The sequence below is a fragment of the Homarus americanus genome, unplaced genomic scaffold (genome assembly GCF_018991925.1).
Source record: "Homarus americanus isolate GMGI-L3 unplaced genomic scaffold, GMGI_Hamer_2.0 scaffold22250, whole genome shotgun sequence".
Lineage (NCBI taxonomy): Eukaryota > Metazoa > Arthropoda > Malacostraca > Decapoda > Nephropidae > Homarus > Homarus americanus.
The window spans coordinates 1,595,462-1,667,550 of NW_024741189.1; the positions used below are offsets into that span (position 1 = coordinate 1,595,462).

The following is a 72,089-nucleotide window of genomic DNA, read 5'->3' on the forward strand; positions in this document are numbered from 1 at the left end:
CAGTCACCCCATACCCACCAGTCACTCCTCAACCCACCAGTCACTCCACCAGTCACCCCCATACTCCATCAGTCACTCCACCAGTCACTCCTACAGTCACCATACCCATCAGTCACTCCACCAGTCACTCCTGCAGTCACCCCATACCCACCAGTTACTCCAACAGTCACCCCATATCACCAGCTACCCTAGAGTCACCCCCATACAAGACTAGTCACTCCAACAGTCACCCCATACTCCACCAGTCACCCCTACAGTCACCCCCATACAAGACTAGCTCACCAAGTCACTCCCATACTCCACCAGTCACCCCATATCCACCAGTCACTCCCTGCAGTCACCCCCATACTCCACCAGTCACTCCCACAGTCACCCCCATACTCCACCAGTCACTCCTACAGTCACCCCATACTCCACCAGTCACTCCTGCAGTCACCCCCATGCTCCACCAGTCACTCCTAACAGTCACCCCATACTCCACCAGTCACCCTACAGTCACCCCCATACTCCACCAGTCACTCCTACAGTCACCCCCATACTCCACCTCAGTCACTCCCAGTCACCCCCATACTCCACCAGTCACTCCTACAGTCACCCATACCCACCAGTCACCCACAGTCACCTCCATATCTCCATCAGTCACTCCAACAGTCACTCCTACAGTCACCCCCATACAAGACTAGTCATCCCATACTCCATCAGTCACTCCACCAGTCACCTCCAGCCACCCCCATACTCCACCAGTCACCCAAGTCACCCCCATACTCCACCAGTCACCCCCATACTCCACCAGTCACCCTACAGTCACCCCCATACTCCATCAGTCACTCCAACAGTCACCTACAGTCACCCTATCCAAGACCAGTCACCCCCATACTCCACCAGTCACCCTGCAGTCACCCCCATACTCCACCAGTTACTCCAACAGTCACCCCATACTCCACCCAGTCACCCCATACTCCACCAGTCACCCCCATACTCCACCAGTCACTCCTGCAGTCACCCCATACCCACCAGTCACTCCCATACTCCACCAGTTACCCACCAGTCACCCCATACTCCATCAGTCACTCCACCAGTCACTCCTACAGTCACCCCCATACCCATCAGTCACTCCTAGTCACCCCTACTCCACCAGTTACTCCAACAGTCACCCCATACTCCACCCAGTCACCCCTACAGTCACCCCCATACAAGACTAGTCACTCCAACAGTCACCCCCATACCCACCAGTCACCCCTACAGTCACCCCATACTCCACCAGTCACCCCCATACTCCACCAGTCACCCCCTACAGTCACCCCCATACAAGATCAGTCACCCAACAGTCACCCCCATACTCCACCAGTCACCCTACAGTCACCCCCATACTCCACCAGTCACTCCTGCAGTCACCCCCATACTCCACTAGTCACTCCTACAGTCACCCCCATACTCCACCAGTCACCCCTACAGTCACCCCATACTCCACCAGTCACCCAAGTCACCCCAATACCCACCAGTCACCCCCATACTCCACCAGTCACCCCATACCCACCGTCACTCCACCAGTCACTCCTACAGTCACCCCCATACTCCATCAGTCACCCACCAGTCACTCCTACAGTCACCCCCACTCCACCAGTCACCCCATACCCACCAGTCACTCCTACAGTCACCCATACAAGACTAGTCACCCCATACTCCACCAGTCACCCCCATACCCACCAGTCACTCCTACAGTCACCCCCATGCTCCTCAGTCACTCCCAATCACCCCATACCCAGTCACTCCACCAGTCACCCTACAGTCACCCCATTCTCCACCAGTCACCCAAGTCACCCCCATACTCCACCAGTCATCAGATACTCCACCAGTCACTCCACCAGTCACTCCCAGCAGTCACCCCATACTCCACCAGTCACCCCCATACTCCACCGCAACTCCTGCAGTCACCCCCATACAAGACTAGTCACCCCATACCCACCAGTCACCCCCATACTCCACCAGTCACCCACAGTCACCCCCATACCCATCAGTCACCCACAGTCACCCCATACTCCATCAGTCACTCCCCACCAGTCACCCTACAGTCACCCCATTCTCCACCAGTCACCCAAGTCACCCCCCATACTCCACCAGTCACCCCATACTCCATCAGTCACCCACCAGTCACTCCTGCAGTCACCCCCATACTCCACCAGTTACCCCCATACTCCACCAGTCACTCCGCAGTCACCCCATACTCCACCCAGTCACCCCAACCCACCAGCTACTCCACCAGTCACCCCATACCCATCAGTCACTCCACCAGTCACTCCCAACAGTCACCCCATACTCCATCAGTCACCTCACCAGTCACTCCTGCAGTCACCCCCATACCCACCAGTTACCCAACAGTCACCCCATACCCACCAGTCACCCCTAGAGTCACCCCCATACAAGACCAGTACCCAACAGTCACCCCATACCCACCAGTCACCCCTACAGTCACCCCATACAAGACTAGTCACTCCAACAGTCACCCCCATACTCCACCAGTCACCCCACATTCCACCAGTCACCCTGCAGTCACCCCCATACTCCACCAGTCCCTCCTACAGTCACCCCATACCCACCAGTCACCCTACAGTCACCCCATACTCCACCAGTCACTCCTGCAGTCACCCCCATGCTCCACCAGTCACTCCTACAGTCACCCCATACTCCACCAGTCACCCTACAGTCACCCCATACTCCACCAGTCACCCTGCAGTCACCCCCATACTCCACCAGTCACTCCTACAGTCACCCCATACTCCACCAGTCACCCTACAGTCACCTCCATACTCCATCAGTCACCCAACAGTCACTCCTACAGTCACCCCCATACAAGACTAGTCATCCCCACACTCCATCAGTCACTCCACCAGTCACCCACAGTCACCCCATACCCACCAGTCACTCCAAGTCACCCCATACTCCACCAGTCACCCAAGTCACCCCCATACTCCACCAGTCACCCCCATACTCCATCAGTCACCCAACAGTCACCCATACAAGACTAGTCACCCCATACTCCATCAGTCACTCCAACAGTCACTCCTACAGTCACCCCCATACAGACAGTCACCCCATACCCATCAGTCACCCACAGTCACTCCTGCAGTCACCCCATACTCCACCAGTCACCCAAGTCACCCCATACTCCACCCAGCTCCCAAGTCACCCCATACTCCACCAGTCACCCCATACCTCCATCAGTCACCCTACAGTCACCCCCATACAAGACTAGTCACCCCCATACTCCATCAGTCACTCCACCAGTCACTCCTACAGTCACCCCCATACAAGACTAGTCACCCCATACTCCATCAGTCACCCACTAGTCACCCTACAGTCACCCCATACTCCACCAGTCACCCAAGTCACCCCAATACTCCACCAGTCACCCCCATACTCCACCAGTCACTCCACCAGTCACCCCATACTCCATCAGTCACCCACCAGTCACTCCTGCAGTCACCCCCATACAAGACTAGTCACCCCAAACTCCACCAGTCACCTACAGTCACCCCCATACTCCATCCAGTCACTCCACCAGTCACTCCTGCAGTCACCCCCATACTCCACCAGTCACTCCTACAGTCCACCCCCATACTCCACCAGTCACCCTACAGTCACCCCATACTCCACCAGTCACCCAAGTCACCCAATACTCCACCAGTCACCTCCAACAGTCACTCCTACAGTCACCCCCATACTCCACCAGTCACCCAAGTCACCCCAATACTCCACCAGTCACCCCCATACTCCACCAGTCACCCCCATACCCATCAGTCACTCCACCAGTCACTCCTACAGTCACCCCCATACAAGACTAGTCACCCCATACTCCACCAGTCACCCCATACTCCACCAGTTACCCAAGTCACCCCAATACTCCACCAGTCACCCCCCATACTCCACCAGTCACCCACCAGTCACCCCATACTCCACCAGTCACCTCACCAGTCACCCTACAGTCACCCCCATACCTAGCAGTCACCCAAGTCACCCCAATACCCACCAGTCACCCCCATACTCCACCAGTCACCCCCATACTCACCAGTCACTCCTACAGTCACCCCATACTCCACCAGTCACTCCTACAGTCACCCCCATACTCCATCAGTCACTCCAACAGTCACTCCTACAGTCACCCCCATTACCCACTAGTCACCCCCATAGCTCCACCAGTCACCCCCCATACTCCACCAGTCACCTCACAGTCACCTATACTCCACCAGTCACCCCAATACTCCACCAGTCACCCCCATACTCCATCAGTCACTCCCAACAGTCGCTCCTACAGTCACCCCATACCCACCAGTCACCCAAGTCACCCCCATACTCACCAGTCACCCCCATATCTCACCAGTCACCCCCTACTCCACCAGTCACTCCTACAGTCACCCCCATACTCCATCAGTCACTCCAACAGTCACCCCTATACAAGACCAGTCACCCCCATACTCCACCAGTTACCCCCATAATCCACCAGTCACCCCCATACTCCACCAGTCACCCCTGTCGGCCAGTGGTCAAGTTTAGAACAAAATAATATGACTCGTTAGGACACATCACCTGGCTGCACCTGCTGACGTCATGCATGAACAATGGACGGATGAAGGTTACGTCACAGACTGCCAGCATCACGGAACTGTCATTATTCATACAATGGAGGCTGTAGCACTTACCCATACATTGTATGGAACTATCGATAATAATATGGGTATCATATACAACAAAACTCAGTATGAGACAAAGGGCTACCTTGCCACAAATTTTCGCCAATTATTTAATCGCGTCACCATACACCCCTCCCAAGTTATTCATTTTGATAAATTCAGTACCCACATAAATAATCACTGTAACCAGCACTTCGGGGACTAATATACAGTACACAACTTTTTAGTGGTTAGTGTTTGAGACGAGAGCTACACAGAGTGCCACCCAACACACCTGGGACACAACCTCCCATCAAATATAAAACAAAGAACAGGAAGCCTGAACAACACTGAAAGCCAACAACGTGATGTTCAACAATTACTCAGACGTGCAAGAATTTAAAAAAAAAAAAATCTTGTTTTCATTCCAGGGAAATATTGTGGTGCACAGTACATGGGAATTCCTGCACAGTACTGAACAGTTTCTCTACATGTCCATTTTTTTTTGCTTTGCAAATAACAAGTAAACAAAAATATAGTGTACTTGTCTCACTCACCAAAATATCGGGTCCCGTGATTATCAAGGAGACATAACTCAAAAGTCTCTTTATAACCCCGCTCCTGCTTTGGCAAACATTATTATCACTGAACAAAGTTGTAGACAGAACACTTTCTTAAATTTTTTCTCCATTCTTACTGATAGTTTTCACTGTTGATTCCACCATCCCCAAAGCGCATATAATATCCACAGACCTCTCACCTTTTTCATATCGTTTTAACATATCTAGTTTCTCGGCCAAGCTTATACAGTAAAAGTCCAAAAATCCGGATGCCAGAAATCCGGACCACCCGAGAATCCGGACTTTAAGGAATTTTTAGCGTGGTTTGTGTGTATGTGCGATGCATGAGTGCAGACTGCACAGCGACAACATGTGACCACGTGGTCGCCACTTTAAAATAAGCAATCAAACTGTGACAGCGTATGTAATTTTGTTCCTACTTTTTCATTTACAGAGTACTGTACTGTACAAGCCTAATAATGGCTCCTAAAGTAGATAAACTTGTTGTGTGAAGAGAAAGAAGAACACGTTGAAATTGAGTGACAAACTTGAAATAATTAAGAAACTAGAACATGGTGTGAGCAATACTGTTCTAATGGAAATATACGACATTGGAAAGTCTACAATTTATGATATAAAAGAGGCAGAATAAAATTCTAGAATTCACAGCTTTTTCCTTAAAACTGTTCGTTTTGATAAATGAGGCATGCTATATTTGCTAATGAATAAACTATCAAAATGTACCTGTTCATCTCTTCTATATTCCTCCTTAAATTTGAATTTTAAAAGTACTGCCTGAGAGTCCGGAAAATCCGAACCGACCAACCCAATCCCCAAGCAGTCCAGATTTTGGACTTCTACTATACATTTCTAATGGACTTTGAACCAGCACTACCATCACTTGCTCATGTTGAATAGGGATGCAAAAATGTCGTAAGAAACCTGAGAAAGTTTTTCTCCTTTTCCTGTTCAGGTGTGAAAAAGAAAGGCCTGCCAGCTGTGACTGTTTATACTAGTGATGCTGGCGTCACCACTAACAAGCTCGACAGCCTCCGTGCGCAAGGCGTGTTTTTTTTATAATACATATCGGGATTTAGTTATTATTTATATGAAAATGTAATTTTATTTTATATTTTATTCTATTTTGGTCAAAAATACGAATAAAATAATGGTGTAAATTGAATTGGGTCCTAAATTAACCAGGGTCTTAGATATGAATCATCGTTAGTAGAACTGTCGTTATTGGAGGCTTTCCTCTACAGTATTTTTTTTTTTATTTATGCCACATTACAGTACAGTAGGATCGGCAATATACGACTTTATATAACGAATTTTTTATATCATGACTACCAAAATTATCGACATTTTCCTATACAGTACTATGTTTATATATTCATTGAAAGTAGACTCACAACTTATGTTCCTGGGACCTCACATAGAGCCCAAAACCCATAAAGTCAGAAACACTCCTAATAATACCATAAATTGACCCCAAAAATAAGAGTTGAATTTTCTATCTCTTGAACAAAATATATGATGTATATATTCAAATTATTCTCTGTCTTGCAAGGATTCCACCAATGTAATTTATATTCTGCTAACTTTAGACTGTCATTTATGTCAAGTTTAGTCACGTTTATTGGCCTCCAGAACCTAACCCTATTTTCCCCATTGATTACATGTAATTATATATAGCGAACATCCTTGGACCCTATCTGCGTATATATCCCGACCCTACTGTATTGTAATGATGTACTGTACTTGAACCACAGAATCCCCAGTTTTTTCCAACTTCCCTCCTGAATTTTTCCCAGTGAGTCAACGATTTGTATTTATTATTATCATTATTGTTTTAATTTTTATTTCATTTATTTATTTAATTTTTTTTTTTTTTGCGGGGAATAGCCCACCAAGCATAGGTCAAACGACCCACAGTGGGGCCTGGGGGACGAAAAAATAGGAACAGAAAAAAATTGAAAATAGAGAAGAAAAAGGTTATACTGTACTGTGTTAATCTACTTCATGAAGATGCCGAAACCAGCTTTTTAAAGTGAGACAGATTGTATAAGTATGGAAACACAGAAGAGCAGAGCATTCCACAGTTTGGCTGTGTGAGGAAAGAAGGAGGCTATAATCTCATGTGACCGATATCCACAGAGAACGGTGGGCAACCAAGGGCAAGACGTGTGTTACAGCCCACCGCCTTACCGGTACACAGGATGCCAAATCCACCAAACATTCGCTAAAGTACCTGTAAAAGAGAGAGAAGCAACATTATGTGAAGAGAAAGGGAAGAGACATTATCGACTAGAGGAGAGTTAATAAGACGAAATGCCTTGATTCCACCCTATCTATAGTTGGACAGAAGAAGAGCCACCCCAGATATGAGAGCAGTACCCAAGTTAGACAAATGAATCCCTTATATACTTGGAACAACTGCTCAGGAGTTCCCAGTTTTCGAGGCAGCTTAGCTATACTAAAGATGTGTGATTTCATGACATATTGGAGGATAGTGAGCTTCCAACATATTTATTTCAGAATTTGTGAGGATGATACGTCCTGAAATGTAATTGGTGGAGATCGCCTAATTTACAAAGTAATTGGTAAATATTGAGTTTTGTTACTATTGAACTTAACCAAGTTTGTATCTCCCCATTCAGAGATGCTGCACAGATCCACATTGATAGATGTAATGATATCAGTTCTAGAAACAGATCTAGTTTGAGAGTTAGAGGAAGGGGAAACTGTGAAGAAGAGAAGAGTAGAATCATCAGCATAAGAATGGATAGAATTAGTTGTAGTGTGAAGTAAATCATTGATAAAAGGAGGAAGAGAGTGGATGAAAGAACAGAACTGTGGGACACCACTACTGGTAGAAAAGCGAGATCGATCCTAAACAACAACTGCCATGGATCGGTTCTCAAGGAAGCTAGAGATGAGAGAACAAAGTGGGGAGAGAAACAAAAAGAGGAAGTTTAGAAACTAAAGACTTGTGTCATACCCTGTCCAAATGCTTTGGAGATGTCGAGGGCCCGCAATGAAAGTTTCCCATAATCCCTAGAGGATGACCAAAGATGGGTGCAATAGGAGAGCAGATCACCAGTAGATCTCGCCTGGCGAAAGCCATACTGGTGATCCGACAAAAATGAGTTCAGGTGACGGAGGAAATGGGAGTTCAAGATAGTTTCAAAATCTTAGAGAGGGATGAGATTAGGCAGTGGAGATAGTTAGAGGATTAGAATGGTCACCTTCTTGGGATGGAGCTGAACAAGGCATGCTTCAAAAGAGAAAAATTGGTTTTTGAACAAAGCGGCGAGCAGACCGAAATTCGATTGTTAAACAACAAAGGGCATTAAAAATTTTGAATTGCTATGAAATATCATGAAATGAATGATCATTAAGCGAGATACCTGTAACTCGTTGACTTAGGCAATGGTGGTGAGACTGGTTAGAGGTAGTGTTAAAACCATTGTCACTCACGAAAACAATGCCGTCTTGTCTCCTCGTGTGTGTTTTAATATTCTACGTATTCATTTCACACATACCAAGATTAATCCAATCAAATACATATTCAATAATAAACAAAAATGAATCTTTTGTACATATTCTTAAAAAGATAAATGATACGTTTCCTTAAATACCCAAGTAAATGTTGGTGTTCCCAATCCATCTCATTTTTTTTTTTTTTTTTTGCCATTAGTGGTTAGCTACTTCTATTGTTCCATTTATTAGCATTAAACAACATTACTTAAAACATATATATTCTTTTTACATTAATTTTCTACAGCTACAACCAGGGTCTTATTTTCTTCATTTTCTGCGTAGAACCATCAGTCCGGACTCGCCGTAAACACAAAGCAAAAACAATACGTCCATCTCTCCTCTTGTGTGACCATATTATTATTCATTTATATTGTACAGTATAAGGTGCATTCAGAAACATTATTTAAAGAATATAGTTTGCAATTTTCATTAATTGTATTGTTTTGGGAAAACGGTAAAAGATATGAAAGTCACGCAGACACATCTCATTATTATTGGTTTATTTTAATGGTAATTAATGATTCACGATACAATGATTCACCTCACACTGCAGTATTGGAGGACACATTACCGTCGTTATTCGGGCTACTGTATCGTGCCTATAAAGTTGTCAATTGTAATTTTTCAATATTATATTTGACATATTTATACAGTGTTTATTATGATCCTGAAATTGAATGGGTATTTGAAGTTTAATTTGGAAGAACCTGTGACATTAATTAGGTTGAGAATATTATGGGTCAACATGACACTACCTTATACTGTCCTACAGACAGGCAAGAGGTGACTTAATTTAAGAGTATAAACATCTCAAGAGGGCATTAATCGACGAGTGTACATTCACTAAATATACTCTGCACTCTTGGCTCTGAAACCATCCACAATAATCACTGGGACAGAAGCAGTGATGAGTGTTAGCAGATTTCTTGGTCTAGTGCAGGGGTTCTCAACCAGAGAATTCCCCAGGAATTCAGGTTTTCAGGGGGGAAAACTGATTCGGGAGCAAGAGATATGTTCGATGAGAAATCAATCACAGAATTTTGGCCCTTGATGTGCGATTCCTACCCAAAAGTGGCAGAAAGAGCTATCCGTGCATTGCTTCCGTTTGTGTCGACATATCTTTGTGAGTCAGGCTTTTCAACTCTGTTGCAAATTAAAACGAAGCAACGTAGTAGATTAGAGGTAGAAAATGACCTGCGTTGTGCCCTTTCAAGCACTCCTCCGCGTATCCCAGAATTGGCGAAGAAAAAACAATCACAGGTTTCTCATTGACTGTAATCTTCATCTGAATAAAATTAATTATAAATTTACAATATCCTGGTATTCTATTGAACTTTTTGTTTATTGCATTATGCTTCAGTTTGGTCTGTTAAGTAATTCATTATAAAAAAAAAAAATATATTTTACTTTTATTCAAGTTTTATAAATCCATCAACATTTTCAATTGGCATTTAATTTGTAAAACTCCACTATAAAAATAATCCATGTAAAATTGTAAATGTATATGTACTAATATGGAAAAAATAAAGGATTTTCAGTATTATATGCATATTATTTGGAATGCACTTTTTGAGGCAGACAATCTTGGAAAGGAGGGGGGGAATGACATTCTGACATATGGTGAAAGGGGTGCATGGGGCAAACAAGGTTGAGAACCACTGGTCTAGTGTGTCATATTATATAACCCAATAAAGGTGTACAATAATCTTTTAGCGAGTGTCCATACCTGGAGCTGGCGAAGGCTCGCCCCACAAGGAGTCACACCTCAAGGTTGAAGAAGCCACAGTCCAGAAAACTGTGAGGGCAAACTTTTTCTGAGTGAGAATTGTGAACTTTCAGAACAATCTGCCATAGTGTGTTGTGACGGCACCGAGTGTGAGCTGTTTCAAGACCAGACTTGACCAACACTGGAGCAGGTTCAGGTACATTCAGGAGCCAGTACATGCCCAGTATACTTGCCAACAGTGTGTAACAGAGACGTGACCGACCGCCCAAGCGGCTAACGAGCCGATCAGTGGTGAAGAGGACAAAAGTAAAAAAGTATTTTTGAGGTTTTACTAAAGTTGCATCCGATAGGAAGCCGCATCCCCAGTAATTCCTCGTTTAGCGATAATTAATTTTTCTTAACGTTTGTTTGTTCAGGAGTGTAACCCCATCATTACATGAGGGATACCTAAGTATACTAGAACAAACTTTCCATAAGTTTTTTTATTTGTTGTGACTTTTGCCCCAATTAAAAAACAAAATAAATAAATATTGTACAATACATAAATGTCTGTGTCTTAGCCACTATACTGTATATACTGCAATGCCTTTAGTAAGATATATTTGTGCCAACTTTCATAATAATTACTCCCAGCATGAATGAGCACCTTCTCAAAGTCCTCAGAAGCAACCATCTGGGCACACTGACTATGTTAATGGTGCAGTACAGGTCTGCTATGTTTACCTCAGAAGTGAAGGAGTGAAACATAAATGTTTAAAAGAAGAAGAAAATATATCTCACCTTAATGGGGACATAAGAGTGTACTGTACCAAGAGAACAGTGAGTTAACCCCTTGTGTACCTCCCAGGTGTCAGGTCTCTCTCTTCAATAAAATATGAAAAGTGGCGTCCCGTAGTGAAGGGATTACACATCTGACCCCCAACACTCTGGATACATATCTTATAACCCACAACATATTGTAAACTCGCTCCAGAATAAATTATCTTTACCGAGGGCTCCGATGATTTTCAAAATGGACGCCACGACTCCCGTTGTCTCGGTGAGGTTGTCAAAACCCTTCGTCCACTGTGTAAAATTGTCTCGCACAAAATCGCAGAGAAAATTTTTGGAGCGAGTGTACAGTACATTACTGAATGATGTAAACTGCTTCATGCTGTTCTATTCTTTTTATTAGCAGCTCCAGGTTATATAAGTTGTAAAATTAATAACATTGTAAACAGTCTATGCCTCCTGAATTATATACTGTATATATACTGTACAGTGTACTATGTATGACTAATTATATACAAGTAAGCTCCTAACAAGATATAAATACCTGCACAGTACTGTATACCAAACAGGTGTATAGCTACAGTACCCATAAATTTATTTATTTTTTACATTACTGTTTTATACTGTATGCAGTAAATGCAAATTGGAATGATCACCTGTTGATTAGTACAGTACAATTGTATTACTATGGTACATAACTTACAGCAAACTCTCCTGTAACCAGATTAAATATGTGCGGCCATTCTGGTTACTTGGAGAACATTTCCTTAACCAAACAAAACTTTCCTGTACCTGAACATAAAATTATAAAACTTTCTAGACTGACATTGTGGAAGTGTGAAACAATAATCATTGGGAAGTAAAGACTGCATCCTCAGCTCATCTTCCAATAATATCAATGAAAAATAAAGACTGAATCCTAACCTTAATAATTGTGGCCCCTACAAAATTGGCCCAAACTTTAATGGGTACTGTACTGTACCTCCAAAGACATAATGCCCCCCCCCCCAAGTGGGTCTTAAATTTAAAGACAAACTCTCATAAATCCAGTTATTGGAGATTTCTGATTAAAAGAAAACAGTGTGGTTAAAGGAGAAGTTACTGCCCTTAAGTTAACAGTCACTCCAGGTCAACATTTGCTGGTCTATACCTTACCCACATCAGGTCAACGCTTTTATTGTACAGTCGTAAACAACAGTCCCGTCGTCGCCTCTTGTGCTGCTCCACAAACCCCGAGATTCAGACTCGTGAACCTGAAGCAGTAGACACTAATGCTTTATTACATCCATAAATGCTTCAGGTTCACGACTCTGAATCTCGGGGTATGTGGAGCAGCACAAGAGGCGACGACGGGACTGTTGTTGGAAACTCTACATTAAAGGTATGTACAGTACAGCACAGTATAAGGTTTGGATTCAATTATCACATTAGTTATTTTGATTTGTTAATTCTACAATAATGCAGTGAAGTTCTTTGTAAAGAATTCCATTGCAGTTTTTCCTAGGAACATTTGTCACAGCAATTACAGTGCAGTAACCTTACCATCTGTCACATAGGAGCCTCTGTAATGACCTGTTGTCTTAGTAACATACTGTACTGTACCTGGTGACAGTGGGTACAGTAAAGGTCTAAAGCTCAAGGCTTGGCCAGTGAGTGGATCATAACTCTGTACTCTACGTACTGCTAATACTTCAATAATCTACGCGCCTGTTAACAAATTCTCTTTAATCTTTACATATTTATAATGAACACACAGACATAATTAATTTTCCTATAATTGTTTTTGCTATAATGTACAGTAATATTACATTCCTGCTAATAAATATATGACAGAACATTTTCTGTGAAGATTTAAGACATTAAGTATTAAGTTTTGGACATCACTGTACTGTACTCAGTGCTACTCATTATTTGACCTTTGTTTTCAAAACTCTCTGGAGAGCAGAAACACGCATGAATGCCAACACAGTCAGGAGAACGTTGACAAAGTACGTGGTGACACAGACGACACAAAAGTCCTTGAGCACGAAGTACAGCAGATATGCCAGGTAGACGCTCATCAGGTTTGAAAGAGTTATCAAACTCCGCTGAAACTTGGCCACTCTCACACTCCTGATTTCTCCTGATAAAAGAAAAGATTGATGTACCAAACTGTATAAGTGCTGTACAGTCAACCCTCGCTTTACGCGGTCCCACATTCCGAGTTTCCACGTTTACGCGGTACCCTGCCGAAACAGGAATGCTCACATTCCGTGGTGCATGTACCCCTTTACGCGGAGAGCGGCTGGCGAGCCGCGCCATTTTTGGATCCAAACCTCCCGCCATCCGCCAATGTTGTGTAAGCGGCGCGAGCAGGGTGCGCACAAGGTCGCCCAGTCATCAAAACATTACCGAGTTCTTCACCCGCTACCCACCACAGCCGGCCCAAGTCAGTGATAGTGATAATTATAGTGAGGATATGGACTTATATGGACTTTGAGGGGTTTCACAAAGAGGCCCTGCAAGCCTCTGTGGTGGATAGTGATACAATTGATACAAGTGATACAGGTGAGGGCCAATAATCTGCCCTCTGCTTCGGAACCAACCACCCATCCCCGTGTGCCCAGCTATCTTTTCTACTAATGTAAGTGCTAAAAAACCTAATACTGTATTATTGATATTTCTCTTAATTATTAATTGTGTGTGCATACCATCATAAAGTTAAGATAAAATTTTTACTACAACATAGTAGTGTGTCGTCAAAAAGTGGAGTTTGGGGATCGGCCCGGTCTCTATTTCAATTAATCCCATATGTTATGTTGTTCACTTTACGCGTTTCTCACTTTCCGCGGTACCCTGTGGGTTGAATTAACCGCGTAAAGTGAGGGTTGACTGTACATCACCATGTTGTACAGTCTTCATATGACACCAAAAATAGTGGAGAGATCATGAAATACCATTTCGTGACCTAATTTGGGGTCAACCAACGCTGTGGAAAGCATGACAACCTGTACTGTGCTGCACTGTACAACCTGTACTGTACTGCACTGTACAACCTGTACTGCCCTGCACTGCACAACCTGTACTGCCCTGCACTGTACAACCTATACTGTACTGCACTGTACAACCTGTACTGCCCTGCACTGCACAACCTGTACTGTACTGCACTGTATAACCTGTACTGTACTACACTGTACAACCTGTACTGTACTGCACTGCACAGCCTGTACTGCACTGTATAACCTGTACTGCCCTGCACTGTATAACCAGTACTGTACTGCACTGTACAACCTGTACTGAATGGCACTGTACAACCTGTACTGTACTGCACTGTACAACCTGTACTGCACTGTACAATAGGGTGTGTCAATTTTGTCAACATGTTAAAAATCAAATTTGGTAGTCAAAATATTGTGCCTCTTTATGTCTAAACTTGAGATTAGCAAACAAAAATGAATTGAAATAACCCTCACCTACATCAATTATACCTTAAAGTTTCAAATATCAGTATTTCAACAAATTAATGAGACTTGATTAGAATTATTCACTTGATATTAACTAATCTCATGTAAGCATATGGATTATGGAGTATTTTATGGTTCTATAGCTTGTGTACAATATGCATGTCAGAACATGAACATGAACAGGCTCTCCGTGTGGGACAGTTTAATTCTTGTTTTGACTTGTACCAAGCGTGAGGATAAGGCGCCCGGCTCACTCTCCTTCTAGATATCATAGACGGTGGTTTGCTCTCATTGCACTTGCACCTACTCTACCAGACGAATTCTACATTTTAATTATTGTAAGTAGGGCATATTGATTGTCGCAGTTACTTATATCATTGTATAAAACATTATGTTCTAAGAAATTATTATGTTGTTTCTGTTACAGCATTTTTTATAAACAAATTGATATTTTTTGAAACAACAATTGAATTATGAAACATTGAAATATTTTTCTATTTGTCAGATAGTGTGAAGATGTCAAAATTGAAGACAAGAAGTCAGTTGTCAACCCACTTGAGCCTGCTAGTTGGTAAAGGGAAGGAGCTTCCTGTATCAGAACTTCCAACAGTGAGAGACATGCTAAGATTAGGGTTACTCCTTCGAGAAAAAAATGCAAAGGACAGAAGGAACTATACAGATAAAGAACTCATAAATGACATGATAGTCCCTCTTCTGCATCAATGGACAAAAGCTAATGCACTATTCAAACCACCTGTGATTAATCAGTGTCGAACTATTGAGCTAAAACTAACGAAATTATGGCACAAAGCAGTTGAAACATCACTTGGTAAAGGAAACTTGGCCAGGAAAAATGAATTTCTGCACACACTTGATACTCTGTTTGACATTTTGACCTGCAAGTGCTCCATACAATTATGTTCTGAATCCAACTGTTCTCACTCAGGTAAGAGAGAAAATAATTCCCACATTGATTGTGGTTGTCCTCGTGAAAAGAAGATCCCTGTTTTAGAGCTTGAATTTATAAAGGCACAGAGGACAAAGGCAGAAGGCCAAGGAAGTATGCAAATGGGTTCAATAGATTATTCAGAAACAAAGAAGCAGATTGCTAATGCCAAGAAGAGAGAACAAATCCGAGAGAGGGAACAAAAGAAGAAAATGAAGAGTGAAGAAGCCATCCAAAGAGAGGAAGAGCTGTGTCAAGATGTTTATCACTTCTTTGATAGTTCTTCTGATGAACAGGAAGCAACATCAGATGATAGTTCCAAAGAGCCATCTGAACCTTTACCAAAGAAAATGAAATACAACACAAGAAATATTTCAAACATTGCTTTAGCTAGTATTCGCCACCATGCTGGACTTCGTGAGGCTGCAGAAATTGCAACTGCCGCTTGGATAGATGCAGGCCTCATCAGCCGAGAGGATGTATCTTTGGTGATAGATCATAATAAAATTAGAAGAGCACAAGAAAAAATAATGAAGGAAATATCTGATCAGCATGAAAAAGATTTAAGCGAGGGAGGGCTCTCCTGTCTTTTGTTTGATGGAAGAATAGATGACACAAAAGTTTTGCTAGAAGTAGAGGGAGTGAACAGAAAGTTTCCAGGTCTCATCAAAGAAGAACACTACTCTGTCTGTTCTGAGCCTGGTGGTCGGTTTTTGTTTCACTTTGCTCCCGAAACTGAAGTAGAAGGGAAGAAACATGCAGAGGTCATTGCTGATCATATTTTATGTTGGGTTCAGGAGAGAGGACTTGGCAGTTCACTGCAGGCTGTTGGTGGAGATTCAACTGCAGTGAACACCGGATGGCAGGGGGGTGTAATGACGCATTTAGAGAAAAAACTAGGAAGAAGACTTGTTTGGATTGTATGTGATTTACATACAGGCGAGCTACCTCTTCGTCATCTCATCCAGGAACTTGATGGTCCTACAAAGAGCAACAACAAGTGGTCAGGTCCCCTTGGCATCATGCTGGATGAAGCAACACAACTAGAAATAAATACAACCTTTCCAAAGGTCGAAGTTGGCCCTCCCCTTCCGGCGTTGTCTGAAGGAGTCATCAAAGATCTCAGCACAGATCAATCCTATGCTTATCGTATTGCCCAAGCAATAAGATCAGGAGAAGTGCCTCAGTCATTGGCTCTCTTGGAGATTGGACCTGTCAGTCACAGCCGTTGGTTAACTACAGCTCTTCGTTTCTGCAGGATTTGGATTTCCAAACACGAATTGAAGGGCAAAGTGCTGAAGAATTTGAGGTTAATTGTTGAATTTATTATTGGAGTTTATCTTCCCCAGTGGTTTAGTGTGAAACTTAATCCTATGTGGGTGGATGGGCCCAATCACCTTTTGTTTCAATTGCAGCTAGTAAGAACACAGAGGAAGGTAGTGAGGGACATCGTGTTACCTGTGGCAAGAAGGTCCGCTTGGTATGCTCGATCAGAATCAGTTTTGCAAGCAATGCTTTGCAGTCAATGTACCAATATCCGAACCGAGGCTGTAGAAGTCATTCTAAAGATTAGAGGAACGCTAATAGATGACGACCAGTTGGGAGACTGTTCGTTTCATTCAAGAAAAGTTCCCCCAATAAACGTCAATGCCACCAAATTGTCAGAATTGGTTGACTTGAGTTTGGAAGTCTTAGAGCCACCATTGACAACAAGTCTAACTAGCCAAGAATTGAGAAACCTTAAAGAGACTCCAATGCAGGTGCCGAAGTGGCCTTCCCACACTCAAAGTGTGGAGAGATGTGTGAAAATGGTCACAGAAGCAGCGGGCCATGTTTACAGCCACGAGAGGCGAGAAGGTTACATCAAAGCACAAATAGCAAGCAGACTACTGATGACAAGAAACCAAAGCAAAGAGAGTATGAAGGCATTGGTTACTTTCAAATAGACTACGGATAATAAAATATAATAATTTGAAACTTGAAACAGTAACATGTGTGCAAACGCTGGTTATGTTATAAATTCACAAATATGTACATCTAAAAATCCATTTGATGTAGGTAGGACTTATTATAAAAAAAAATTTATGCCAGAATATTGTTTTGCATGCTTAAAGACTACAATAAATTGCTACCAAATTACTCGATTTTCAATTTAGCCAGTTCACCCCCTAAATTGACACACCCTACTGTACAACCTGTACTGTACTGCACTGTACAACCTGTACTGCACTGTACAACCTGCACTGTACAACCTGTACTGCACTGCACAACCTGTACTGTAATGCACTGTACAACCTGTACTGCACTGCACAACCTGTACTGTAATGCACTGTACAACCTGTACTGCCCTGCACTGTACAACCTGTACTGCCCTGCACTGTACAACCTGTACTGTACTGCACTGTACAACCTGTACTGCCCTGCACTGTACAACCTGTACCCTGCCCCTGTACTGCACACTGTACAACCTGTACTGGTACTGCAAATTGTACAACCTGTACTGCACTGTACAACCCTGTACTGCACTGCAACCTGTACTGCCCTGCACTGCAACCTGTACTGTACTGTACACTGTACTAACAACCTGTACTGTGCACTACAACCTGTACTGTACAACCTGTACTGTACTGCACTGTACAACCTGTACTGCACTGTACAACCTAACCTGTACTGCACTGCAGTACTGTACTGCACTGTACAACCTGTACTGCAACAACCTGTACTGTAATGCACTGTACAACCTGTACTGCCCTGCACTGTACAACCTGTACTGCCCTGCACTGTACAACCTGTACTGTACTGCACTGTACAACCTGTACTGCCCTGCACTGTACAACCTGTACTGCCCTGCATTGTACCACCTGTACTGTACTGCACTGTACAACCTGTGCTGCCTGCATTGCTTGCAACCTGTACTGCCCTGCATGTGTCGTACAACACTGTACTGCCCTGCATTGTACCTGTACTGTGTAATGCATACAACCTGTACTGCCCTGCATTGTACAACCTGTACTGCCCTGCATTGTACAACCTGTACTGTACTGCACTGTACAACCTGTGCTGCCCTGCATTGTACAACCTGTACTGCCCTGCATTGTACAACCTGTGCTGCCCTGCATTGTACAACCTGTGCTGTCCTGCATCGTACAACCTGTACTGCCCTGCATTGTACAACCTGTACTGTACTGCACTGTACAATCTGTACTGCACTGCCCTGTATTGTATAACCTGTACTGTACTGCACTATACAACCTGTACTGTACAACCTGTACTGCCCTGTATTGTATAACCTGTACTGTACTGCACTATACAACCTGTACTGTACAACCTGTACTGCCCTGTATTGTACAACCTGTACTGTACTGCACTGTACAATCTGTACTGCACTGTACAACCTGTACCGCCCTGTATTGTATAACCTGTACTGTACTGCACTATCCAACCTGTACTGTACAACCTGTACTGCCCTGTATTGTACAACCTGTACAGGCACTGTGTTGTACTATACTGGGTGGTGTTTCACTTACTGTAACAGCTCATGTACTGTAGTTTCATTAAATGTGGTTCACTTGTCTCTTTCCTCATCCATCCGTTACTGGGAACCATTAATATTATTATATTAGTCAAGGGAATTATAAAGAGATAACTCACTCATTATATTTATTCAACAAACGACATGATCTTTAGTTATATGTCTTGATCCTATTAGTAACTGTGCAGTATATACCGGGAGGAGGCCATTCACTATACACCCGTACGACTACAGAAAAAACGTTCACTCGACCTCACTACGACGGCCCACACTACAACGCTACACAAACTGTACACCTAACATTACCTCTTAGCTGTAGCGAGTATATTACGAGTGTCCAATCAGAGTCTGTTTTTCAAAGATTCTTTAGGCACTTTTGCCACCGATTGGCCAGTTCACAATATGGACATAGTCACGTCGGTTCTATGGGCGGAATTATCTTCATGGCACCTTGGTATAGGCATCTTGTCACCCTTGAGTGTGGTGATGGTAATGGTCACTATCAACACACAGGATCTCACATGTCAATTATTAAGTTCCTCTTATAACAGGTGTCCCTTTTATTACAACTGAACACTGTATTGTACAACCTGTACTGTATAGCACTGTACAACCTGTACTGTGTTGTATAACCTGTACTGTATTGTACAACCTATAATCTATAGCACTATACAACCTCTAGTGTACTGCACAGTACAACCTCTAGAGTGCTGCACTATATTGTACAACCTGTCAGTACTGTACAACTTGTACAGTACTGCACTGTATTGTACAACCTGTAGTAAATAAATAATAATGGTTGCCCCTCGTGTAATGATGATGGCTGGCCCTAGGGCCATCTAGGTGTGAATTTGTTTAAGGTGTAGAAGCTGTCGCCAAGACAACAACCACATCCTAAGTTAACGAGCTGCATGACCCGGTGTCAAGGAATAGTCCGAGAAGACCGGACAACTCGTCAACTGGTAGTAGGCAGCTACCAAACAGGGAGGTACTACCGCCTGGGAAGATATTGGAAGCATAATGTGTTGTCTAATGGTAGACCCTGCTGCCATATGTGACCAAGTCCCAGGTTGATGATCTGACTTTCTGCCTCATTTACACACAATTGAAGGTCTCAATTGTTTTTCTTACCCTTGACAACACAATATACATACAGTGAACCCTCCCTTTACGCGGTCAATTGAACCCACGGCGGCCTGCGTAAAGTGAGAAACGCGTAAAGTGAACAACATAACATATGGGATTAATTGAAATAGAGACCGGGCCGATCCCCAAACTCCACTTTTTCAGACACAATACCTACGTTGTAGTAAAAATAACTTCTTAATTTTATGATGGTATGCACACACAATTAATAATTAAGAGAAATATCAATAATATTAGTTTTTTTAACACTTACATCAGTAGAAAAGATGGCTGGGCACACGGGGATGGGTGGTTGGTTCCGAGGCAGAGGGCAGATTATTGGCCCTCACCTGTATCACTTGTATCAATTGTATCACTATCCACCACAGAGGCTTGCAGGGCCTCTTTGTCAAACCCCTCAAAGTCCATATAAGTCCACATCCTCACTATCATTATCACTATGACTTGGGCCGGCTGTGGTGGGTGGCGGGTGAAGAACTCAGTAATGTTTTGATGACTGGGAGACCTTGTGCGCACCCTGCTCGCGCCGCTCTCCGCGTAAAAGGGTACACACACCGCGGAAAGTGAGCATTCCGGTTTTGGCAAGGTACCGCGTAAACGTGGAAACGAGTAAAGTGGGACAGCGTAAAGCGAGGATTGACTGTACAGTATATTGTTTCTCACTTTTGAACTTTTTCATTTTCTTTATGGTTCCTTATTATTATTATTATTATTATTATTATTATTATTATTATTATTATTATACTACATTATTATTATTTTTTATTTATTTTTTTTATTATAAATTTTATTTTATTATGAATTATTATTATTACGTATTATTATTATTATTATTATTATTACATTTTCACCCCCAAGGCCCTGATGTGGGTCGGTGACCTATGCCAGGGGGGTGCTAATACCTGTAAAAAAAAAAAAAAAAAAAAAATGCACTGGCTAACCATTACCCCGGAACACAATCCGCAAATCGATTTAACATCCAGTTCCCCAATTACTGCATTGTATTGTACAACCTGTACTGCACTGCACTGTATTGTACAACCTGTACTGCACTGTACAACCTGTACTGCACTGCACTGTATTGTACAACCTGTACTGTACTGTATGTTTGTATGAAATTTGAACAAAATCTACATCATGACCTAATCTGCCAAAACACAAGGTATTAGGTCAGATGTTTGCAGGGCCACTTACAGCTGTTTTATGGGAAGATAAATCTAACTTGTTTAAATGGTAAAGTTAGTCTATACTGTACTGTACTCTAGAGAAAATATATAATGTATAAGGGAGATTTAAAACTCAAGGGCACTGCATAATTTATCTTAGAAATATTCTAAAGGTTTATTTCCTTCCAAGAGCCATTAACTAGCACCATTTACTCAAAATTTTAATTATGAACCCAGATCCTTGATCAGCATGTACTGGTATTGCTGTTTAGCGATAATTCGGCCGAGGAATTTAACCTTTCTAACACCCTTGGTTATTTAACAACCTGCAACTGTTTGTTTTAGTGATCTCCAACTCACTGGGAAAAATTCAGGAACAAAATAAAAAAAATGGGGATTCTATGGTACAAGTAGACATCTCTATTGGGTGGGTGATGTGGGTGTACTGTATATGGGCGGGTGTGAGAACATGACAGGCGGTAGGGTAGTAGCGGGGCGGGTTGGGTGGGTAGGCGGGCAAGCAATAGAGGAGGATTCAGGCATAGTTGCGAGACATGGGAGGGAGGGAGCCGTGTGCGTGCGTGCGTGTGTGTGTGTGTGTGTGTGTGTGTGTGTGTGTGTGCCTTGTCTGCCTCTACCACCACCAGCACCATCACTGCCTTACCCGATACCTTGTCAAGTGCAGACTCCTAAAAAGTGCCTCAGTTAATAATATCTACATATTTGACTACAATAAATAGTAAAATAAGAGTAGAATTATGTAAATGTAAGTTATTTTATGTAAGCCAAATTCCATTTAGAAGTGTCACCTACAGTAAGTCCTCGCGTAATGTTGAGTTGTATTCCTGCCTCCCAACACGACAGCACTGATGCAGCCTATGGACCGAGGCGTCATCACCGCATTCAAGGCATATTATTTACGCCGTACCATGGCGTAGCTGCTCAGGGCTACAGACGGAGAAAATAAACCAACGATCCGAGAATATTGGCGCGGTTTCAACATTCTTCATGCAATTGACAACATTGGCAAGGCATGGGAAGAGGTTTCAGAAAGTTGCCTGAATGGTGTGTGGCGTAAATTGTGGCCCGAGTGCGTCAACAGTTTTACGGGATTCATGGACTTAGTCCCAGCTGTGAATAGGGATATCCTCAGCTTGGCTAGACAGGCAGGCTTTGATGAGCTGGAATCAGAGGATATTGAGGACGTCCTGGAGTCCCATACAGAAGAGCTCACCACTGAAGATCTGCAACTGTTAACAGAACACAGTGCTGCTGAAGACGACGAAGAACCTCAACGAACACTAACTACCAAGAGGATGGCAGAAGCGTTCAATATGATCCAGCAAGGAATGCAAATCCTCAAGGATGACGACCCAAACAGAGAACGTAGCTCAAAGGTTTAATTCAGCATTGAGGACAGTCTGGGTTGTTACACTGAGATCTATATGGAGATGATGATGAGTAGCACCAAGCAGTCAACACTGAATTAATTTGTTCATCGCAGGACGGCAGGAGCTTCTTCACAACAGCCGGCAGCCGAGGAGCAACCAGCGGCGGAGTAACCCCAAGCAGAACAGGAGGAGGAGGCAGCCGCAGTCTCAGTGACTCACCACCCTCATTCCCTCCCACCTTCCTCTCCTCGCGCCATCATCCTACTTTGCTCCACTACCCACCAAACGCTTGCTCTACCACCTCCGCCCATCAGTGAGTACCAATACAAACTTAGTTATTTCGTGGGTCCCTTATTTTTGACCTGACCTGACTAGTCACGTCAACCCCCTTCTCTTAAGCTCCTCTACGTGTGTTGGTGTGGGGATTAGTGGATGACATCATTATGACCTGGCCTCATGTTTTTAAGGTCACCCTGTATATTTAAGCCTCTCTCTGTCCATGTAGTCCAGTTGCCTCTGAAGATGTCTTGAATAAAGACGAAAGCTAAGGTGCTCCGTTGTTTCCATTTTCCCGTGTGATTTTATCAAGATTTATCTTATCCACGTTTTCATTGTGGATTTACATGATATATATATATATATATATATATATATATATATATATATATATATATATATATATATATATATATATATATATACATACATATATATATATATATATATATATATATATATATATATATATATATATATATATATATATATATATATATATATATATATATATATATATATATATATATATATATATATATATATATATATATATATATATATATATATATATATATATATATATATATATATATATACATTTTACCCCGCCTACTTGGTTTCACTTAACGCGTTTTCGCATATACTTGGTGCCTTGCCAAAGCTGAACTTTCACTTAACGCGGATTTTTTCCACATATACGCGGTGAGTGTCCGGGACGCTATTTTTAGATTTGACCCACCCGCCACCCTGCCTGACTGCCTGTTTTAGCTCATAAAATTCATACAAATTACCAGGCCAGAATATAATTTACATTGCTGGAATTCTTATAATTTGGTGATCATTTTGAATATAAACATCATATATTTTGCTTTAAACTTACAATTTTTAGATAAAAATTTTTCTCTAGGTAACTATGGTATCTTTTGTGCAAAATATATGACATTTATATTCAAAATATTCCTGGTCTTACAAGGAATCCAGCAATGTCAATTATATTATCCTAACTTTAATCTGAGGTATTATTTAATACTAAATGTTAAAAACTCTGGAAGGGAGGATTGGTGGGGGGTGGGGGGGAGGGTTGGGACTGACCGCGCGGTTGGAAGAGGGGGGGAGGCAAGGTGGGGTACTTTGATTGACAGATAGTGTCGTGAAGATTATTTTTTTTTTTATTAACTGAAGATATTTGTTTTAGCTCATAAAATTCATACAAATTACCCGGTCAGAATATAATTTACATTGCTGGAATTCTTATAATTTGGTGATCATTTTGAATATAAACATCATATATTTTGCTTTAAACTTACAATTTTTAGATAAAAAATTTTCTCTAGGTAACTATGTTATCTTTTGTGCAAAATATATGACATTTATATTCAAAATATTCCTGGTCTTACAAGGAATCCAGCAATGTCAATTATATTTTCCTAACTTTAGTTTGAGGTATTATTTATTAAAATTTAGTGGTTTTTCCCCCAAAAATTTCTCAAGAGGGAAGAGCCAGGGAGTGTAGTGTGAGAAGAGGGGGAGGGAGTTGAGTCCATTATTTGAATGGACATTAACTTGGCGACTGTATTTCTCTATTTCTCTTAAGTATTAATTGTGTGCATGTACCATCATAAAATTAAGATGTTATTTTTACTAGAACATAGGTATGTGCCTTCAAAAAGTGGAGTTTGGGGGTCGGGCCGGTTTCTATTGGAATTAATCCCATATGTTCTGTTGTTCACTTAACAGTGGTCCCTCGGTTAACGAGCGCCTCAGTCTTTGTGTCTTTTCAGTGGAGGTAACATCTTGCTTGAGACTCTCTTCAACTAAACGCTATTTTTCTGTGTTTCCAAGCAAATTATTGGTCATTTTGAAATTTATTTTACATGTTGACAATGTATAATGCAGTGCAGTGTTGATTTAAAGAAAATAATCTTGAATTACACCAAGAGAACTAAAATTTTATGGGTGAAATGGCACCATGGGGTGACTTCTCTTCCACCCCAATGCCTTCTCTTCTCCCTTCTCCTCCACCCCCATTCTAATTCCCATCATCATCATCATCATCATCCAGGAGCCTTCTACATTCACACCTCAAGTAAGTATACTTTTCTACCCTTTTTATTGAATTTAGGCAATTTTTGGTGAGCTGGAACCAATTACCCAAAAACCCATTGAAACAATGGTTTTGGTTAACGAGCAACCTTCTAGAACGGATTGTGCTCGTTAACCGAGGGACCACTGTGTGTGTGTGTGTGTATATATATATATATATATATATATATATATATATATATATATATATATATATATATATATATATATATATATATATATATATATATATATATATATATATATATATATATATATATATATATATATATATATATATATATATATATATATATATATATATATATATATATATATATATATATATATATATATATATATATATATATATATATATATATATATATATATATATATATATATATATATATATATATATATATATATATATATATATATATATATATATATATATATATATATATATATATATATATATATATATACTACTACAAAATGAACTGTCTCAGGATCTGTGGAAGGATAGTTTCAGACTGGGATGGAATGAGACACACTTCGTAAAATTTAGACACTTATATTCCTCTCCAACACTACAAACACAATCAAATAATGTGTACACCAATATAAGACTCTTAACTTAAACTTTTAACTACTACTCTGGGGAATAAAAGTTATATACATGACATAGAAATTATTAGAAACACAGGCAACAATAAATTTAAAGTATTAAGAAATGCTAATTAACATATGAACAGGCCTTCAGGGCTTTCACAAAATAATATCAGTCACTTAGGAAAATGGTACTAAAATAAGAAATTAAATAATCTAATAATGAATAGGCCTTAAGGGTCTTCAACAACAAAATAATATCAGTCACTGAGGAATGGTAATAAAAGATAAGAAATTAAATACTCTACAATGAATAGGCCTATGGGCTTTCTGTATAAAATAATATCACTCAACAAAATTATAGCACCCCAACAGGTGTGTACACTTCCTAACCCAATCCCAATCCACTGCTCTGGGGAACAAGGTTATACCTGAGATCAGAATTATGAAGAATTAGAGGCATTAAAAGAATCAAATCACAGATCACTCTGGTTCCACTTAATGGCACAAACATTCAAAAACACTACTATCAAAATTATTTAAAATATTAAAACTACACACGCCAAGATAATATCAGTCTGAGGAATGGTGTTAAATTACAACGGATAAGGAAGATAAATGTTCTCAGGTATTCTCAGAGTCCTAGACTCACGTCTCAGTGTGTGTGACCATTATGGATCAGATAGCCTCAGTGTACTCCCAGTGCGCCCATGTGGGCAGAAGAGAGGAGCTAATCAGACCTTGGCGCAGGTTGAGAGAAACTTTAGCTTCCTGCGTTAGCAAGAGGGTTTCCACTAGCTGCTCGGGACATGTGGGCCAGCAATCGAGTGGTAAGAACTGATCACCCACTGCTGATGTTGGTCCTGTCGTGTTAGAAGGTCGGGAGCACTCTTGCTCACTCAAGAGATCCTTTGCTACCCCGCCAAATGCGACAGGCCTACACTGATCGGTCCAATGGCGCATAATCGCCACCCTCAATCATCAACGGCAGTCAATCTCGCAGTCAACTCGTCAACTCTAGTCAAGTGGGTTCTGACGGAAACCCTGTCGAACTCACTGTTAGCTCTTAGTTTACTTTATCACTGCCCCATCTAACCCGTCTGAGATCGAATGAGACTTACTTTGTTATAATTTCGCAATAAAGAGCATTGGCAAGACCAGGCCACGTGACTATTTCTGATGGACGCCGGAACGCCTTTTTGTCTGTGTGAATGCTCTCCGAACTGGTTTGAAGCAGCATCAAGGTTTCCCAAGGCGCTTAGCTTGGGCCTACGTGATATATTTTCCGCCTAACTAATAACCTTTGGGACAATTCGTAACATTATTCAGACTGCTAAAACGATCTATGGGCTAATTTCTAAATTCAATAATAGTCCCTTAACTTCATGAATCGCATCATTATTAATTCGGGTAAATCATATTTACTATCATATAGGCCTAGTTCAACTGCCACGGTTAGGCAGCGCCCTCCCTCAGATGACCCTGAACGCCTAGCATCACTAAGTATGGCATTTGAAATTACTCTGAAAGACACATACACACATACATATATATATATATATATATATATATATATATATATATATATATATATATATATATATATATATATATATATATATATATATATATATATATATATATATATATATATATATATATATATATATATATATATATATATATATATATATATATATACAGTTGTACTCCCAATTTCTAAGGGTTTTCAATAGAACCCAGAGGGTCCTGTTATGAAATGTTAAGTGAACAACAGAACATAAGTGGGATAATCTCCAATAGAAACTGCCCGAATCAACTCACTTTTTGAAGTAATATACCTATAAGTTAGTAAGTAAATAAATATCTACCTATGATGGTACATAATAATTATTACTAAGAAATAGAGAAATATAGTCGCTAGTTAATGTCCATTCAAATAATGACTCAACTCCTCCCCCTCTCACACCACACTGCCGTGCTCTTCCTTCAGGAGAAAATTTTGGGGAAAACCACTAAATTCTAAATAAATAATACCAAACTAAAGTAGATGATAAGTTAAATTGATATTGCTGATCTCTTTAGAAGATTCAGGAATATTTGAATATAAAATGTCATATATTTTGCACAAAAAGATAACATAGCTACCTAGATAAAAATTTACCAAAATTTGTAAGGTTTAATGCAAAAATATATGATGTTTATATTAAAAAATGATCACCAAATTATAAGAATTCCAGCAATGTAAATTATATTCTGACCGGGTAATTTGTATGAATTTTATGACAAACAAATATCTTCAGTTAATAAAAAAAAAATCTTCAATTTAGACACTATCTGTCAATCAAAAGTACCCCACCTTGCCTCCTCTTTTCCAAATCACACAACAGTCCTAAACCTCTCCCCCCCCACCCCCCACCAATCCCTCCCTTCCAGAGTTTTAACATTTAGTATTAAATGGCACCTCAGATTAAAGTTAGGATAATATATAATTGACATTGCTGATTCCCTTAGGAAGACTAGTGTGAATATTTTAATAATAAATATATTTTGCACAAAAGATAAATACAGTTAATTTGAGAAAAATGTTTATCTAAAATTTGGTATGTCTAATGCAAAATATATGATGTTTATATCTGCAAAATGATCATCAAATTATAAGAATTCCAGCAATGTAAATTATATTCAGACCGGTAATTTGTATTGAATTTTATGAGCTAAAACAAATATCTTCAGTTAATAAAAAAATAATAATTCTTCACGGGTAACAGATGGTCAGTCGGTCCTCCTCCCCACCCCCCACCAACCGGCCCCAAGGAGATGTGTGGATAACCACTAAATTTTAATAAATAATACCTCAAACTAAAGTTAGGATAATATAATTGACATTGCTGATTCCTTGTAAGACTAGGAATATTTTGAATATAAATGTCATATATTTTGCACAAAAGATAACATAGTTATTCTGAGAAAATTTTTATCTAAAATTTGTATGTCTAATGCAAAATATATGATGTTTATATTCAAAATGATCACCAAATTATAAGAATTCCAGCAATGTAAATTATATTCTGGCCGGGTAATTTGTATGAATTTTATGAGCTAAAACAGGCAGTCAGGCAGGTGGCGGTGGGGCAAATCTAAAATAGCGTTTGAGCCGGACACTCACCGCCAGATATGTGGAAAAAAATCCGTGTAGTGAAAGTTCAGCTCTGGCGATGTGATAAAAACGCGTTATGAAAACCGCTGCTAGGCGGGTAATACGGTATGTATATGTATATGTATATATATATATATATATATATATATATATATATATATATATATATATATATATATATAGTTTGTTTTATTTCAAGACATCTTCAGAGGCCTCTGAAGATGTCTTGAATAAAGACGAAAGCTAAGGTAATTCGTTGTTTCCATTTTCCGCAGGATTTATCACGATTATCTTATCCACGCATTGTGGATTTATATATATATATATATATATATATATATATATATATATATATATATATATACACACACACACACAGTTGGTCCTCATATTACGCGGTCCCGCATTCCGCGTTTCACCGTTAACGCGGTGCCTTGCCAGAACCTAACATTTTCACATTCCGCGGTCGTGAACCCCATTACGCGGAGAGCGGCTGGCAAGCCGCGCCATTTTTGAATCCAAACCTCCCGCCATCCGCCATGTTGTGTAAGAGGCGCGAAAATGGTGCGCACAAGGTCGCCCAGTCATCAAAACATGACCAGTTCTTCACCCGCCACCCACTACAGCCGGCCCAAGTCAGTGATAGTGATAATTATAGTGAGGATATGGACTTATATGAACTTTGAGGGGTTTGACAAAGAGGCCCTGCAAGCCTCTGTGGTGGATAGTGATACAAGTGATACAGGTGAGGGCCAATAATCTGCCCTATGCCTCGGAACCAACCGCCCATCCCCGTGTGCCCAGCCATCTTTTCTACTAATGTAAGTGTTAAAAAACCTAATATTATTGATATTTCTCTTAATTATTAATTGTGTGTGCATGCCATCATAAAGTTAAGATAATATTTTTACTACAACATAGTTGTGTGTCGTCAAAAAGTGGAGTTTGGGGATCGGCTCGGACTCCATTTCAATTAATCCCATATGTTATGTTATTCACTTTACGCGTTTCTCACTTTCCGCGGTACCCTCCGGGTTACATTAACCGCGTAATATGAGGACCAACTGTATATATATATATATATATATATATATATATATATATATATATATATATATATATATATATTAGGTAGTAAGTTCTGCTATAACGCCGAGCAATTGTGTTCTTGTAAATATCGTGTTATAGAAAATCGCGTAATAGAAATAATAGGGCTTATGGAGAAAATAGGGTTAGGTGCAGTTTACTCGAAATCGAAAAAATTTAGTAGTTAGCCTAACACAAAGGATAGCACAGTCTAAATAAATGTTACATTCATATCTAATAATGAAATCATACAGTAAATTTAACACTTTACCTTGAAAAAATATGAATGTAACTTGATGGGGGAGAAGGGTGATTTTGAGGTTGATAACATCAAGCTTCTCTTCAAGTGTTATATCCTTTCTTTTACGATAATCACCGGGAATTCTATCATCAGAATGCTTTTTGGAGATATTCTTCTTTACCATATTCACAGTTAATACCACAAAATTGGAGAAATAGTAAGCAAAAATCGCGTTATAGCAAACAAGCGATCGCGTTATACAAATATTGTTCCGAATTCATAAATCGCGTTAGAGCAAATTCGCGTTATCAAAACACGCGTTATAGCAGAACTCACTGTATGTAATATTCAGAAATTTCAGAGTAATTTCAAATGCCCCGCCATGAGTGATACTGAGCGTTCAAGGTCATCTGAGGGGAGAGAGCGCTGCCTGCTCGTAGCGAGAGATTGCGGAACTAGGCCTATATGATATTAAATGTAATTTACCGAATTAATAATGATGCGATTCATGAAGTTAAGGGACTATTATTGAATTTGAAATTATTATAGATCGTTTAGCAGTCTGAATAATGTTACGGGTGTCCCAAGGAGTTATTAGTTAGGCGGATAATATGTCACGTAGACCTAAGCTAACGCCTTGAGGAGACGCGACGCTGCCTCTCTCTCAGTCGCGGGAAGCACTCACACAAACAAGACGTCCCTGCGCGTCTGCCACAGAAATAGTCACGTGGCCTAGTCACCTGTGCTGCGCTATTGCAGTATAACAAGTAAGTCTCATTCGATCTCAGACAGGGTTAGATAGGGCAGTGATAAAGTAAACTAGAGCTAACAGTGAGTTCATTTCAGGGTTTCCGTCAGAACCCACTTGATTGGAGTTGACTGGAGTTGACTGGAGTTGACCGGAGTTTGACTGCGAGAGATTGACTGCCGTTTGAGACTGCCGTTGATGATTGAGGGTGGCGACTGTCGCCATTGGACCGATCAGAGTAGGCCTGTCACTGTTTAGCGGGGTACCAAAGGATCTCTTGAGGGAATCTAGCCGTCTGGGTGCCCAGCGGACGTCGGCTCACAACACCACATGTCCAGAGCCGCTTAGTGAAACCCTCTTGCTAACGGGAAGCTAAAGCTCCTCTCAACTGCACAGGGTCTGATTGGCTCACTCTCTTCCTGCCCATGGACGCACTGGGAGTACACTGGGGCTATCTGAGTATATTAATGGTCACACTGAGACCGTGAGTCTAGGATTCTAGGAGATACCTAGAGGAACATTTTATCTTCCTTATTACGGGTGTAGTTAACACCATTCCTCAGACTGATATTATCTTGACGTGTGTAGTTTAATATTTCTTAAATAATTTTGATAGTAGTGTTTTTTTGAATGTTTGTGTCATTAAGTGGAACCAGAGTGATACTGTGAATTGATTCTTTTAATGCATCTGATTGTTCTTCATAATTCTGATCTCAAGTATAACCTTGTTCCCCAGAGTAGTGGTTAAGTTAGGTTAGGAAGTGTGCATCTGTTGGGGTGCTATAATTTTGTTGAAAGCCCTTAAGGCCTATTCATTGTAGAGTATTTAATTTCTTATTTTTTATTACCATTTCCTCGGTGACTGATATTATTTTGTTGAAAGCCCTTAAGGCCTATTCATTGTAGAGTATTTAATTTCTTATATTTTATTACCATTCCTCAGTGACTGATATTATTTTGTTGAAAACCCTTGAGGCCTATTCATTGTGGAGTATTTAATTTCTTATTTTTTAATACCATTCCCTAAGTGACTGATATTATTTTGTGAAAGCCCTTAAGGCCTGTTTCATGTGTGCAAGCAGCATTTCTTAATACTTCAAATTTATTGTTGCCTGTGTTTCTAATAATTTCTATATCATGTATAACTTTTATTCCCCAGAGTAGTGTTTTAAGTTTAAGTTAAGAGGTGCGCATATTGGTGTACCATGATTTGATTGTGTTTGTAGTGTTGGAGGGAATATAAGTGTCTAAATTTTACAGTGTGTCTCATTCATCCCAGTCACAGACGCTATCCTTCCACGGGTCACGGACAATTCATTTTGTTTAGTAGATTTAAGTGTTCTTGTGCTGGTTCGGGATTTTCTCAAGGGGCGCTTCCACTGCCATTACCATCTATTAATTTTTAATAAACCCCAAGTCAAGTGAGAAATTAAAGTCCAGTAAATTCCGACCGGTTACATATATATATATATATATATATATATATATATATATATATATATATATATATATATATATATATATATATATATATATATATATATATATATATATATATATATATATATATATATATATATATATATATATATATATATATATATATATATATATATATATATACACAGTGGTCCCTCGGTTAACGAACACAATTCGTTCCAGAAGGTTGTTCGTTAAACGAAAATTTTGTTTACCGAAACCATTGTTTCAATGGGTTTTTGGGTAATTGGTTCCAGCTCACTGAAATTTACATACAAACTAAAAATAAATGCAGTAAAGTACACTTACTTTGAGGTGTGCATGTAGAAGGTTCCTGGTTGATGATGATGATGATGATGGGAATTAGAAGTGGGGGTGGAGGAGAAGGGAGAAGAGAAGGAAGTGGGGGTGGAAGAGAAATCACCCCATGCTTCATGCCGTCATTTCACCCATAAAATTTTTAAGTTCACTTGGTTTAATTCAATATTATTTTCTTTAAATCACACTGCACTGCGCTATATATTGTCAATATGTTAAATAAATTTCAGAATGGCCAATAATTGTACTGTAAAAACGTAAAAATACTCTGTGTTCAAGAGACCCAGAAGTAAGATGCTTCCTCCACTGAACAGAGATACAGACTGAGGCCTTGCTGGGTGAGTGAAGTGGCTGATGGGCGCATCATAAACTAGCTCCCTGTACTGCAATTACGTTAAATACGTGTTAAAATTACTCAAAATTTTAATATAAAACTTGGAAAATTATTGAATAGTACAACCTTCTTGATATTTATGCATCCCCATAAAACAGTTCATGTGCATGAAATTTTAAGAAAATCCAGTGGCACACAGCTGTATTTTGTGGTGTAGAAGACGCTGCATCGTGGAAGACGCTCCCTGATTTTGGAAATGTAATTCTAGGAAAAACTTTTAATACTTACTAACCGACACCAGTGGTTGATATACAGCCCTTTTGGCACAAGTACACACACCTCTTTGAATATCATCACTTAGAACTGCTTATCAGTCATCATTTTCATCAATTAAAAAAAAATATCTGTATAAGGTGAAATCTTTAAGACAGCGCTCATTTTCTACACCTGGTCACCTCTGCGTCTAGCGGACTGTAGTGTTTACATTCTTTCTCTTGATTTTGTCGGCAAGACAATGACGCAATTCCTCAATAGATGGCGCTGCCGCACCACTGCCATTAGTAAACACACCGCACAGCAGCAAGGGTTGTGTAGCTGCAGCCGTTTATTTTTTACCGACTGAGTAAGTAAATAATCGTATTTTTTGCAGATATCAACAATATTAGTTAAATCAATTGTTTTATAGTATAGACAATACTTGTAATTGCAAAGTAATGAGGTAACAGTCTTTGTAAGGGGCTGATTTCAGTTGACCCTAAGAAAACCTCCGCTACAACCCATCAACCAGTGTCGTGGAAGACGCATGGTAATTTTCAAGGTATATTTTTGTAATAAAAAGTGCGTCTTCCAAGCCGAAAAATACGGTATCTTTTTCTGTGAGTTGGAACCAATTGCCCAATATCCCATTGAAATAATAGATTCAGTTAACGAGACTTTCAGTGAACAACCGACTCTGTGGAACCAATTGTGTTCGTTAATCGAGGGACCACTGTATAATACAGTCAACCCTCACTTTACGCGGTTAATGTAACCCACAGGGTACCGCGGAAAGTGAGAAACGCGTAAAGTGAATAACATAACATATGGGATTAAATGAAATAGAGACCAGCTGACCCCCAAAGTCCACTTTTTCCAACACAATACCTATGTTCTAGTAAAAATAACATCTTAATTTTATGATGGTACATGCACACAATTAATACTTAAGAGAAATAGAGAAATACAGTCGCCAAGTTAATGTCCATTCAAATAATGGACTCAACTCCCTCCCCCTCTTCTCACACTACACTCGCTGGCTCTTCCCTCTCAGAAATTTTGGGGGGAAAACCAGGTATAGTAATAAATAATACCTCAAACTAAAGTTAGGATAATATAATTGATATTGCTGGATTCCTTGTAAGACCAGGAATATTTTGAATATATATGTCATATATTTTGCACAAAAGATAACATATTTACTCAGAGTAAACATTATATCTAAAATTTGTATGTCTAATGCAAAATCTATGATGTTTATATTCAAAATGATCATCAAATTGTAAGAATTCCAGCAATGTAAATTATATTCTGGCCGGATAATTTGTATGAATTTTATGAGCTAAATAAAAAAATTATACTTCACCCGCGTAAAGGGGTACACCCACCGCGGAATGTGAGCATCCTGGGTTCTGGCAGGGCACCGTGTAAACGTGGAAACGCCGAATGTAGGACCGCGTAAAGTGAGGGTTGACTGTATAATATAAAACTAGTGCACCATATCTTCTACAGAACACATAACGGGCAATCTTTTCAAATAAAATTAATTATGGGTAGAAATAGTCACCGTATAAACGTGAATTTGCATATAGTGAACGTACATAAAGTGAGGGTCCAGTGTACTGTACTGTACCTGTACTATATGTGTAGTATGTCGGTGAACTATAATTAATCTTTTTAATTAAGACCATTATTAGATCTGACTCTGACAAGGCCGGGCCCTGGTGCCCGGGAACACAAGTCTCTACAGTTACCCAATGATAAAATGTTTGTCATTTTTCAAAAGCTTTAACCACTTGAGTACAGGATCACCTCTGTACTGAATAAAATCATCTGACATTAGCCAAATAAAATATTAAAAGTGGCATCTCCATAGTGAAGGGGTTAACTTAGCATGCAAGAGGCACACAATATTTTCCCCGAGTAAAATTTAAAGAACAGAATGTTTGGTTTGTACTGTAGTACAGTACTTCTTCCACAGTTACAATACTACAGTATCAGATAGCAAAGCTGAGTAAGTGACACCCAAGGATTTTTAAGATTTAATGTTTAAGTCACCAAACAAAGGTACTGTACTTACAGTATTTGTGCCCATGAGGCCTGCCAGGTACGTAAACCTTTTTAACCCTCGCAAATATGTATTGTTGTATGTTTACGTGGATACTTTCTTACATACTGGATATGAAATACAGTACAGTATACTCTTTCTGGGGCCTTCAGGAGAGAGGTGGAGGCCACCAGTATGAATATTTTACTGTACAGCTCCTCCCCAACTTACGACTTACTTGACTTACGACCACCCTCACTTACGGCCTGCCTCAGTCGTACCAAAATTTTGTCAAATTACGTATTTTTGAGTCCCAACATCAGTACACAGACAAAATTTTCGTTTGTAATTCACTTTAAAATGGCTGGCAAGCTTAAAAGTGAGAGTTTTGTGGTGCTGAGAAGAAAAAGAGACACCCATTTTAGATTTTCTATGTATTATTGAAGCATTTCCGACTTACGACCATTTCAACTTACGACCCAGATTTAGGTCCCTAACCCCGTCGTAAGTCGGGGAGGAGCTGTATTTATTTATTTTTTAAGCTTTTTACCAATTATCAACTAACTAGTTGTTTGGTCAGTTGGTCTATCCAGTGTTAGTAAAGGAGGAAATTGGAATCAGGAAACCTGTGAAGTTTGGTAGTGAGTCACACTGGGATGCACGTGTCTGGTGTACTGCGCACATCATTGTCATTCCTAAAAACCCCATTTAATTCATATTACGCTATATAACATTCAAATGCACCGCGCTTGTAGAACCTCAGAAAACGGGAAACATTGATAAGGAATAACTCACCTACTCAATGTTACTGAATCATGTGTTGTATTGTACCCAGGTACGGTTATATAATATTAATTGTATGTATTCATAGCATTAAGGAGAACTTAGGGCATCCATAAGATGAATGTCAAAGTCCAGTTGAGCCGGACTAGTGTACTGTAGGACTAAGTGGAGATCATGGTTTGAAGGTCATACTATTTACGTCTGTGAACGTGTAGCGAACATAACTTCCGCAGATATCATATGAAAATACATGAGAACAATGATCTGGAAAAAGGATAAATGTATCAGAAATATGTGAGGTGTTGGAAGTGACCCAGAAACTATACTTGAAAGGAAATATCTTGTATGCGTCGGTATGAACTTAATACACCTCGTATCCTCACGTGACATATACCCACGACAGGTACAGTGATCAGAGAATCTTATGTCTGTGTTCAAATAGTGCAATGTGTGAGAGGAGGATCCCTCATTACAGTTTTAAGTGAAGTTGATACACCCCCGCCATGAACATTCGGCCTTTGTTTTAAGGCGCGTCCTGCACCTGCCTCGAGTGTGCCATGTTGATATTATAACCCAATGAATTTACCCACGAATTAGCAAACCAGAACCTTACCTTAGTTTGTACTTTAGGGTTAAAATATGTGTTTATAAGGCATGAGTGACAACATGTCGAAAAGTGTCCAGGTGAGAACCGTAAGAAATAAAAGTAAAAATTAAAGATTGGAAGCTGTAGGCCTACTCAGTGACGAGCGGCGGGGCACTGCACTCAGTCCCTCTTGTTCTACTGTCACCTCAGATCAGTGTCCTATCGGGCTATATCCCACCCTATAATTAAGGCTTATATAGAAGTTACTACAGTTTAAAGCTTTGCCTGATGTATAAGTGTAATAGTAATGTGTTAGGGGGTGTGATAACCGCCCATCAGGCATTATTTCTCAGTACCCTCTGTTCTACCGTCACCTCAGGTCCCATGCGGTCGGAGTGCCTTGCTGGGCGGCAGCCATTATCCCTATGAGCGTCCCAACAGGTGGTGACTGCTCCCAGCTATGCCGATCCACTGTGAACCTGTGGATTTCCAGCACCTCACTCCAAATGAGTAGTAACAAATAAGGAGACCGTGAGAAACTCTGCGGTCGTCACTTGGAGCGACCTATAATACCAGGCGTAGAAATGGTACTGGTATGTCTCTTGGTGAAGCCCTCGTCTTTACCCACCGAGGGCGGTGTGCGAACGAGGTGCCTGTTGTGTATACCTTTAAAGTTACAAGGAGTCCCATACCTGCAGGGGTGGATTGTAACATGTGTGTTGAGATGGTGCTACTATGTATGATAACTGACAGTGCTATATTCCATACAGGTGGAGCAGTCTGATGTGTTAAGGGATAGTGTAAGAAGGAATGACCGAGGTAAGGAGGTCACAGATTGTTATGCAATAAGTATGTGGATGACACGCCATTAATGTAAGAGTCTGGTGCCCATCTGGGTAACCAACATTTTCGTTGTTCTTCTGAGGAAGACCATTTCATTTGTATGTTTTTTACCAGTATGCTTTATAAGGAATAAATTAATTAAGACATGTTATGGTTTCACCCTTCTTTCCCCTTATCGATCTGGTCAATGGAAAACCTAACCCAATGCCTAGTCCACTCTGCACACTACCTAACGAGCTACATGCTGTCCAGAGGGGGTCTGGTGGCAGCGACCCTTAGAAATTAAGATTAGAGTTAAGTATTCCCCCTTAGCGTTAGTGACCCCGAGTCTGGCAGTATACTGGGCCGAGCAGGATTCAACCTTTAACATACAGTACCACCAACATATAGTTATAAATTGTCCAAAGAAAACACTGCAAGTTATTTTCAGTATTATAAACTACTGGCGTGTAGAGCAGAGGGGTGACTGGACTGTGCCTTGTTATTAACTCACCGAGGAGAATGACAAGGCAGTAAAAGATGATCCCAGGGATGCTGTTGGGTTGGTTCAAGATGTGGTCTTTACCCAGAACCTCCCCAATGATTCCAAATCCCCGGCCATACCTGTTGAAGCAAAAATCACTATTATAGTAATGCTGTGTACAGTATAATAATGTAATGTACAGTATAATAATATTATGTACAGTATAATAAAGCTATGTACAGTATAATAAAGCTATGTACAGTATAATAATGTTATGTACAGTATAATAATGTTATGTACAGTATAATAAAGCTATGTACAGTATAATAATGCTATGTACAGTATAATAAAGCTATGTACAGTAGCGGGCAGGGAAAAAACACTTTTATTTGAGTTGCAGGCTGCACTTTTCAGGCATCGTTTGTATGGCTGTAACAAACACCTGTGCAAAATTTCATGCCATTTCAGGCATACTTACCCTGCCGCATCGCGAATGACTTTTTGTCAACTTTTAGTGTATACCAAAAATTAGGTGTCATTTAATGTTTTCCAGGATAATGATAAATTTTACATGGGTGACATCGATTTAATTCACATGTTATTTTACAGGTACACCGTATAGAAAATCATTACAAGTTCATATTGAAATTCTTTTTTGTGCGGAACCTTGGCATCATTTTCCTAGACAATAATCTTTGCCTAATATATCCATCTCTCGATTCGTATCCCGTCACTTCAGTGCAAGCTTCAGTCATCACTTTTATGCCTCTCTCGACCGCCTGAGTGCTGTTTGGCCACTTGGGCACCACTAATGGTGTCTCAAGAATGTCATTAACCTGTAGATTTGACAGAGAAGCAATGTAAGGAGGCTCAGTCTTGAGTTCATTCCTCCAGTTAATCATGGAATGATAGTTTTTTGCTTGCCACTTTAGTTTCGGAGTCACCACCTTTCTCATGTTGACTACAGGAGGCACATCCTCATTCCCATCTCCATCTTTACCCTCCTCATCAGTATAGTTTAACAAATTCTCGTCAACAGCAGCATCAGAATCTTCCTCCTCCTCTTCAGATCTGCCAGTGCATTCTTCCTTTTGCTGATTCTCCTCTCTAATTTTTCTTATCATTGAGACAGCTTTTTCTCTAACAGTCATGTCCTCATCTGCACACATACCAAGAAGAAGTTGATCTGTGTGGGCGAAGTATGCATTTCTCTGGACAGCCTTCTTCACTATCGTCTCCTCCTCACTATTCAGGTGTTTCATATATAGCAGGGACTGGAATACGTTCCTTGAGCCGTGTGTTACGTAAGGGTGTATCTTGATGTAAAACCACATTGGAGCACTGAACTTTATTATTGTAATGACAATTCTTTTCAACTCATGGCTGGGTCTTGATGTTGCTACATACAGCCTGAGGATTCTACTCCATAAGGTGTTCCACCTTGACACACAGGGAGGACCTGGCTCAATAGCAGCCAAGTCATCTTCAACAACACCTGTGATAACTCCTTTACAAATCCTATACAGGTATTTCTGATCCCAGGACAGATCTTTCTCCACTTCATCATTAAACACAGGGAAATCAGGGAAACTGACTGGCTGGAAGGCGACAACTGGAAGCTCAGACAAAGACTCCTTGATCTGCTTTCCAATGGGACCACGCTAATGCTCAGGACCACTTGGTTTACCATCATAGTGATAAAAAACTGCGCGGAAAGGCAGCTCATTTCCGTGAAGCTGACATATGAAATAATGGAGCGGGTGACCAAGTAACATTTCAAGATGATGAATGACTCCATTTTCTGATCCTACATTTACATTGGTTCCATCACAACCAACACACACAATGGGCTGCTGGGTTAGATTTTTCTCCACCAGAAACTCGTGAATAGTTTTGGCAATCTGCTTTCCGTGTCCAGTCTTGGGAGTCACATGTGTGAGATATTCATTGCCAGGCTCAACCATGATGACATAATGATCTTTCACCATCATCCTCGAACTCCATTTCTCGGTCTTCTCATTCTTTATCATCACACGAGTGGCGGTCTTCCCTACATTACAGTACAGTAACACAACATTGAGAAATGAAATGAGAAAAGGCTGATAATCAATATAGACATAGCACCATACTCATCTGCAACAAGACAACTTAAATGAAATAAGAGATATGAAAAAAAAGTTGATAAACACTGAACAGAACATTGCACCGCCACAGCGGCTGTTTGGCTAGTACTGTAGGTAAATTTAAAAATTTCAGTAGAAAATGCGGCAGACTAAACCTCGACATATCAGCTTCAAATTTGGCATGGAGTCTTAGATATGTATAAGGAACAATGCCTGAAGAGTGCAGCTTTGAGCAAAATTTCACTGCCCCCTACTGTACAGTATAATAATGTTATGTACAGTATAATAATGTTATGTACAGTATAATAAAGCTATGTACAGTATAATAATGTTATGTACAGTATAATAAAGCTATGTACAGTATAATAATGTTATGTACAGTATAATAAAGCTATGTACAGTATAATAATATTATGTACAGTATAATAATGTTATGTACAGTATAATAATATTATGTACAGTATAATAATGTTATGTACAGTATAATAATGTTATGTACAGTATAATAATATTATGTACAGTATAATAATGTTATGTACAGTATAATAATATTATGTACAGTATAATAATGTTATGTACAGTATAATAAAGCTATGTACAGTATAATAATGTTATGTACAGTATAATAAAGCTATGTACAGTATAATAATATTATGTACAGTATAATAATGTTATGTACAGTATAATAATATTATGTACAGTATAATAATGTTATGTACAGTATAATAATGTTATGTACAGTATAATAATGTTATGTTACAGTATAATAAAGCTATGTACAGTATAATAAAGTTATGTACAGTATAATAAAGCTATGTACAGTATAATAATGTTATGTACAGTATAATAATGTTATGTACAGTATAATAAAGCTATGTACAGTATAATAATGTTATGTACAGTATAATAAAGCTATGTACAGTATAATAAAGCTATGTACAGTATAATAATGTTATGTACAGTATAATAAAGCTATGTACAGTATAATAATATTATGTACAGTATAATAATGTTATGTACAGTATAATAATATTATGTACAGTATAATAATGTTATGTACAGTATAATAAAGCTATGTACAGTATAATAATGTTATGTACAGTATAATAAAGCTATGTACAGTATAATAATATTATGTACAGTATAATAATGTTATGTACAGTATAATAATATTATGTACAGTATAATAATGTTATGTACAGTATAATAATGTTATGTACAGTATAATAATGTTATGTACAGTATAATAAAGCTATGTACAGTATAATAAAGCTATGTACAGTATAATAAAGCTATGTACAGTATAATAATGTTATGTACAGTATAATAATGTTATGTACAGTATAATAAAGCTATGTACAGTATAATAATGTTATGTACAGTATAATAAAGCTATGTACAGTATAATAAAGCTATGTACAGTATAATAATGTTATGTACAGTATAATAAAGCTATGTACAGTATAATAATGTTATGTACAGTATAATAATATTATGTACAGTATAATAATGTTATGTACAGTACAGTATAATAAAGCTATGTACAGTATATTAATGTTATGTACAGTATAATAATATTATGTACAGTATAATAATGTTATGTACAGTATAATAAAGCTATGTACAGTATAATAATGTTATGTACAGTATAATAAAGCTATGTACAGTATAATAATATTATGTACAGTATAATAATGTTATGTACAGTATAATAAAGCTATGTACAGTATAATAATGTTATGTACAGTATAATAAAGCTATGTAAAGTCCCGGACAAAAGTTCTCGATACAGTCAAGGTGGAGGGTCTGCCCCTACCTTTACTGGATGGCAGGTACCTGTACACTGCCCCCAAGGTGGAGGGTCTGCCCCTACCTTTACTGGATGGCAGGTACCTGTACACTGCCCCCAAGGTGGAGGGTCTGCCCCTACCTTTACTGGATGGCAGGTACCTGTACACTGCCCCCAAGGTGGAGGGTCTGCCCCTACCTTTACTGGATGGCAGGTACCTGTACACTGCCCCCAAGGTGGAGGGTCTGCCCCTACCTTTACTGGATGGCAGGTACCTGTACACTGCCCCCAAGGTGGAGGGTCTGCCCCTACCTTTACTGGATGGCAGGTACCTGTACACTGCCCCCAAGGTGGAGGGTCTGCCCCTACCTTTACTGGATGGCAGGTACCTGTACACTGCCCCCAAGGTGGAGGGTCTGCCCCTACCTTTACTGGATGGCAGGTACCTGTACACTGCCCCCAAGGTGGAGGGTCTGCCCCTACCTTTACTGGATGGCAGGTACCTGTACACTGCCCCCAAGGTGGAGGGTCTGCCCCTACCTTTACTGGATGGCAGGTGCCTGTACACTGCCCCCAAGGTGGAGGGTCTGCCCCTACCTTTACTGGATGGCAGGTACCTGTACACTGCCTCACCACACAAACAAGCACCCAAGCAGTTCAACGTTCACCTTCCATTTCTCAATATGGACAGGGAAAACATGTCATTGTTTTCTTTAATAAATTCACGAATCAATTTACCCAATTAAGTTTTAGATTATTTAACATAATAGGTTAGACCATTATTAGATAATCACGACATAAACATTACAATACTGAAGACAGAGTGAAGAATGTGTGTTTGGTGGCTGGGGTTCACATGGTTAATATCCACCATGCTGTATTGTCCCTCAGAATGGTAGCCAGTAAACTAATGTGAGGGATAATATGGTTTATAAGAGAGTGCTCTATCATCCTCTGTGGTAATGGCCTTATCATAAGGTCTACTGTGTGTAACCTTGGTTTAATGGAAGACATGATAGGGGTATAGCTGACACAATTAACATAAAGGTGTGACACAACAAGATGTAAGTCACAACATCATTGACTAGTATTGGATAGATAGGAAAATAAGGTCAAAGCAGCATGACCATTATTAGTATTAGTCTCGATTTACGCGGTCAATTGAACCCGTGGAGGTCCTCGTTAAATGAGAAAAGCGTAAACGAAATAACAGAACATATGGGATTAATTGAAATAGAGACTGGGCTGACCCCCAAACTCCACTTTTTTCAGACACAATACCTACGTTGTAGTAAAAATAGTATCTTAACTTTATGATGGTATGCACACACACATAATATACTTTTACTTTTATCCTCTTCGCCACTGATAGGCTTGTTAGCCGCTTGGGCGATCGGTCACGTGTCTGTCATGCACTGTTGGCAAATACTGGGAATGCACCGGCTCCTGAATGTACCTGAACCTGCTCCAGTGTTGGTCAAGTCTTGTCTTGAAAGAGCTCACACTCGATGCCGTCACAACACTCTCTGGTAGATTGTTCCAAGAGTTTACAACCCTCACTCCTAAAAAGTTTGCCCTCACAGTTTTCTGGACTTGCACCAGGTAAAAGAAAATCAAGGTTTAACACTTACGTTAGTAGAAGAGATGGGTCAGCATACGAGGATGGGCGCTGGTTCCGAGGCAGAGGGCAGATTACTGGCCCTCAGGTGAATCACTATCACTATCCACCACAGATATTAGGGCCTCCCTGACAAACCCCTCAAAGTCACCATCACTGTCACTATCACTGGCTTGGGCTGGCTGTGGTGGGTTGCGGGCAAAGAAGTCAGTGATGCTACGCTGACGGCTAGTGTTGATGTGGTAGTGATACACCTGGATGTACTGCTCCATACTTTGGTCTAGAAGGTTATTGAAGACTTCATACCGGTGATTGACATGGTCTTTTGAAAGGGTGAGCTTTAGATTCTCGGCAAACGCGATGGCATCCTTTACATCACCATGAGTTAACTTCTGTTCTCTTGCTGCCGCACCACCTGCCTTCCAACATCTCGTCGGCAGTCACCTCAGCATCCCTGATTACCTCCATGAGGTCGTCGTTGGTGGTCTCGGAGAAGCCTGCAGCTGTAACACTCTGTGCAGCCTCTCTTGCAAGGTCCACTGCCACTGCAACAGACTGAACCTCACCAGCCACAGGTTGACTCTGCCTCCCACCTGGGATACCCTGCAACACATGCCGCCACGCGTGACGAATCGTTGCTTCAGACAGCTGCCCCCATGCCTCCACCAAGAAATCAACAGCTTTCTTTACGTTAAACATTTTCCAAAACTGTTTAACTTGCACTTCATGCTCCGCCAACTCTTGTTCTGCATCCTCGTTGTCGCCGCTCTCGCTATCTGTGCCACTCAGAAGGTTACGCAACTCATCCTTGGTGTTGGTACAGTCGTTCAGGAGCTTAAACTTCTTTGCAGACAATGCAGCCTTAACATTGCATATGAACTCCTGGTCTATGGGCTGGATTAACGACATAGTGTTGGGAGGAAGGAAGACCACTTTTACACTGGGGTGACGATCCAACAGTAGGGGTGAGTGTCCTGGTGCGTTGTCAAGCAGCAACAAAATGATGAATGGCACATTATTTTGCGAGCAGAATTTCTTCACATCAGAAACGAAACAGTCGTCAAACCAGGAGAGGGACAGACCAGTGAACATCCACGCCTTACGTGAGGTTAGCCAGTGGACATTTAGCTTGGTCATGTCCATGTTCTTGTAGGCGTGCGGCTTGCGGGCTGTGTGGATCACCGATAACTTGAGCTTACAGGTACCGGAGGCATTGGTGGTAAACAGGACGGTGATGCGCTCCTGCAACTTCTGGCCCCGACACCTGCTGGCAAACTGGACAACGAAGGTCTTGGAAGGTAGCTTTTTCCAAAAAAGACCAGATTCGTCCATGTTGAACACCTGGTCGTCTTTGTACTGTCCTTCCTCCATAACTTCTCGTAAGAATGGAGGAAAATCCATGGCAGCACCACGGTCAGCACTCGCTCCATCACCAACAATGTTAATGTTGGTAATCTTGTTCCTCTTCTTAAGCCCTTGCAGCCACCCAGAGGAAGCATTGAAGGGTTTGGGCTCTGCAATTCCCATCTTGTGCGCCACTGATGAGTACAGTTCACGAGCTTAGTCCTGCACTGCCCGCGTGTCGACCGCCATGTTCTGTCTTGCCTGACGAATTACTGTAAGTAGCTCACCAGTAAGTTCTCAGTCTTGAGCAGCACCTTATTCTGACAATACTTCACCACTGAAGCACCTGCAGATTTTGTGATGCCCATGTGTTCTTTAATCTTGGCGGCATCCTTCTTGATAGTCCAGATTGTAGATTCGTTCACGCCATGCTGGCGCGCCAACTCCACTTGTCTCGTTCCTTTCTCTAAATCTTGTACGATCTTGTACTTAACTTCGTATCTTCTTGGGCTTGGGGCGGCTGGGTCCAGGTAATGCAAGGTTTTTCTGGGGTGGTGGGGGTCCAGCGGAAGCCATTGTTGAACAGATTAGCGAGCACAAGAGAGAACAGTATACGCGGTGACTGAGAACATGAGACTGACGCGGCTGGGTCAGTAGCTTCCCTCCCGTGCCAGGCCACGTCATATACCATAAGACCAATCACAGCTAGCGGCGGAGGGCGGCAAGGATGCGTGACCCAATCACAGTCCGATACGTCATATGACATCAGCGATAACGCAACAGCGACATACTGCACATCCATATCCGCGCCGCTTCCCACGTATGGTCGAGAATTGACCGCGTGAATAAAAAATGGCACGGCGCGTCTGGACCTCCAGCCACTCTCCCAGTAAATGACCAAATTTACCGCATATCTAAAAAATTTACATTCTGCCAAGGCACCGCGTAAATGACCAAACGCGTAAACAAAAACCACGTAAATGCAGACTATACTGTACTCTTATAGGTAACCACAAATGCTGTCCTGCTAATGTTATATAAACTCAATGTCTTTGTAAATATTTAGAGTTAAAAAAGATAAAACAATGATTCCAACAAAATATTCTTTAGATTATAAAAATTATATCCAAAACATATTTTCACAAAAACTTTTAATTCAGTAGCCAATCCAGCCATTTTAATGAGGGCCTGATGGGTGCCACCAGCTCTGGTCTACCCCTCCACTATTCCCACTGTTAGGTCTGTTAATGTGCAATACAATATAGTATAATGTCAAATAATGTAAAGTTTGAGTGGATAAATTGTTTTGTGAATTTATTAAACAAAACAGTGACATCCTTCCCTAGTCCTTATTGAGAAATGGAAGTATCAGAGCTGAATGTTGAACTGCTTGGGTCTTTGTCTGTATGTTTGGGACGACGACCGCACAGCGACCAGTGGGGTCACTGCTTGATATTTGCTGCTATTTCATGAAAATTTTATCCTAACCTTGGAAGCTTTAAGGGGACTTGTCCGGTTGAAGCACGAAATTTGGTAATAACTGATCAATCAATATCAATTTCCTGTCACCAATTAAGGACACCAGATACAGTTTTTCTATACCCCTGAATTGGTTCTGCCTAATCCCTGATATTTCCCTTACCGTATATTCTTATCAATTTTCAGAATCCTACTTCTCCATAACTTCTTGCTAAATTATGATGAAATTCACGTGGAATATAGGTACAGTACAGTTATTTACTCCTCTTGAACATAACATATAGATATTTCTGGTTATCCCTTTTGTTGTGGGTGCAGGAATTTTTTCCTAACTTACCATTTTTCCTCCAAATATTTTAAAGATAACTCAGCAAATAATAAACCAAACCAAATACTATAAAGAAAATCTATATGTTGCACCAAGCACAATATGTTATTATACTACTGTACTTAGTTTTTGTTTTAGAATTGGCCGATAAATGGCCAAACCTTAAGGATTTGAAGGTTATAAAACCTAGTTTTGAGATACAGGCCGAAAGAGGTGGTGTGAGAGCAACTCAAGATCATACCTCACTCTCACATGTTTGATGGGTCACTGATTTCCGTCCTGTTGTTAGTTGGCTGAGAAAGGCGCCAGGTACTGATTTTTTCCAAGTGATTTATATTACTTGGCACCAAAATATTATTATAAACACTTTTCTACAGCTTTTGCTACATAAACAAAAGAGCCCTCTAAATGAAAGGGGGGTAGAACAATCATGCATAGCTACATAAATAATACAAATTACACAATAAAAATATGTCAGCATATAGTAATAGGCAACAGCTTTCCTCAGGAATTTTTCTGAATACTTATGTAATTTTCCAATTTTCATTGTATTTTCAGGCAGACCTCCCATTAAAAACAAATTTCAAAACCTCCGATACATTGAAAAATTCTAAAACATTTTAGTATTATTATTTTTTATTTAAGAACCATGATTTGATATGACAATGTTCTTATGGCATTTAGTGTGTTAAGTACAGTAATCTGGTAAGTATAATGGCACCCCTGGGCCCCACGACTCACCAATTTTGCACTTCTTAAAAGCTTGAATCCTCCTTTTATTTAGAAGGCATTGTAAAATTTAATGTTTTAGTTGCTGTAGTATAGAAGCAACTAATAAAATTAATTACTTAGTAGAGTACACTAAACTATTACTACAGTACAGTACAATAGGTCTACTTGATCAGATCTTAAGTAAAATCTCTGCCTTTAATTTCTCAGATAGAACTTTAGTTAGTCTCATCTCACACCGTCCAGTGAAAAGATTTTGTTTTACTGTATTTTGTAATGTAAAATACTGAGTGTGTTGTAATTGGATTATCTAATATTTTCATGTTTATATATTTTGTACTAGTGTACAATTGTAATGATTAAAATTAAAATACTGTAGGTACAGTAATATCTTGTATTTCAAGAGTAATATAGACTGGAAAAATTGCATCAAATTCAAATTCGCCAAATACAAATACATAAATTAACGGGAAAAATAACAATAGAGACTGGCCACTCTACACCAACCTCTGATTTTCCCATTTATAACCTCCAGATGATACAAATTCTGCCTTTATTGACATGATTGTGCTTTCCGGAACTTAATCACACGCTGTTTATCTTGCATCAAGTACTTGGCAAACTGAACTCCCTTATGATAGTCCCGCTTCTCCTTTTCCTTATTTGGCCGTTCAGGTGAGTCTGTCCCACCAGCACCAGTAGACTCTCCTGTAGAGGTAGAGGCCATTATCTTGACTCGACAGGTGGAGCACCACTCAAAACGGCACACAATACCAGCCCGGGCGGTCGCTAGGATGGCGTGGGCTACAACGCGATAGTTGCATTTTTATAAACCTCTTTTACGTTCACCAACGGCAATTCGATCACCAGAACGCTTCTTGAAAACATTCTTCTTACCTTGTCTTTCCGTACTCATCGCTAACACAACAAAATTGGAGAAAATAGCGAAAATCACTGAGTAACTGACAGAATTCACGCGATTCAACCGATCACGTGATGTAAACAGAGAGCGCTGGTGTAAACCGTTATTAGTCCTCACTGCGAAACATTCTTTTTACCTATTCTTTTCGTACAGTATTTATAGGTAACGGCTAAATTTGCAAAAAAAATAACCAAATTTACAGAGTACTCCTCAAAAAACTTTTCACTAACAAGACACGAATCAATTGAACATGTGATGTCGAACGTGGACAGTAAACATTGCATAACCCCGCGCCGCGCTTAAAACATTGAGGATGGAATTGTGTTGTAGCCAACATTTGCATGCAAAAGTTAGCGTTTTACAAACAGCGTTCCCCTATTGATCAATTGCGTTACAACCAATTAGAGTTGACAAAACACTCGTTGTAGCAGAAATGAATGTAACCAGTATGAGGGCTGTGACGTCATTCAAGACGGTGGCCAGCATTCAACTGGCTGGATCTCGCGGAACTCACTATATTTTACGCCAAATATAAGACTTAGTTACATTAGATAGTGCTCACGAAATAAAAAATGCAAAATATGAGATCTTACTGTAGTTGTGTGAGATCTTACTGTAGTTGTGTGAGATCTTACTGTAGTTGTATAAGATCTTACTGTAGTTGTATGAGATCTTACTGTAGTTGTATAAGATCTTACTGTAGTTGTGTGAGATCTTACTGTAGTTGTATGAGATCTTACTGTAGTTGTAATAGATCTTACTGTAGTTGTATAAGATCTTACTGTAGTTGTATAAGATCTTACTGTAGTTGTGTGAGATCTTACTGTAGTTGTATAAGATCTTACTGTAGTTGTATGAGATCTTACTGTAGTTGTATGAGATCTTACTGTAGCTGTATGAGATCTTACTGTAGTTGAGATCTTACTGTAGTTCTTACTGTAGATCTTACTGTAGTTGTATGAGATCTTACTGTAGTTGTATGAGATCTTACTGTAGTTGTATAAGATCTTACTGTAGTTGTATAAGATCTTACTGTAGTTGTATGAGATCTTACTGTAGTTGTATAAGATCTTACTGTAGTTGTATGAGATCTTACTGTAGTTGTATGATCTCTGTAGTGTAGTTGTATAAGATCTTACTGTAGTTGTATAAGATCTTACTGTAGTTGTATAAGATCTTACTGTAGTTGTATGAGATCTTACTGTAGTTGTATGAGATCTTACTGTAGTTGTATAAGATCTTACTGTAGTTGTATAAGATCTTACTGTAGTTGTATGTAGTTGTATCTTACTGTAGTTGTATAAGATCTTACTGTAGTTGTATAAGATCTTACTGTAGTTGTATGAGATCTTACTGTAGTTGTATGAGATCTTACTGTAGTTGTATAAGATCTTACTGTAGTTGTATAAGATCTTACTGTAGTTGTATGAGATCTTACTGTAGTTGTATAAGATCTTACTGTAGTTGTATGAGATCTTACTGTAGTTGTAAGAGATCTTACTGTAGTTGTATGAGATCTTACTGTAGTTGTATGAGATCTTACTGTAGTTGTATAAGATCTTACTGTAGTTGTATGAGATCTTACTGTAGTTGTATGAGATCTTACTGTAGTTGTATAAGATCTTACTGTAGTTGTAAGAGATCTTACTGTAGTTGCTCTTACTGTAGTTGTGATCTTACTGTAGAGATCTTACTGTAGTTGTATGAGATCTTACTGTAGTTGTATGAGATCTTACTGTAGTTGTATAAGATCTTACTGTTTGTATGAGATCTTACTGTAGTTGTATAAGATCTTACTGTAGTTGTATGAGATCTTACTGTAGTTGTATGAGATCTTACTGTAAAGATCTTACTGTAGTTGTATAGATCTTACTGTAGTTGTATAAGATCTTACTGTAGTTATGTAAGATCTTACTGTAGTTGTATAAGATCTTACTGTAGTTGTATAAGATCTTACTGTAGTTGTATAAGATCTTACTGTAGTTGTACGAGATCTTACTGTAGTTGTATAAGATCTTACTGTAGTTGTGTGAGATCTTACTGTAGTTGTATGAGATCTTACTGTAGTTGTAATAGATCTTACTGTAGTTGTATAAGATCTTACTGTAGTTGTATAAGATCTTACTGTAGTTGTGTGAGATCTTACTGTAGTTGTATAAGATCTTACTGTAGTTGTATGAGATCTTACTGTAGTTGTATGAGATCTTACTGTAGCTGTATGAGATCTTACTGTAGTTGTATGAGATCTTACTGTAGTTGTATAAGATCTTACTGTAGTTGTATAAGATCTTACTGTAGTTGTATGAGATCTTACTGTAGTTGTATAAGATCTTACTGTAGTTGTATGAGATCTTACTGTAGTTGTATGAGATCTTACTGTACTCTGTAGTTGTATGAGATCTTACTGTAGTTGTATGAGATCTTACTGTAGTTGTATGAGATCTTACTGTAGTTGTATGAGATCTTACTGTAGTTGTATAAGATCTTACTGTAGTTGTATAAGATCTTACTGTAGTTGTATGAGATCTTACTGTAGTTGTATGAGATCTTACTGTAGTTGTATGAGATCTTACTGTAGTTGTATAAGATCTTACTGTAGAGATCTTACTGTAGTTGTGAGATCTTACTGTAGTTGTAGTGAGATCTTACTGTAGTTGTATAAGATCTTACTGTAGTTGTATGTAGATCTTACTGTAGTTGTATGAGATCTTACTGTAGTTGTATAAGATCTTACTGTAGTTGTATAAGATCTTACTGTAGTTGTATGAGATCTTACTGTAGTTGTATAAGATCTTACTGTAGTTGTATAAGATCTTACTGTAGTTGTATAAGATCTTACTGTAGTTGTATGAGATCTTACTGTAGTTGTATGAGATCTTACTGTAGTTGTATGAGATCTTACTGTAGTTGTATGAGATCTTACTGTAGTTGTATGAGATCTTACTGTAGTTGTATGAGATCTTACTGTAGTTGTATGAGATCTTACTGTAGTTGTGTGAGATCTTACTGTAGTTGTATGAGATCTTACTGTAGTTGTATGAGATCTTACTGTAGTTGTATGAGATCTTACTGTAGTTGTATGAGATCTTACTGTAGTTGTATGAGATCTTACTGTAGTTGTATAAGATCTTACTGTAGTTGTATAAGATCTTACTGTAGTTGTATAAGATCTTACTGTAGTTGTATAAGATCTTACTGTAGTTGTATAAGATCTTACTGTAGTTGTATAAGATCTTACTGTAGTTGTAAGAGATCTTACTGTAGTTGTGTAAGATCTTACTGTAGTTGTATAAGATCTTACTGTAGTTGTGTGAGATCTTACTGTAGTTGTATGAGATCTTACTGTAGTTGTATGAGATCTTACTGTAGTTGTATAAGATCTTACTGTAGTCTGTGTAGTTGTATAGATCTTACTGTAGTTGTATGAGATCTTACTGTAGTTGTATAAGATCTTACTGTAGTTGTATGAGATCTTACTGTAGTTGTTGTATAAGATCTTACTGTAGTTGTATAAGATCTTACTGTAGTTGTACGAGATCTTACTGTAGTTGTATAAGATCTTACTGTAGTTGTATAAGATCTTACTGTAGTTGTACGAGATCTTACTGTAGTTGTATAAGATCTTACTGTAGTTGTATAAGATCTTACTGTAGTTGTACGAGATCTTACTGTAGTTGTATAAGATCTTACTGTAGTTGTATAAGATCTTACTGTAGTTGTATAAGATCTTACTGTAGTTGTACGAGATCTTACTGTAGTTGTATAAGATCTTACTGTAGTTGTATAAGATCTTACTGTAGTTGTATGAGATCTTACTGTAGTTGTATGAGATCTTACTGTAGTTGTATAAGATCTTACTGTAGTTGTATGAGATCTTACTGTAGTTGTATGAGATCTTACTGTAGTTGTATAAGATCTTACTGTAGTTGTATAAGATCTTACTGTAGTTGTATAAGATCTTACTGTAGTTGTACGAGATCTTACTGTAGTTGTATGAGATCTTACTGTAGTTGTATAAGATCTTACTGTAGTTGTATAAGATCTTACTGTAGTTGTATGAGATCTTACTGTAGTTGTATGAGATCTTACTGTAGTTGTATGAATCTTACTGTAGTTGTATAAGATCTTACTGTAGTTGTATAAGATCTTACTGTAGTTGTATAAGATCTTACTGTAGTTGTATAAGATCTTACTGTAGTTGTATGAGATCTTACTGTAGTTGTATGAGATCTTACTGTAGTTGTATGAGATCTTACTGTAGTTGTATAAGATCTTACTGTAGTTGTATAAGATCTTACTGTAGTTGTATAAGATCTTACTGTAGTTGTATGAGATCTTACTGTAGTTGTATAAGATCTTACTGTAGTTGTATGAGATCTTACTGTAGTTGTATAAGATCTTACTGTAGTTGTATAAGATCTTACTGTAGTTGTACGAGATCTTACTGTAGTTGTATAAGATCTTACTGTAGTTGTATAAGATCTTACTGTAGTTGTATGAGATCTTACTGTAGTTGTATAAGATCTTACTGTAGTTGTATGAGATCTTACTGTAGTTGTATGAGCGAGATCTTACTGTAGTTGTATAAGATCTTACTGTAGTTGTATAAGATCTTACTGTAGTTGTATGAGATCTTACTGTAGTTGTATAAGATCTTACTGTAGTTGTATGAGATCTTACTGTAGTTGTATGAGCTCTTAGTGTAGTTGTATAAGATCTTACTGTAGTTGTATAAGATCTTACTGTAGTTGTATAAGATCTTACTGTAGTTGTACGAGATCTTACTGTAGTTGTATGAGATCTAACTGTAGTTGTATAAGATCTTACTGTAGTTGTATAAGATCTTACTGTAGTTGTACGAGATCTTACTGTAGTTGTATGAGATCTTACTGTAGTTGTATAAGATCTTACTGTAGTTGTATAAGATCTTACTGTAGTTGTAAGAGATCTTACTGTAGTTGTACGAGATCTTACTGTAGTTGTATAAGATCTTACTGTAGTTGTATAAGATCTTACTGTAGTTGTATGAGATCTAACTGTAGTTGTATAAGATCTTACTGTAGTTGTATGAGATCTTACTGTAGTTGTAAGAGATCTTACTGTAGTTGTACGAGATCTTACTGTAGTTGTATGAGATCTTACTGTAGTTGTATAAGATCTTACTGTAGTTGTATGAGATCTTACTGTAGTTGTATGAGATCTTACTGTAGTTGTATAAGATCTTACTGTAGTTGTATAAGATCTTACTGTAGTTGTATAAGATCTTACTGTAGTTGTATAAGATCTTACTGTAGTTGTATGAGATCTTACTGTAGTTGTATAAGATCTTACTGTAGTTGTATGAGATCTTACTGTAGTTGTATGAGATCTTACTGTAGTTGTATGAGATCTTACTGTAGTTGTATAAGATCTTACTGTAGTTGTATGAGATCTTACTGTAGTTGTATAAGATCTTACTGTAGTTGTATAAGATCTTACTGTAGTTGTATGAGATCTTACTGTAGTTGTATAATCTTACTGTAGTTGTATAAGATCTTACTGTAGTTGTATGAGATCTTACTGTAGTTGTATGAGATCTTACTGTAGTTGTATAAGATCTTACTGTAGTTGTATAAGATCTTACTGTAGTTGTATAAGATCTTACTGTAGTTGTATAAGATCTTACTGTAGTTGTATGAGATCTTACTGTAGTTGTATAAGATCTTACTGTAGTTGTAAGAGATCTTACTGTAGTTGTATAAGATCTTACTGTAGTTGTATAAGATCTTACTGTAGTTGTATAAGATCTTACTGTAGTTGTATGAGATCTTACTGTAGTTGTATAAGATCTTACTGTAGTTGTATGAGTTCTTACTGTAGTTGTATAAGATCTTACTGTAGTTGTATAAGATCTTACTGTAGTTGTATAAGATCTTACTGTAGTTGTATGAGATCTTACTGTAGTTGTATAAGATCTTACTGTAGTTGTATGAGATCTTACTGTAGTTGTATGAGATCTTACTGTAGTTGTATAAGATCTTACTGTAGTTGTATAAGATCTTACTGTAGTTGTATGAGATCTTACTGTAGCTGTAAGAGATCTTACTGTAGCTGTAAGAGATCTTACTGTAGTTGTATAAGATCTTACTGTAGTTGTATAAGATCTTACTGTAGTTGTATGAGATCTTACTGTAGTTGTATGAGATCTTACTGTAGTTGTATAAGATCTTACTGTAGTTGTATAAGATCTTACTGTAGTTGTATAAGATCTTACTGTAGTTGTATGAGATCTTACTGTAGCTGTATGAGATCTTACTGTAGTTGTACTGTGATTGGAAATAATTTTGTCATACCTTAAAAAAAAAATTTGTGGTGTGGTAAAATTAACCCTTAAGTCCCGGGTTAGGGTCCTGCTAAACAATTATATTAATGAATTAGCGACTCACTACAACCACAGCTGCCACAAGATTCTCACATCAAATTTTCTTAATTATTAAACAAATATACGAACACTTGGAAACTTCTCACGACCTTAATAACAATGACTAATTTATTATTATAAAAATTCTCCCTTTGGTTTGTTTAATATTTATCCTGACAGTAATGCAGCCAAAAACAGATCCACCAATCACAATCACCTTTACATAGAGCCTTACTTTACCAACTATTGCCAGGTAAGCATGAGACCCAGGGTGGGGTCGGCTGACTGTACCTCCCTGTTTGATAGCTGCCTACTACCCTCTCTCTCTAGCCCAGAAAAAAATCCCACATCCCAGGAATTTTCCAGAATGATGCATTATTTCATCTCTCAAGCCCGGTAAAAATCTCCCATCCCCGGAATTTCCGGGTACAGTAGGGTCGGGATATATCGCCAGATAGGGTCCAAGGATGTTCGCTATATATAATTACATGTAATCAATGGGGAAAATAGGGTTAGGTTCTGGAGGCCAATAAAAGTGACTAAACTTGACATAAATGACAGTCTAAAGTTAGCAGAATATAAATTACATTGGTGGAATCCTTGCAAGACAGAGAATAATTTGAATATATACATCATATATTTTGCACAAGAGATATAAATTTTAGTCCTTTGTACTAAAATGTACTAAATTATTACTAAAAAAATTTTCTATTGCAAACTATAGCATGTTTATATTAATCACTACAGTTGGGTCGGGATATAGTCGCGAGGTAGGGTCCAACGATGTTCGCTACACAGTGGTCCCTCAATTAACGAACACAATTCGTTCCACAGAGTCGTTCGTTAACCGAAAATTTTGTTAACTGAATCTATTATTTCAATGGGATATTGGGTAATTGGTTCCAATTCACAGAAAAAGTATACAGTATACCCCGATTTACGCGGTCAATTGAACCCATGGGGTACCGCGGAAAGTGAAAACCGGGTAAAGTGAACAACAGAACATATGGGATTAATTCCAATAGAGACTGGCCCGACCCCCAAACTCCACTTTTTCTGACACAATACCTACGTTGTAGGAAAAATAACATCTAAATTTTATGATGGTATGCTCACACATTTAATATTTAAGAGAAATACAGTTGCCAGGTTAATGTCCATTCAAATAATGGACTCAAATCCCCCTCCCCCCCTCTTCCCAGCTCACTAGCTCCTACCTCTCTGAGAAATGTTTGGGTGAAACTACTAGATTTTAACGTTTAGTAATAAATAATACCTCAGACTAAAGTTAGGATAATATAATTGACATTTCTGGATTCCTTGCAGGTCAGGGAATATTTTGAATGTAAACTTCATATATTTTGCACAAAAGATAAAATACTTGCTTTGTGTAAACCAAATTATTACATTAGATCTAAAATTTGTATGTCTAATGCAAAATCCATGATGTTTATATTCAAAATGATCATCATATTGTAAGAATTCCTGCAATGTAAATTATATTCTGGTCCAGTAATTTGTATGAATTTTATGAGCTAAAACAAATATCTTCAGTTAATAAAAAAAAAATATTCTTCACGACACTATCTGTCAACCAAAGTACCCCAACTTGCCTCCCCCCTCTTCCAACCGCGCCAGATGGTCGGTCGGTCCCAACCCTCCCCCCCACCCCCCACCTTCCCTCCCTACCAGAGAAATGTTGGGTGAAATTACTAGATTTTAACTTTTAGTAATAAATAATACCTCAGACTAAAGTTAGGATAATATAATTGACATTTCTGGATTCCTTGCAGGTCAGGGAATATTTTGAATGTAAACGTCATATATTTTGCACAAAAGATAACATATTTACTCAGAGTAAACAAAATACTTAGAGTAGATCTAAAATTTGTATGTCTAATGCAAAATCTATGATGTTTATATTCAAAATGATCATCAAATTGTAAGAATTCCAGCAATGTAAATTATATTCTGGCCGGGTAATTTGTATGAATTTTATGAGCTAAATAAAAAAAAATAAAATTATACTTCACCGCGTATATGAGTAGATGCACCGCGGAAAGTGAAAGTCCGGTTCTGGCAAGGTACCGCGTAAATGAGAAATCACGGAAAGTGAAACCGTGTAAAGCGGGGTAATACTGTACATACAAAGTACAGTGACCCCTCCGTTAACGAACTCAATCCGTTCCAGAAGGTCGTTCGTTAACCGAAAAGTTCGTTAACCGAAACCATTGTTTCCATGGGTTTTTGGGTAATTGGTTCCAGCTCACCGAAAATTTCCTAAATTCAACAAAAATGGTAGAAAAGTTCACTTACTTTGAGGTGCGTATGTAGAAGGCTCCTGGATGATGATGATGATGATGGGATTTAGAATGGGGGTGGAGGAGAAGGAAGAAGAGATGGCATTGGGGTGGAAGAGAAGTCACCCCATGGTGCCATTTCACCCATAAAATTTTAGCTCTCTGGTGTAATTCAAGATTATTTTCTTTAAATCAACACTGCACTGCATTATATATTGTCAATATGTAAAATATATTTCAAAATGACCAATAATTTGCTTGGAAACAGAGAAAAAAGCGTTTAGTTGAAGAGAGTCTCAAGCAAGATGTTACCTCCAGTGAAAACAGAGAGAGACTAACGCCTGTTTGCTGTGTTAAGAGGCTGGATGCCGCGCATTAAACTAGTCACTTTACCTTCAATTATGTTCAATAATTGTTAAAATTACTAAAAAATTGAATATTTAACTTTTAAAATCATTGAATAGTATAAACTTCTTGATATTTACTAAAATAGTAAGGAATTTAAGCCCTAGAACCGATTAATGTATTGGCGGACTGATACTAAAGCTGGTTGCCCAGTCAGTGCAAGCGAAAACATGTTGAGGTCGGTTCGTAAGAAATTCGTTAACCGAATTTTTTTTCGTTAACCGAATTGAAGATCCTTGTGGAAGGCAGTTCGTTAATCGAAATTACATTAACCAAGGTGTTCGTTAAACGAGGGGTCACTGTAATGTGTACCAGTAATAGAAATTAACAAAACATTAAATACAGTATAGACTAAATACAGTACTGTACTGTACAGAATAATGTACAATAATAAATAAAAAACAATAGAATACCTATACTCTATTTTAACTTACTTTGAGGTGTGTATGTCATATTCCCGGCAGCTTTGTTTACATATCAAACAGCTGATTGTAGAGGCAGTCGATGATGACATGCCATATTCTTAACAGAGTGCATTTGTTCTAATGCCTTCTTATGTTTCATAATAATTTCTGCACTGTATATTATCAATATGTTAACTAAATTTCAGAATGACTAATAATGTTAATGTAAAAATGCAAAAATATTCAAGAGACCAACAAACTGAATGTTCACTCCACTGTAAACAAAGTTAAACTGAGAAGCGTTGGTGGGCGATTCGATCAGCTGAAGGGCACACAAAAACTGTTCCCTGTACTGTATATATTATCAATATGTTAACTAAATTTCAGAATGACCAATAACTTTAATAAATAAAATGCAAAAATATTCAAGAACACAACTTTCTTGATATTTACTCCACTGGAAACGAATGTAAACATAAAACAGATTACTGTATTGGTGGACTAGCCCATCAGCTGATGCTCACACAAAGCATGTTTCTCGTAAGGCTGTCGTTAATCTAAGTTTTGTTCGTTATTGGAACTGAAAATCCTTTTGGGAGCTAACTCGTTAATGAAAATTTTGTTAATTGAACCATTAGTTAATCGAGGAACCACTGTATACTAAATCGCTATACTGTATATAATTACATGTAATCAATGGGGAAAATAGGGTTAGGTTCTGGAGGTCAATAAAAATTACTAAGCTTGACTTGACGAGTTCATTTTCTTACTAACTAAAGCACCAATGAACACTAGACTCGGGAACAACATGCTGTTTCAATATCAATATCAAGGAACACCAGACTCAGCAGCTGACGCACCATCCTGGGAACACGAGGATGGTGATTGGTCGAAAAAAATTCGCGTGATATCAATACCTCATTGGTCATGACTGGATGATGTCAGTCAACATTGTGCATGCGTGATGCGCAGTTACAAAGGTACTCAAACTATCCAACCAGGAACGAACTCGTAACCATGGTTTTAAATTAGACAAATTTAGATTTAGGCGCGAACTAGGTAACATTGGTTTGGAAATAGAGTAGTGGATGAGTGGAACAGGTTACCAAATATCATCAATAACTTGTATACACTGGATAGCTTCAAACAAAGGTTGGATGGATATATGAGCAATAGAGCTTGGGTGTAAACGGGACTGCCCAGTATGGGCCAATAGGCCCGCTGCAGTTTCCTCCATTCTTATGTTCCTCACAGACGAAGACTGAAAACTACTTAAAATCAATTAAATTCACTTGTGTCGCCAGCATACATTTCCACCATGTATATATGGGGTTCAAAATGCTCAGAATAGCGAGACCTAATGTTTCAGTAGTGTCGGGGCGCTGTGTCCGGAGTAAAATAATACCCAAACAACTTTCAGTGATAGAGGTTTCGTAAACATTTCCTTGGACGAATATTTCCCAATATACAGCAGTAGCTCAGAACCTACTTGGAGGTGAAGACTCTGGAGCAGGAGACGGAGGCGCTGATGTCACACATGGCCTGGAAGTCTCGGTCACTCTCCTTCTTTATTTCCACATATAAGGCGTAAAGAGACAGTCCGATGCCTGCAAGTGCCAGGAGAAACATGCCACAACGTATCTTCTGATAAGACTTATAAGAGGAGACAGACGCCATGGCCTCGACCACTGTTGTTGTTGTTGTGGTCCTCAGCGGGGCACTTAACTCCGGGTTAACTACCGCTGTTTTAATGTCTTTTTTTACGCTTTTAAGCTACAATATGTTTATATTATAACATATTTATAATTTTTAACGTATAAATCTATATAATTAATATTATTTTATCAAAATGTAACCAGAATATAGTTTATTAGTGTTGTATGACCTGATCTCAGTGTCAGTTACTTCTCGGGTTCACAACTACCATTAAGGTCTGTCTTAACAAGGTCATTGAAAATTTAATGCCATTATGCATTACTTGGAAATTTCCATGAAGTATTCAAAATAGGCTGAATAATGTCGCGGTTTTAACTAATTAAGGTAAGGTATTTTAATTTAACTACATAACGAGCTAAGATCTGTTAAAATCAGTAGTTAAGTGGAATTTATTATCGAATTACAGAAGGTTCATCAGTTATAGCTTACCGACCAAACGCCACCATAGAGGAGCGGAGATCGTGCATGAAATTTTGTATGAATATTCAATATTGAAACAGTATAATTAGCCAGAAAACACAGATACAGAGTCATTAATAATAAAAATTTTAACATGGCTGAGCCAGTTGAGAGCCTGGCATATACTGTATATTGCCAGTGAATGGAAAGTGGCTTATGTGAGTTCTATCTTCAAGAAGGGCGATCGTCACTCCATGAACAACTATAGACCGGTGAGCCTGACCAGCGTAATATGTAAAGTACTTGAGAGTATTATCAAAGATCCCGCGATGGAACATCTACAACGAAAAAACCTTGTAAAGAATTGCCAACACGGTTTTATGCCGGGGCGCTCCTCATTAACACAATTGCTCAAGGTATACGCCTGGCAGTAATACAGACTACAGTTACTTTACTCGAATTACTTGGCACATGATTATTTCACGATGTTGTAGGAATTCGTGGTATAATGTTGTCTAGCATTCAGGATGGATGGAAACTGTAAGGTGGTTTTCTTGTATAATATAAGTTATATGATAGACAGTCTGGTGCTGGAGGTGCCGTGTGGTGAGGAGCTGCTCAGTAGAGACGTTCGGTGAGTAGCGTGTTGAAGGAGGTAGATGTGCAGGAGCTTCGTTAGAGAAGATGTTGCCTGTTGCTGGCCTCCTGGTTGAATGAATGCTGACAGCGTGGAGCTTGCTGGATGAGGTGTTGCTTGTTCAAGAAGAGAGACCAGAATGAGAAAGCTGGTTGGTGAGGAAGCTCAGAGAAGGACAGCTGGTGGGTCGCCATGCTTGCTGGCGGGAGCGAGGACCGCCAGGCAGGCGAGGAGAAGCGAGGGCCGCCAGGCAGGCGGAGGAGAGGTGTTGCTTGTTCAAGAAGAATGGTCAGAATGAATCTCAATGGAGAGACAGAGCTTATATACCCAGCAGCCGCGAGTCCTCTATGAGTCATGTTGGGAAAACCCGAGAAAGTCGCGGTCTTTTGGTTCCGTTGCTAGGTTACCGTACCATCTGGTGTCGCCGCTCGCTTGGTTGCTAAGGAAAGCGTCGCAGGTGGGATGCAGCTACGCAGTTTGTAGGGGAGACGTCCACTACAATGTTAAAACATGAACACTGATATTCACAAAATTGACGAAGTTAAACTGACTTAACATGGCAGAAACAATCGTTCACACACCTGGAGATGCGTTGAGGAAGAGTCACAGAGACGTGACTGATCGCCCAAGCGGCTAACGAGCCGATCTTTTGGTGAAGAGGATAAAAGTAAGTAAAAGTGTGAGTCTTCCTTGTGCATTCGTTTATATGTGAGCCTGGGGAAGTTCCGGCCTACGCATATATACCAGAAAGGCTAATCTCACCAACAACAGAAATTCTATTCAACTCCGTCGCTGTACACTCAACTATGAAAATCAGTGTCACGGGTCAGGTGTATTTCTTATACCTACTTTTATAATCTAATCAGAGATTGAGTTTGTCAGGAAAAAAGTGAAATGGACGTTAAGCAAGCACTAACAACTCAACTTTCCGGAAAACCACAAACCACAGCCAAGGAATTCTTCCTGAGGAGCATTTAGGTCTTGGAGATTTTGCTTTTACTTTACTTTTATTCTCTTCACCACTGATCGGCTCGTTAGCCGCTTGGGCGATCGGTCACATCTCTGTCACGCACTGTTGGCAAGTACTGGGCATGCACCGGCTCCTGAATGTACCTGAACCTGTTCCAGTGTTGGTCAAGTCTTGTCTTGAAAGAGCTCACACTCGGTGCCGTCACAACACTCTCTGGCTGGTTGTTCCAAGAGTTCACAACTCTCACTCCGAAAAAGTTTGCCCTCACAGTTTTCTGGACTTGTAGCTTCTTCAATCTTGAGCTGTGACCCCATGTGGGGTCACGCTTCTTGCTGAACATAGTTTTACGTGATGGAATAGATAAACATGAATTTTAAAGCATGAAAATAGAAATGATCCAAATGAATAAACAAATAAATAAAATATTGTAATATGTGGAGGCCCCCAGATTGTGGAGGCCCCTGGGCAGCTGCCCACTTTGCCCACTCCTGAATCCCGCCCTGCAACTAGGTCCCCCCTTGCCCGTCTGTAGTATAAGCTAGGCAAGTTCAGGTGCTCCAATCTCTCAGGGTAGCTGAGGTGCCGAAGTGCAGGCACCAGTCTGGTGGCCCTCCTTTAAACATTTTCAACCAACTGACAGTCCCTAACATATCTCGGGGACCAGACGGGGTGACAGTACTCCAAATGGGGAAGCACTTCACTCTTGAAGATCGTTACGAGACGGACCGTCTAGATATCTGAACGGCCTTCTTATACACCCAATAATTATTTGCCTGATTTACCTTCTTCTCGCAATGGCCCGAGAACCTCAGCTCATTGTCAACATACACCTAGGTCCTTCTCACATTCAGTCTCAAATATTGCAGTTACTTCTCATCCCGTTGGGACATATGATACGCCTCTCATTGTTGGTGCCCCAGGCGCATCCTCTACACTTCGTGACATTGAATCAGCGCAGCCTTCTTCGACCATTCCTGAGCCCACAGAGGTCCTTCTGCAGCTCTTCACAGTCGCTTGGTTCTTGATTTCCGAAATAACCTGGCGTCATCGGCAAGAATTTGTATGGAGGAGTGTACAACGTCAGGCATGTGTAAGCTCTGGAACGCACGCACGCACGCATACACACACACACACACACACACACACACACACACACACACACACACACACACACACACACACACACACACACACACACACACACACACACTAACGAGCCGATCAGTGGCGAAGAGGATAAAAGTAAAAGTAATTATTATAGCGACTATTACCACTACTATTAATAACAATAATAAGAGTTATTATCTTAATACTGTTATCATTATCAGTTGTAAATATTGTCATTATCACTATCATTCCCATCATCACAATCACTAAGCTGCCGTTAGAGGTTGTGAGGGCTGGAAGGACCAGGGGGCTGGGGAGGCCGGCGGAGGGACCAGGGGGCCAGGAGGGTCGGGAGGGACCAGGGGTCTGTGAGGGCCGGGGAGGGACCAGGGGGTTGTGGGAGGTCGGGGAGGGACCAGGGGGGCTGAGGGTCGGGGGAGGGACCAGGGGCGTGGAGGCCGGGAGGGACCAGGGGGGTAGTGGAGGGCCGGAAGGGACCAGGGGGCTGTGAGGGCCGGGGAGGGACCAGGGGGGTTGTGGAGGGCCGGGGAGGGACCAGGGGGGTTGTGAGGGCCGGGGAGGGACCAGGGGGCGAGAGGGCCGAGGAAGGACCAGGGGGCTGTGAGGCCGGGGGAGGGACCAGGGGCTGTGAGGGCCAGGAGGACCAGGGGTTGGGAGGGCCGGGGAGGACCAGGGGGGCTGGGGGAGGGCTGGAAGGGACCAGGGGGTGAGGGCGGGGGAGGGACCAGGGGCTGGGGAGGCGAAGGACCAGGGGGTTGTGGGAGGGGCCGGGGAAGGGACCAGGGGTTGTGAGGTCGGGGAGGGACCAGGGGGTTGGGGAGGGAGACCAGGGGTTAGGAGGCTGGGGAGGACCAGGGGTTGGGGAGGGTCGGGGGGAGGACCAGGGGGCTGGGGAGGCTGGGGGAGGGACCAGGGGGTTGGGGAGGGTGGGGGAGACCAGGGGTGAGGGCAGGGGAGACCAGGGGGCAGAGGGGTCGGGGAGGGACCAGGGGTTGGGGAGGGGCTGGGAGGACCAGGGGTTGGGAGGCTGGGGGAGGACCAGGGGCCAGGAGGCCGGGAAGGACCAGGGGTTGTAGGGCCGGAGGGACCAAGGGGTTGTGGGAGGGCCGGGGAGGACCAGGGGCTGTGAGGGTCGGGGAGGGACCAGGGGCCTGGAGGCAGGGGAGGACCAGGGGGCTGTGAGGCCGAGAGGACCAGGGGGGCTGGGGGCCGGGGGAGGACCAGGGGGGTTGTGAGGCTGGGGAGACCAGGGGTTGTGAAAGGGAAGGGACCAGGGGGGTTGGGGAGGGCCGGGGAGGACCAGGTGGGCTGAGGGCCGGGGAGGGACCAGGGGTTGTGAGGGCCGGGGAGGGACCAGGGGGGCAGAGGCGGGGAAGGGACCAGGGGGCTGTGGGGAGGCTGGGGGAGGACCAGGGGCGAGGGCTGGGGGAGGACCAGGGGCTGGGGGAGGGTCGGGGAGGGACCAGGGCTGGAGGACGGGAAGGGACCAGGAGGCCAGGGGAGGGCTGAAGGGACCAGGGGGCTGGGGAGGGCCGGGGAGGCCCAGGGGCGGGAGGGCAGGGAAGGGACCAGGGGGCTGGGGAGGGCTGGGGAGGGACCAGGGGGTGGAAGGGGGAGGGGACCAGGGGGTTGTGAGGGCGGGGGAGGACCAGGGGTTGTGGGGCCGGGGAGGACCAGGGGGCTGGGAGGCTGAAGGACCAGGGGGCTGGTGAGGGCCGGGAGAGGCCAGGGGCAGAGGCCGGGGAAGGGACCAGGGGCTGTAGGAAGGGAAGGACCAGGGGGTTGTGGGAGCAGGGGAGGGACCAGGGGAGGGGGAGGGCTGGAAGGGACCAGGGGGTTGTGGGGAAGGAGAAGGGACCAGGGGGGTTGGGGAGATGAAGGGACCAGGGGATGGGGAGGGCTGGGGGAAGGGACCAGGGGGCTGGGGAGGCGGGGAGGACCAGGGGGTTGGGGAGGGTGAGGGACCAGGGGGTTGTGAGGCCGGGGAGGAAGGGGGAGCAGAGGGAGGCCGGGAAGGGACCAGGGGGCTGGGGGAGGGAAGGGACCAGGGGCTGAGGAAGGGAAGGGACCAGGGGGTTGTGAGGCCGGGAAGGGACCAGGGGGGCTGGGGAGGGTCGGGGAGGGACCAGGGGGCTGGGGGAGGGTCGGGGAGGGACCAGGGGGTTGTGGGAGGGCCGGGGAGGGACCACAGGGGCTTGGGGAGGGCCGGGAAGGGACCAGGGGGCTGGGTGGGAGGGTTTGGGTGGGAGGACCAGGGGGCAGAGGCCGGGAAGGGACCAGGGGGTTGTGAGGGTCGGGGGAGGGACCAGGGGGTTGTGAGGCCGGGGAGGACCAGGGGCCAGGGAGGCCTGGGGAGGGACCAGGGGTGGTGAGGCCGGGAGGGACCAGGGGGCGAGGGCCGGGAAGGACCAGGGGTTGGGAGGCTGGGGGAGGGACCAGGGGGTTGTGAGGGCCGGGGAGACCAGGGGGGTTGTGGAGGGCCGGGGGAGGACCAGGGGGTTGTGGGAGGTCGGGGGGGGACCAGGGGGTCAGAGGGGACGGGGAGGACCAGGGGGTTGTGGGAGGGTCGGGAAGGGACCAGGGGGCAGGAGGCCGGGGGAGGGACCAGGGGCTGTGAGGTCGGGAAGGGACCAGGGGCAGGAGGCCGGGGAGGGACCAGGGGGCTGGGGAGGCCGGGGAGGGACCAGGGGGTTGTGAGGGTCGGGGAGGACCAGGGGGCGAGAGGGTCGGGGAGGACCAGGGGGGCTGGGGAGGGCCGGGGAGGGACCAGGGGGGTTGTGAGGGCCGGGGGAGGGACCAGGGGTTGTGAGGCCCGGGAGGACCAGGCAGAGGCCGGGAAGGGACCAGGGGGTTGGGGGTCGGAAGGACCAGGGGGTTGGGGAGGGCGGGAAGGACCAGGGGCGTGGGAGGCGAAGGGACCAGGGGGTTGGGGAGGCCGGGAAGGGACCAGGGGGGCAGGGGAGGCCGAAGGGACCACAGGGGGGCTGGGGAGGGCCGGGAAGGGACCAGGGGGTTAGGGAGGGCCGGGGGAGGACGGGGTTGTGAGGTCGGGGAGGGACCAGGGGGCTGGGAGGGTCGGGGAGGGACCAGAGGGGAGGGCCGTGGGGAAGGGACCAGGGGTTGTGAGGGCCGGGAAGGACCAGGGGGGTTGTGAGGCCGGGAAGGGACCAGGGGGAGGGACGGGAAGGGACCAGGGGGTTGTGGGGAGGGTCGGGAAGGGACCAGGGGGGTTGTGAGGGTGGGGAGGGACCAGGGGTTGTGAGGCCTGGGGGAGGACCAGGGGTTTGTGGGAGGCTCGGGAAGGACCAGGGGGTTGTGAGGGTTGGTGGGAGGGACCAGGGGGTTGTGAGGTCGGGAAGGACCAGGGGGTCAGAGGGTCGGGGGAGGGACCAGGGGGGTTGTGAGGCCGGGGAGGGACCAGGGGCTGGGTGAGGTCGGGAGGACCAGGGGGCTGTGAGGGTCGGGGACCAGGGGGCTGTGAGGGCCGGGAAGGACCAGGGGGGCTGGGGGAGGGCCGGGGAGGACCAGGGGGCTAGGGAGGTCGGGGAGGGACCAGGGGGAGAGGTCGGGGGAGACCAGGGGCAGAGGCCGGGGTGAACAGGGGACAGAGGACGGGGAGGGACCAGGGGGTTGTGAGGGTCGGGAAGGGACCAGGGGAAGCAGAGGCTGGGGAGGGACCAGGGGGCTGGGTGAGGCCGGGAAGGGACCAGGGGGCAGGGAGGGCTGGGGGAGGGACCAGGGGTTGGGGGAGGAAGGGGTGAGGACCAGGGGTTGTGAGGTCGGGGGAGGACCAGGGGGGTTGGGGAGGGTCGGGGGAGGGACCAGGGGGCTGGGGAGGCCGGGGAGGACCAGGGGTGAGAGGCCGGGAAGGACCAGGGGTTGTGAGGGTCGGGAAGGACCAGGGGGTAGGAGGCCGGGGATGGACCAGGGGGTTGTGAGGCCGGGGGACCAGGGGGCAGTGAGGCCGGGGAGGACCAGGGGCTGGGGAGGGCCTGGGGAGGGACCAAGGGAGATGGGGAGGACCAGGGGAAGACCAGGGGCTGTGAGGCCGGGGAGGACCAGGGGCTGGGGAGGGGCTGGGGAGGGACCAAAGGGAGGCTGGGGAGGGACGCAAGGGGGAGGGGGAGGGACCTGGGCAGGGATGGGGAGGGCCAGGAAGGGGGACCAGGGAGGGCGGGAAGGACCAGGGAGGAGACCAGGCGGGAGGGACCAGGCGGAAGCGGGAGACCAGGGGGAGGAAGCGGGGCTGGGAAGGATGAAGGACCAGGGTTGTGAGGTCGGGGGAGGACCAGGGGTTGTGAGGTCGGGGAGACCAGGGGGTTGTGAGGGCCGGGGAAGGACCAGGGGTTGTGAGGGCCGGGAAGGACCAGGGGGTTGGGGAGGGCCGGGGAGGGACCAGGGGCTAGGAGGCTGAAGGACCAGGGGGCTGAGGGGTCGGGGAGACCAGGGGCAGAGGCTGGAGGGACCAGGGGTTGTGAGGGCTGGAAGGGACCAGGGGTTGTGGGAGGGCGAAGGGACCAGGGGATGGGGGAGCGGGAAGGGACCAGGGGCAGTGGAAGGACAGGGGCAGAGACCAAGGACCAGGGGGCTGAGGAAGGGAAGGGGACCAGGGGGTTGTGGGGAGGGCTGAAGGGACCAGGGGTTGTGAGGGCCGGGGAAGGGACCAGGGGCAGAGAGGGAAGGGAAGACCAGGGGTTGGGGAGGCCGGGGAAGGGACCAGGGGTTGTGAGGCGGGGGAGGGACCAGGGGGGGCTGTAGGGCCGGGAAGGGACCAGGGGGTTGTGAGGGCTGGAACGGGACCAGGGGCTAGAGGGCCGGGGAGGGACCAGGGGGCCGTTGTGGGAGGGGGCTGGGAAGGGACCAGGGGTTGTGGGAGGGCCGGGGAAGGACCAGGGGGCTGTGAGGCTGGGAAGGGACCAGGGGTTGGGGAGGGGCTGGGAAGGACCCAGGGGTTGTGAGGCTGAGGGACTCAGGGGGTTGGTGAGGTGGGACTAGGGGTTGTGAGGGCTGAATGGGACCAGGGGGGGGCTGTGAGGGCTGGGGAGGGACCAGGGGGGGGCTGTGAGGACCATTGTCAGATACTACCTCTTCTGGTATTCCATGTTCAGCAAATATTCATCTTAATTCATCAATGGTGCTCAGCATTAGTACTGTACACATGTGCTAACATCAATCCAATTTGGAATGACTATCAATTAATAAGAAGAAATTGGTCTGTTCCTATCACAGAAGTCAATGTGTAGGTTCTTTGGAAAGCGACGGAAAAGCCATTTCCAGGTTTTCAAAGGTGTGTTGGGTGGTATACTCCTAACATTCTGAATGTAAAACAGAGCACTCATACGTACCATCATTTTCTATTTTCACCATCCAGTTTTAGGCCACTACACAAAATCCTGGCCAGTGCTTTACAGCACATATGGGCCTTGATGTGTTCAAAAATGCAGCAGTTCATTCTGCACTCTGTCTCCAAAACACTGTGGAATTCAATACCACTCTCATGTCTCCACAACACACATCCTCCTGTTCTTACTGATACCCTTTTCTTTTACTTTTATCCTCGCCACTGATCTGCCCAGCTAGCTGCCTAAGGATCGGTCTACTCATCTCTCACATGCTAATTGTTGAAGTACTGAGCATGCACTTGCCTCCTGAATGTACCTGAACTCTGCTCCAGTGTTGGTCAAGTCTTGTCTTGAAAGAGCTCACACTCACTGAAAAGTTTGCCCTCACGGTTCCTGGACTTGGCGTGTTTCTCACCTTAGCCAGACCTCAGGGGGGCTTGAGCGTCCGCCAGCCCAAATGATGGGCTGAAAGTCTAAGGATGGTCAAATCTCTGCCATTCATTTAGTGTATATTCCAGGACTCTTCCTAATACAACATCTTCCTAGTTTCCATGAGCAATCATTCCGGAGGTGACTAGAAAATCTTCTGCTTAACATGGTTACTGCATAAAACCCAGGGGCCTACTCCACTCATCTGGATCCACTCACATGGCAACCTGGACAAAGCATCTGCATTGGAATGATCTCTGAACGTTCACAGTACTGTATCTCATAGTCACATGCAGACACATCACAACAAATTCTGCATTCTTGCTGCAAGTGTAGGAACAGGCATTTAGGACCCAAAATTGCCAAGAGAGGGGCTTCTGTGATAAGCCATTACACGTACCCTACTACATAAATACTGGTGAAATTTTACAAATATGACAGACAAAGCCCTTTCTATTTGTGCATAATTTTTCCTGCTCTGGGTAAGAGTTCTCGAGGCATTATCCATTAGTGTATGTGACTTATGACAGTGCCTTATCCATAGCCTGGATGCACCAAGCGTTTTTAGTGTCTCCACTGGCATCATAGCGGACCAAAAAACATCAGCACTAGACAGAGCAGCTACACCTTCAAAATGACTTTGGAGTTGTACTGTTCCATTTCATGGAATTTCTTAATAGTTCATGCAGAGGGGCTAAAACTGATGAAAGTTCAAGAACCTTGAATAATAATTTATCATGCCTAGAAAGATTTCACTCACTGATATTTTTGGAGCAGGTAAATCTCATCATGGCTCCTACTTTCCTACAGGTCTCAGCCCTCTGCATTCACTCTTTGCAGCCAAGATGTTACTTTAGCTAGAATAAACATTTGCCTTGCTGAGCCCGGACATTGTGTGCCAAATGGGCTGAATACTGTAATAGGGCTCTTGACACATGATCTGACGTCACTGTCAACAATAAGGACATCATCCTGAAGACATAACCACTGGAGTTCCACAAGACATCCCATTCATGATGCACTGAAATAACTTTGCACTTTAACCATAAGGCAAATCCTTGAACTTATGGCAATCCTTTTATGAGTGTTGGATGGGCACTGCTGGACTTTCAGCATCAACAGAGCACCTGAGTATTGCTTAGGACAGTTCAACTTAGTGAAAATGGTTCCACCTGTTGGGGTGCAGCAAATCTTGAGATGTCGGTAAGGGATATTGCTCATCGTCAACAGCTTGATTAATGGCAACTTTTATAATCACCACATAGTTTAACAGATTTATCAGCTTTTGTAAGTACAATTACTATAGTTAAGCTCCAATTGCTCTTGGCGGCTCGCAATAGATTTTTATTTAAATTAGCCCAATATCAGGTATCAAACCAATCTAAGAACTAGACCCGGGGCTTATCAAAAACAAATAATCTGTTAAAACTGAAAATAGAGAGCAGCACATACTGTGTTAATCTACACCACGAAGATGCCTGAAAATCAGCTTTTTAAAGGGAGACAGATTGTATGGGCATGGGAAACACAGAAAGAAGGCAGAGCATCTCACAGTTTGGCTGTGTGGAGTGAAAGAAGAGGGTACTATAACGGTTATTCTCGTGACTCCACATTCACAGAGTAGGGGGTCGGTGGGCACTGCTGGCAAGACGTGTGTGTTACGAGCTCATCAGGCTCACCGGCACATGATGCCAACCACCTCCTTCTCAATCTCACCTTCAATGCATATGAAATATAAATCTGGACTTGAAGACATATGGGTAAGCTACTTTGTCAATGGTGCATGAGCTTCATAACCCTTTATACCATCCTGTCCTTAACAACAAAAATCTTGCATTTTCTGCCACCTCAAGACCCAGAACACCGTTTCATCACCCACCCTCTCTCCAATCACTCACTCACTCACCACACACACACACAGTCATTCTCAGTCTCATTCTGCCACACAACTGAAGCTCTACCTAACAAAGTTGGTCTATTCACATAACTAGCTATAATTAATGGCAACTTTAAATTCTGATTTTTGTTACTTTACCTCACACTCTAATTTACCTTCTGTGTTCAAAATCTCTCCAGTATAGGTTCTCAACTTGACACCTGAGTCTTCTAAAGGCACATGTGCAAATAGCTTCTCATACATATCTCTACTCATTATGGAGAAATCAGCTGCAGTATCAACCTCCATGGTTACAGGCGAGTCATTAATACACAAGTCCACATTATACCTACGTTTAACTTGCTCTTCATGACTGGTGTAAATAGTAAACACATGGGCACTCTTATCATTATCAGATCCAAAATTACTAACACTCTCATGAATTCTGTTTTTCATTTCCTTCTCATCACTTTCAACGACATATACTCTACCTTTATCACTTCTGGCAGGGGCGGTAATTTCTTTCTCATGGGCAGGAACAATATGTCCAATACGCTGACAATTGTAACATCTTGAATTCTTGAACTTATACTGAAAACTTTCATGTTAACCTAGGCACCTCTTACATTTTAAATCAGTATGTGTTCCTTGTTTTGTGGCATAATTCTTCCTTTTAGCTATACTGTAGTTACTTTACACACTGAGCCACTACTGCCAACTGTTTCACCACCGGCATTGGGAACAAATTCTCTGGTGTTTTTCTCTGCTAATTCCATGCTTGTAGCTATCTGACATGCTTTTTCAAAAGTTAAGTTAGTGATGTTCATTAACTTATTCTGTATTTTTTTAAAATTCAGACCTATCACAAACCTGTCTCTTAGAGCTCGGTTCAAGAACTGTCCAAAGTTACAGTGAATGGATAACTTCTTCAAAGCTACTATATAACCGCTTATTGATTCATCTTTCCCTCTATCGCTTGTGCCAAATTTGTAACTTTCAGCAATCTCAAGTGGAGCAGGATCAAAATGTTGCTTCAGAATCTTGGTAATCTGAATCAGTGAGGAGTCTTTTGGTTTGTCTGGAGCAAGCAGATCGACCAGAGTAGAATAAACATTAGGTCCTACCTCTGTCAAAAAGATTACTTTCCTTTTCTCTTCAAGGGCCTTCTTCTTCTGAGCATCACCTCCATCGTCCATTAATTCATTTGCCAGGAAGAAGAAGTCCATTTTCTCACAATATGATATGAAGTTCTCCTTGTCTGCATCATACTCCCCCACTCGTCTGATGTATCCACTGACGCCAGCCATGGTTGTTCTCTTCACTCAAATTCTCCAGGTTCAGAGTAGCCTTCCCTTCAGTGGTCACTATCCTCTCTTCAAGGGCTTCACCAACACTTTGTGAATCCCATCCTCGTTGCCAGTGTAGTATCTTACATGATTTAATGGGAGAAGGAGAAGCCACATGCCGACTCTTACTCAGGTGGTTTATTGTTGTTGTTGTGTACCACGTGCCTAACACATTCGTGATTACACAGGCCTGAACAC

The 72,089-nt window shown here is 41.8% G+C and overlaps 1 protein-coding gene across 1 annotated transcript; it reads right to left on the reverse strand.

The window, feature by feature from the left end:
• Positions 1–11,647: 11,647 nt before the first annotated feature.
• Positions 11,648–59,765, reverse strand: LOC121875687 (vitamin K epoxide reductase complex subunit 1-like). Its single transcript, XM_042380311.1, has 3 exons — positions 59,538–59,765; positions 38,238–38,347; positions 11,648–13,389 (listed from the first exon to the last, which is right to left on the reverse strand). Exons 1-3 carry the CDS (start codon positions 59,723–59,725, stop codon positions 13,175–13,177), a joined length of 513 nt encoding a protein of 170 aa, XP_042236245.1. The 5' UTR covers positions 59,726–59,765; the 3' UTR covers positions 11,648–13,174.
• Between the last annotated feature and the right edge of the window lie 12,324 nt (positions 59,766–72,089).

Coding starts and splice junctions, on each gene's coding strand:
- LOC121875687 (XM_042380311.1), bottom strand. CDS start 59,725: ATGGCGTCTGTCTCCTCTTATAAGTCTTATCAGAAGATACGTTGTGGC. Junction 38,348..59,537: donor TCCAGAGTCTTCACCTCCAA/GTAGGTTCTGAG, acceptor TTGCTTCAACAG/GTATGGCCGGGGATTTGGAA. Junction 13,390..38,237: donor CTGCCTTGTCATTCTCCTCG/GTGAGTTAATAA, acceptor TTCTTTTATCAG/GAGAAATCAGGAGTGTGAGA.